The sequence below is a fragment of the Aquarana catesbeiana genome, linkage group LG08, assembly GCF_042186555.1.
Source record: "Aquarana catesbeiana isolate 2022-GZ linkage group LG08, ASM4218655v1, whole genome shotgun sequence".
In the NCBI taxonomy this organism is placed as follows: Eukaryota; Metazoa; Chordata; class Amphibia; order Anura; family Ranidae; genus Aquarana; species Aquarana catesbeiana.
The window spans coordinates 145,731,240-145,803,328 of record NC_133331.1 but is presented as its reverse complement, the minus strand read 5'-3'; the positions used below and the strand labels follow the sequence as shown (position 1 = coordinate 145,803,328).

The 72,089-nt window shown below is 42.6% G+C and overlaps 1 protein-coding gene across 1 annotated transcript; it reads right to left on the bottom strand.

The window, feature by feature from the left end:
• Positions 1-27,719: 27,719 nt before the first annotated feature.
• LOC141106100 (beta-microseminoprotein-like) lies at positions 27,720-50,769 on the bottom strand. Its single transcript, XM_073596535.1, has 4 exons — positions 50,661-50,769; positions 43,493-43,598; positions 41,159-41,258; positions 27,720-28,070 (listed from the first exon to the last, which is right to left on the bottom strand). Exons 1-4 carry the CDS (start codon positions 50,691-50,693, stop codon positions 27,941-27,943), a joined length of 369 nt encoding a protein of 122 aa, XP_073452636.1. The 5' UTR covers positions 50,694-50,769; the 3' UTR covers positions 27,720-27,940.
• Positions 50,770-72,089: the final 21,320 nt, after the last annotated feature.

The following is a 72,089-nucleotide window of genomic DNA, read 5'->3' as shown; positions in this document are numbered from 1 at the left end:
AGCTGCAGCACCGAGCCCTGACCTGCATCCTTTGGAGTTGCAAGCAGCTTTACCCAGTGTGCTGTGAATGAAATATATTGTCCCTGTCCATGCTTGCTGGACCACGTGTCAGCAGTAAGGATGGATTTTACGGCTGACTGCCTTGCCCAACGATGCCAGAACATTCCCTTTCATGTGATGGTAGAGAGATGGAACGGCCTTATGTGAAAAGTAGTAGTGACTGGGAACCTGCCATTGTGGTACAGCACATTGTGCGAATTCACGGAAGGGGGCAGAATCCACCAGGCTGAAAGGCAGAAGTTGGAGAGCCTACAGCTTTGACAAGCTTGCATTTAGATGCTGGGCATGTGGGTGGCAGGGACTGTATTTTTTTCCCCGCTGCAGCAGATGGGGCAGAGAAATTTGCTGGCTACAGTCTATAGCTGGTGGTGTGCTGCTGGCAGATGTTCTGCTAGGACCTGGGACACCCTGTTCTATGCCATCATCCCTGTCATTGGAGGCTGCTGAGAGGTAATGACTAGGTAAAGCAGGGGCAGACTGAAGTGGGTAAGGAGGAGGAGGAGGGAAAGATTTGTGCCCCTTTTGTGTGGCTTTTAGGTGTTCTTGCCAACGGGCTGAGTGGTTGGACGTTAAATGCCTTGTTAAGCATGTGGTACCCAAATGGTTGGTATTTTGCCACATTTGATGTGCCGAGACACAGTTTCTCAGTGTGTCCAGAATTTCTGGGATGATTTTCTTGTTTGAATGAGATTAGTTGAGAGTAGGAAAGCAGTTGAGGACTCCTTCGAGAACTTACTTTGTGACAGCGACAACTTTTCATTCAATCACTTCAGTTTTGATGTTGAATTCCCCCTGAGGAAGATACTACATTTCCCGGTATCGACACATGTTGGGGAGAGGACAGGACGGTTTGGGAGACAGTGGAGTGTTCTCAAAAGGGGAGAGGACACATCACCACAGCTATATTTGTTTGGCTTGATACAGAGTGGTGCGCTCATAGCACCTATTAAATGTGAGTACCCTAATATGGGGACTATTGTCATTTTAAATAAAACTTTTAAAACGGTAATACGCTATCCAGTTTCCTCCGTTTTCCATATGAATATTGCTGCAAGCAACCAACCAAGGATCTAAATGCTGACCATAAACCCAGAGGTGGTTTAAAAGCGTGTTTTGACCAAGCTTAGGTGCAAGGTCACACGCTCTAAGGTGAGCGCATACACCAAAGGGGGAGCACAAGAGTGGACGCAAGCACTTTACTGTTATATCATCTGTTTTATCATCTGCAATGAGCATCAGAAGAATGGAGTAGTTATGAATGGACTTTATGCTGCGATTTTATGGACACAGATAAATGCATGAATTAGTTTGGCACAAGAGCACTGTTCACACGGTTAACTTTATTTCTATATTGATTATTGCATATTGATGCACTTTTATATAGATTGATGTAAATTACAGGTTGTCACTGCAATTATTGCAGTATCGCAATTATCGCACAGAATTTGCAAATTTCTCTATTGCATATAAATGCTACACGTATATATAGAGGTGTGTATGCTATACAGGTTGTCATTGGGAGGATCGCATAGGATTGCAATCTTTAATTGTTCATGATCGCAACTTATAATCGCATAAGATTGCGTTATTAGATTCACTAGATTTTTTTATATAGGATTAGAATATCTCACCACCACTATTTAACTGCAACCAGTCATATTATAATTTAGTGCCGTTACCGTATTATATTTGGATAGCGCAGCATTATATTGGTATAAAACTTTTTGGCACAAGCATATGGGACATGATCAATGCTAGCAGCTGTCCTTTAATCATCTCTAATTATCATTTGGATTTCCACTTGGTAGCTTGCAAGATTCTGTTTGTTTTTTAGTATTTTAAAAGGCATTTGTTTTGTACGATCTGAAAATCGCAAATCAACTCTCACCAAACTTCTACTGACAAGAACTTAGCAGAAGAGGCCCAAAGGGTTGCACTTGAGAAATGAACTTCCTCGTTATACTCTCATAGTATGTCACTACGTTCGTGTTTGTCAAACGACAATTTGTGGATAGTTAGTATGATAGACAAAATACTGCACACGCCCTTTTGACAAAAATCAGACGCATCAGTCCGTGTGTACGAGGCTTTAGTCTAATGCCGCGTACACACAAACGGTCTTTCCAACGGGAAATGTTCGATGTGAGCTTGTTGTTGGAAAGTCCGACCGTGTGTATGCTCCATCGAAACATTTGCTGTCGGAATTTCCGCACACAAATGTTTGAGAGCAGGTTCTCAAATTTTCTGACAACAAAACTTGTTGTCGGAAAGTCCGATTGTGTGTACACAAGCCCGTCGTACAAAAGTTTGCGCATGCTCTGAATCAAGTAGAAGGAGCTGCACTGGCTATTGAACTTCCTTTTTGTTGGCTCGTCGTACGTGTTGTACGTCACCACGTTCGGAATTTTCGGCCAACATTTGTGTGACCGTGTGTATGCAAGACAAGTTTGCGCCAACAAACTTCGGAAAAAAATCCACGGTTTTGTTGTCGGAAAATCTGATTGTGTGTACGGGCATAAGACTCTTAACTCAGTGTACTTAGCACAAGTTAGCAGTTGTATACAGTAATAGCCTTTATTAAAAAAGATTTAACTCATGTAAGAAAGTATAAAGGGACATCATACATTGCCTTGAAAAAGTATTCATACCCCTTGAAATGTTCCACATTTTGTCATGGTACAACCAAAAACGTAAATGTATTTTATTGGGATTTTATGTGAAAGACCAACACAAAGTGGCACATAATTGTGAAGTGGAAGGAAAATGATATATGGTTTTCCAGATTTTTTCCAAATAAATATCTGAAAAGTGTGGCGTACATTTGTATTCAGCCCTCTTTACTCTGATACCCCAAACTAAAATCTAGTGCAACCAATTGCCTTCATAAATCACCTAATTAGTAAATAGAATCCACCTGTGTGTAATTTAATCTCACTATAAATACAGCTGTTCTGTGAAGCCCTCAGAGGTTTTGTTAGAGAACCTTAGTGAAAAAACAGCATCATGAAGGCCAAGGATGATTCCAGTGAGCCATACATCACTTTATTGGACACTTTTACTCATTACCATTCCACTTGCACACCTCCTCTTGACCACTGTAACCCAGCAATGCTCCCCCATTTATTCACAGCTACCTTCTACCCTAATACAATCATCTACTTGCCCACAGTTTTTCCAATGCAGATCAGGAGAACCATTGATATCAACTTATAGCTTCCACTTTTGTGGTTTGACTTAATTCATCCTCCCTTTTTGAATATCAGTTCAACTTTGACTTAACACTTGAGTCACTCTTCATAGGTCGGTTAGACCTGGGGATATCATCCCAGCTGTACTACAGCATTTTTAAGACTCCTGCAACTTGGGTGGAATTGCACCACCTGTCCAGAGATGGTCCTTTTGTTTTTATAGCTTCAATGCTAATGTATGTATGTTGTTTTTTAAATTTATTTTTCTTATTTTTGACACCAATAAATCTTTTTTTGCTAATCATGTTTGTATGGTGATTGAAGTTCCATAGATATGTGCTACCACAGGGTGGGTTGCATATATTTTAGAGAATTAAAAAGACAGATGCCCGTTCTGTCAGGGGAGGATAGACAGATCTGCTGTTCCTAGTGATTAGGAACAGCGATCTGTCTCCTCCTCGTTTCACTACACTCTCCCAACAGTTAGAAACACCTCCCTAGGGAACACTTAACCCCTTGATTGCCCCCTAGTGTCAACCCCCTCCCTGCCAGTGTCATTTATACAGTAATCAGTGGCTGTTTTTAGCACTGATCGCTGTATAAATGTCACTGGTCCTAAAACAGTATCAAAAGTGTCTGATCTGTCCACCGCAATCTCGCAGTCCCGCTAAAAATCGCCGCCATTACTAGTAAAAAAAAAAATAATAATAAAATGCCATAAATCTATTCCCTATTTTGTAGATGCTATAACTTTTGCACAAACCAATCAATATACGCTTACTGCAATTTTTTTACCAAAAATTTGTAGAAGAATACATATGGGCCTAACCTGATGAAGAAATTTTTTTTTATACATTTTTTTTGGGGGGGGGGGGATATTTATTATAGCAAAAAGTAAAAAATATTGTTTTTTTTTTTCCAAATTGTTGGTCTTTTTTTGTTTATGGTGCAAAAAAAAAAACCCACAGAGGTGATCAAATACCACCAAAAGAAAGCGCTATTTGTGGGAAAAAAAGGACATAAATTTTGTTTGGGTACAGTGTTGCACGACCGGGCAATTGTCAGTTAAAGCGACGCAGTGCCGTATCGCAAAAAATGGCCTGGTCATTAAGGGGGCAAATCCTTCCGGTCCTTAAGTGGTTAAACTTCATTGGTAATGACAGCAAGAAGGTAGAGATTTTTATTAACATTATCTATTAACATTAAATTGCTATGTGATGATTTTTTTTTGCATACAGAATACTGAACATATTGGTAATACGCAGATCTATGCAATAAAAACTTTAGTGCATTGAAAAAAAAAGTGATCATTAAAATTAGCATGTAATGTATCGTTGTGAAAATTTTTAACGTAAATCAATGCTTTTTTCAAAATCAATCATGAGACCCACAAATGCGCCAACACCATGAAAGCATGTACTTCCTTATTAACAATATGATAAAATCAATACATCAAAACTCAATAATGGCACAAAATTCTGAAAGTCTGTGTCCCACTTCACAAGACACACCTCAAAACACGGAATGTTTTGTGATGTGTCTGAAAAAAAGGCTCAACAAATTTCCATGCCCCCTTATTTTTGAGTGAGTCATGAAACACTTTATGCAGGTAAGTATAATAGGTAAGACATAAAGGGTCCTCCTCCTTCCACCAACACTCCACAGGTAAGAACAGACAGGCTCTTTCACCCCTTTTCTTCCTCTCTTCCTTTGGTTGTTTTCCCCCAAAACAACCTTTTTGCTCATCCACTCCTCAGCATAAGACTGCATCAAAAACAGAGATGCTTCCATAGAGTAGTATTATTTAAACCAAAAAATGCTTTATAGATAAAATATTTTACTCACATACACCAGTAAGAACAACAGCCCTTCATTTTAGATACAGATCCTGGTACTTTCGGGTGTCTGTTACGTATGACTACACTTCCAATTGAAGCGTTTTGTCATAAAGACTTCCTCAGGAAGTCCTATGTTCTGAGGAGGTCTTGATAACACTATAGTTCAATAGCACCAGGGAGTGTTTTATTTCTACACCTGCTTGGGGGGGTATTGCATATTTTTTCCAGCACAAGGAATGTTATATTTACAACGTATGGTAATGAAGATACCATGCTTTATGCTTTAATAGCACAATTGACAGTTTAACTATGTTGATAATAAAGGTATAATATTTATTTTAAAAAGTATCAAGTATTTGTACTGTGTATGAGTTTACAGAGCTAAATAAAGATTGTTAGACTGAAGTATATTTCTCAGGCTGATTTTGTCCTAGGTACAGTACCTTGAAAAAGTATTCATACCCATTGAAATTTTCCACATTTTGTCAAAAAAAAGTACAAAAAAAAGTAAAGGATTTTATGTGATAGACCAACACAAAGTGGCACATAATTGTGAAGTGGAAGGAAAATGATAATTTTTTTTTTTGTTACAAATAAATATGTGAAAAGTGTGGCGTGCATTTATATTCAACCCGCTTTATTCTGATACCCCTAACTAAAATCTAGTGGAACCAATTGCCTTCAGAAGCCACCTAATAAGTAAATAGAGTCCAACTGTGTGTAATGTAATCTCAGTGTAATCGGCTGTTCTGTGAAGCCTTCAGAGGTTTGTTAGAGAACCTTAGTGAACAAACCGCATCATGAAGGCCAAGGAACACACCAGACAGGTCAGTTATACAGTTTTGGAGAAGTTTAAAGCAGGGTTAGGTTATAAAAAAATATCCCAAGCTTTGAACATCTCATGGAGCACTGTTCAATCCATCATCCAAAAATGGAAAGAGTATGGCACAACTGCAAACTTATCAAAACATTGCTGTCCAACTAAACTGACAGACCAGGCAAGGAGAGCATTATTCAGAGAAGCAGCCAAGAGGCCCATGGTAACTCTGGAGGAGCAGCAGAGATCCACAGCTCAGGTGGGAGAATCTGTCCACAGGATAACTATTAGTCGTTATCTGTTTTTTATGGAAGAGTGGCAAGAGGAAAGCCATTGTTGAAAGAAAGCCATAAGAAGTCCTGTTTGCAGTTTGCGGGAAGTCCTGTGGGGGACACAGCAAACATGTGGAAGAAGGTGCTCTGGTCAGAAGAGATCAAAATTTTACTTTTTGGCCTAAAAGAAAAACGCTATGTGTGGCAGAAAATTAACACTGCACGTCAGCCTGAACACACCATCTCCACTGTGAAACATGGTGGTGTCAGTATCTTGTTGTGGGGATGCTGTTCTTTGGAAGGGACAGGGAAGCTGGACAGAGTTGATGGAAAGATGGGTGGAGCCAAATACTGGGCAATCTTAGAAGAAAACCTGTTATGCCCCGTACACACGGTAGGACATTGATATTGATTGACATTCCGACAACAAAATCCTAGGATTTTTTCCGACGGATGTTGGCTGAAACTTGTTTTGCGTACACACGGTCGCACAAAGTTGTCAGAATTTCCGATCACCAACAACGTGGTGACGTCAACCACGTTCGACGAGACTAGAAAAGGCCAGTTCAGAACCAAGCGCGCACCCTTTGGGCTCCTTTTGCTAATCTTGTGTTAGTAAAAGTTTGGTGAGAGACGATTCGCGCTTTTTCAGACTCGTGGCATTCAGATCGTTTTCTGTGGTTCAGTTTGTGCTTGTGGGTTTGTATCTGCTCTTCAGTGCGTGCAAGCAAGCTCCGCGTGACTTTGTCATTGTGTTCTTGTTCGTTCGTTACTGTTTTTCAGGTCGCTCTTCACAGGCCTTGCTGTTCTTCAGTGCGTTCTGTTACTTCGTTCTGAGCAGCCGACCATTTTCTAGCCATGTTGCGTATACGTACTCCTCGTAGAGTTCGTGCTGTGCGGGGGCTTGGTGTTGGGGTCCTGACCTTGACACGAGTCCAGTCCATGAACAGGGTGGGGAGGAGTTCAAGGACCAAGAATTGGTTGCTTCAGCGTGACCAGTTCTCTCATATGCCTTTGCTCCGTGAGATCCGTGAGAATAATCCTGATGATTTCAGGAACTTTCTCAGGATGACGGACCCCGTATTTCACCATCTGCTGGCTTTGCTGACCCCCTATATCAGCAGGCAGGATACCTGCATGAGGCAAGCCATCACTGCGGAGCAGAGGCTCGTCGCTACCCTGCGGTACTTGGCGACAGGGAGAAGCCTGCAGGACTTGAAGTTCTCGACAGGCATCTCCCCCCAGGCTCTGGGTATCATTATCCCAGAGACCTGTTCTGCCATCATCCAGGTCCTGCAGAAGGAGTATATGAAGGTAAGATTTTTATCCTTTAATATCACATTTTATTGTATTGAATGTTTGCTAATATATTGTATTTCTTTCCTCATTCCCTAATTACCATGATTGTAATATGCTGTGAATGTCCCCTTTGTTCTCATGCATGCTGGATTTTTATGTAATTATTTTTTTGTCCTTCATACATATTTGCCTTCACTTACCTCCCCAGCATGCTCTCCTGCCCCTATATTCACCTCATGTAGTCACTTAACAATGTATTTTGTCAGCTCCATAGTAGTGTTTTACCCCAAACAACCCCTAAAATGTTTAGAAATGTGATTTGTGCTTTAAATTCAGGCAGAGTGCCAGAGACTTTTTTTGTGGTGTCCCCAAATCATTATTATTAACCCTCCCTCCCCCCAACTGCTAAGTCAGCTGATCCCAATTCTCTATCTATCCTCAATCATCTATCTGCTGACTTTACCAAACCCATACACACTATAACCATCTCTTTTGTGCTCAGATGTATGGATGAATTCCCCAAAGCATGTAGTGCAAGGGCCTGCCTGTATACTTTCAAATGGTAATGTTTAAAGTTTTTGTATACTATTATTATCTTGATAGGTAATAGCAGAATGTCCAAATGTGCTCAAATGTGTACTGTGTGTATTTATATCTTTGTATCATGACACTTCTTACCTGTCCAGTGGGCTGCCAATATTGTAACTAAGGAGGGGCTGTTCAAAGTAATACCCATTATTTAGGCATTCATCTCTCAATGAAGTGGAGAGGGTTACCTGTCCAAGATTCCCCCCCCTATAATGTTAAAAAAGGCCCATGGGGGGGGGGGGGATATGATAGGTGTACCTTATACTTTGGTGTTGTAAAATTCCCCTAATAAATGTTATCTGGATGTTGGCCAAGAATGTTTGTGTCTAATCTGCTTTCCATGTTTATGTGCAAAAATACAAATTTTTTTTGTTTTCCTCAACAGTTTCCTTCCACGCCACAGGAATGGCAGACTGTGGCCTCCCACTTTGCCCAGCGGTGGGACTTTCCTAACTGCGGAGGGGCAATTGATGGGAAACACGTCCACATTGTCCCACCACCCAACTCGGGGTCGTACTATTATAATTACAAGGGGTTCAATAGTATTGTGATGTTGGCGGTGGTGCTGGCTAATTACGACTTCCTGTATGTGGACGTGGGGAAGAATGGCCGGATGTCCGATGGTGGAGTCATCGCCCAGACGGAGTTTTACAGGCGTCTCCAGAATGGCAGCTTGGACTTGCCACCTCCAGAAGAGAATGTGGAAGGACTCCCATTCGTCTTCGTTGCGGATGAAGCATTTGCGCTGGGGGACCATCTTATGCGGCCATTCCCGATGAGGACACATTCTTCATAACAATCTTTTTAATACCTGCACAATCACATGTGCATTTAGAAAAGGTTTTTAAAACAAACCAACATGTTTGTTGTATAACAATTTTTGGGGTGGCATTAGCAAAAATAGAAATGTCCATTTAAGATAAAACAGGCATGTGTAAAACCAACAAGAAAGACACAAATCTTGAACTTACAAAGTTCACATATGGTAAAACTTGAAGGCAATATCAGACATGAGTATTTAGGAACTGTGTTTGATATTGCCTTCAGATGGGGTGAAGTCACCCCTGGAAAAGCCAAATTTTGAAGATGCACACCAATTTACGAATGTCAACATGTGCTAGCTGCCATCACAGGGGATCAAGGGACGTGTTTTGGGAGAGCAACCCCTTCCTCTCAGCTACTTTATTATTGAGGAAGGGGTTGCACCCCCAAAACGCGTCCATTGATCTCCCGTGATGGCAGATAGCACATGTTGGCACACTGTGTGCATCCTCAAAATTTGGCTTTTCTAAACATCGCTAAAACATTTTTAAGATTGTAGCACACAAAAAACCAAAGTGATTTGGAGGGGTTTTAAACTCGCCCCAAAACATCAATGATGTTATTATTTTTTTGAATAACATCATTGATTTTTTTCTTGAGGTTTTCCAATTCTAAATTACACCCCATGATCTCCCCGATCAGGATCTGGGCACTTTCTGATGTGAAAGGATCTGGATCCACAACATCAAGATCACCTAAAAAGAGAGAAACCAAACAAAAACAGGTATCAAAAATCTGCCGGCATCCATCTCTTACCTGAGTCTGTGGTCGCAGACACTCACCTGTTGTGGTGTCAATTTCCACCACATCTTCTTCCTCCTCCTGCTCAGCTTGGGTTGGGGGTATTTCCCCTTCTTCCGGAGGTGGGGGGTCTGTGGTCTCCTCGGATGAGGGGTGTCCTCCAAGTCTTTTCTCCCCTATGTAAAACAAAAATGGTATAATTAGCACACAGATATTTGATGGTCGAAATATAAAGATGAAACATTGCTTGGAAGTGGGGTACAATTGTCCATTTTGGCAGAGTTCCAAGATGTAGCATTTTTATTGTCCGTTGTCAAGCTTCAATACTTTACCTGTTTAGTACAAGCTTCACAGATGGAGACCCCCCTATAGTGTACACTGGAGCACCTGTGTGGGCCCACTAATAAAAAGGGTGTTCTGGTGTCCCACACTAGTGCTCCAGCGTCCAGATGTGAAAACAGCTGCTGAGTGTCCTCTCCTTACACAGAATCTAGTTTGCATTTCCTTCTAGTAAAACAAACCCATCTACACAACCAAATATTTTTCATACAAGTAGGCCCTAAAAAATGTTGGCAAATGCATATGGCCTAAACAATGGTGTTTTATAGGCCGAAAGAAAAATGTTTGATACGAACAAATAATGGGCCCATGAACATGAAAGTTGCCATTTTAAACTGTACAACACTTAAGAAAAGCACATGGAGCAGCACGAACGTAATAAAGACAAAAAGAATAGGAACACAGCACAACTACTTACTTTTTTGCAGCACTCTCCGGATCTTTCGGTACTGCTCGGGCTCTCTTAATTTCAGGTCCGACCACCGCTTCCTGAGCTGATCTTTCGTTCGTTATACCCCGAAATTCCGGTGCAGACTTTTGACCACTTTCGCCATGATCTTGGCCTTTCTGATATTGGGGTTGGGGTAAGGTCCATACTTCCCGTCATAGTCGGCCTTCTTCAGGATGTCGACCATCTCCAACGTCTCCCCAAAGGACATATTTGAGGCCTTAAATCGTCTCCTTCTGGATCGGGACATTTCCAGATCCGGGCTTTCCTCCTCCTCGTTGCTATAATTAGCACGCACCTGCTCTGACTCCGCCATGTGCTCTTCACCCACTGCGCCGAACGAAAAGGGGCGGGGAATAGACTAGAAAGAACGTCAGGGGCGGGCGGAGTTACACGTATGCGCAGTGTATATAAAGCGTAACACGCGTGCGTAGTACGTACGATCTGTGAGCGGACGAAGGAGTATCGGAGGTGCCGATCGTGATAACGAAGGTAAGAGCCAAACTTGGGCCTATACTGCTTCTAGATTGAGGCCTATATTGTAACTAGATTAGGAGAGTTTTGCCTGACATTAGGGTTTGTCTTGTGTTGTGTCTTGCAGTGAAAATGGATATCTTGAACGATACTGACTTCATGGCAATCTTCATTGACATGTTCAGGGAGCTGCCTTGTCTGTGGGAGATCAACCACCCACATTACAAGAACCAAACAAAGAGGAAGGCAGCGCTGCATCAATTGCTGGAAATTGTGAAGCAGGTGATCCCCACGGCAGACATGACCTATTTGAAGATCCTAATTGGTGGCCTGAGGAGCACATATCTAAGGGAGCGCAAGAAAGTCCAGGATTCGCAGAGATCTGGAGCAGCAGATGACATCTATGTCCCCAGGATGTGGTACTATGACAGGCTGCATTTTCTGGCAGGTCAAACTGAACCCAGGTCATCACTCTCCAGTCTTCCTTCCACGGTTCCTTCCTCCCCAGCTGAGGCTTCTGACGCCCAACCTGGGCCTTCCAGGCAGCAACATGTGGAGGAGCCCAGCTTGAGCCAAGTATAGCATTCCTCTAAATAGTTCAGGTTGTCCAATCAATGATGTTAACTAGATGTTAGTTTGGAGTACTAATTTATGATTGTGATTGATGATGCAAAAACTAAAACCATGTCCCTTTTTCATACACAGGGAAGTCGCAGCCAGGAGGTGGCCGGGCCGAGCAGGCTGCCTGATATGCAGGTCCCTCCCCTACACCTGCAAAGAGAAAGTGGCAGGAAGAGGAGTACCCTAGAGGAGGCTGCCATAGGTCTCTTTTGGAAGGCTACAGAGGCCCTGGGAGCACCACACACTGTGGAGGAGGACTTTGCTGGCATAATTGCGTGTAAAATACATCGGATGGAGGAGGGCCAACAACTCATGTGTGAGTCATTAATTTTGGAAGCTTTCAATAAGGGGTTGAGGGGCCAAATAACATATGATACCCACATTTGTGACCTCACACATGGTCCTCCTCCTCCTCCTCCAGGTCCTACTCCTCCTCCTGCCACATCTCCAACAGCAGAGCCACAGCCGGGAATGAAGCTGGATCCAGTCTGGTCTGGCAAAAGATGCAGCCTCTTGTGGTACCACAGCCTGGGGACACAGATGTCATCTGCTGCTTTCCGGATCTCTGGGACTTTTGGACCAGACTGCACTCCCTTACATATGGACTCCTCAGGCCACCAATTTTGATGTTCAAGAATTGATGTCTGCCCTGGGGGTCCAAGGCTTCGGTAATTTCTGCTGTTTCTCCAGCGTTGCCTCCCTCTTTGTTTGGTTCTGAGCCCTTAATAAAGGATTTTTGGTTTCAATTATACTTGCCTATGTGTTTTTTCTTTCAAAAAGGACAGTTTATTTGTGAGGATTCAGGTACATTTCAAAAATACTATGTGAAATTAACAAGGGACATCAACACCAAGCAATCTCCTTGAGATTAAATAATACAAGATAATAATGGTGTTGTGGTAACTTGAAACACAAAACACACACAAAAATATTCTGGAGTAAAACTAAAAAAATAATAATACAAAGATCAGCCTTGGAAAAAATACAAACCTAAAATATGAAAAAAAAATGCCTTAAAAAAAAAAAAAAAAACATAATAAAAATATTTTTGTCAGATGTGACAAATCAAAATATATTAAGGGAATCCCGATAAATAATAAAGAAATAAGTTTGTGAGAACTCTGTGTGAATATGAGCAGCAAAACTACTTCATTCTTCTCACATTAAAAAGAAGAAGAGAGTGCGCTGTATTAAACCATTTTTAACATTGCACCGTGACGAAAGTGTTGTATCCATTGCGAACGCTAATTTTACCCGACCGAGCTGTTCCGTTTCGGAATTTCTTCTGAGCATGCGTGGCACTTTGTCGGAACAGGCACACACGGTCGGAATTGACGCGATCGGATTTTGTTGTCGGAAAATTTTATAGCCTGCTCTCAAACTTTGTGTGTCGGAAAATCCGATGGAAAATGTCTGATGGAGCCCACACATGGTCGGAATTTCCGACAACACGCTCCGATCGGACATTTTCCATCGGAAAATCCGACCGTGTGTACGGGGCATTAGAGTCTGCAAAAGACTTGAGACTGGGGCAGAGGTTCACCTTCCAGCAGGGCAACGACCCTAAACATACAGCCAGAGCTACAATGGAATGGTTTAGATCAAAGCATATTCATGTGTTAGAATAGCCCAGTCAAAGTGCAGACCTAAATCCAACTGAGAATCTGTGGCAAGACTTGAAAATTGCTGTTCACAGATGCTCTCCATCCAATCTGACAGAGCTTGAGCTATTTTGCAAAGAAGAATTGGCAAAAATGTCACTCTCTAGATGAGCAAAACTGGTAGAGACATCCCCAAAAAGACTTGCAGCTGTAATTACTACAAAGTATTGGCTCAGGGGGGCTGAATACAAATGCACGCCACATTTTTCACATATTTATTTGTAAAAGATGTTGAAAACTATTTATCATTTTCCTTCCACTTCACAATTATGTGCCACTTTGTGTTGGTCTATCACATAAAATCCCAATAAAATACATTTACGTTTTTGGTTGTAACATGACAAAATGTAGAAAATTTCAAGGGGTATGAACACTTTTTCAAGGCACTATATGTTAACATAAATAATGGAAGATTGGTTATAAACATTTAAATTCATGCCAAGAGAGCTGACCAGTTTGACAGGCTCCCTTTGCATCAAACCAATGGGGTTAATTTACTAAAGAAGTTGTTTTTAAATAGAATTATATAAAACTCCTTTTTTTTTTTCTCTACATGATTCAGTGTTTAAAGTAATAGAAGTTTACATGTCTAAGCAAAAATATATTCCTTTGGTGAATCATCCCTTTTGGTTGCTTTTGTCAGAGTGAAAACATGTAACCAAATGTGTGGTTTTCTTTAGACTGAATCCGCTCAATGAGTCTACAGCCGCTCTCTACAATAGGGAAGACAAATTCAGGGTTGATGAAGCAGAGAATTGCTTTCTTTCTTTGCCCCTTTCTACCAACCTGATTACATTTCCACTCCAGACGCATTCCCCTCCCTCTCCTTTTTTTCTTCATCCTCTTTCTTCTTACCTCTCCTATGCCCCCTTGCCACATTCCATGGTTTTGTAGTTCACCAGATCCCACTAGCAAAGGAATCAAAACCCTTAAGTTTTCCCTAGTTCCCCTCCTCATTCCCCATGTATTAAGAAACAAGGCTTATTGCTTACTAAAAATGTAAGCAATGTGCGGCCCTCAATATTTACTGCGTTTGGGTCCGGAGCCAGAGGAAATTGTCCTAACCCTAGTAATTTCATGCAGCGTCTGCCATTCTCTCCAGGAAATGTGTTATGTAGAGGAGGGTATTCCACAGTCTGAACAGTCTGAACACCCTGTTGAGTTTTCCTTCTTTATTCTTATCTTTTCATTGTCATTTTTCATTGTCATATCCAGGAGTGGACTGACCATTCGGCACTGCCTGAGGGCCCAGGGTGAGTAGGGGGGCCCCAGAGTGAGCATCCACAGTTTTGCAGCTAGGCTAGTGCAGCCTTTCAGCTGCAGGAGCCACACAGCAGTCTGTCTCCTCCACACACTGATATACAGTTTAGAGAGAGAGAGCATACTTGCCAGCTGCCCCACAGCGGCTGTATCCCTGGTTCCGAGGCACGGAAACAGCATTAAAGCATTTGTTACCCTTAAAAAAAATAATAAATTGGATCCTGCTCCCTTAACCACTTCAGCCCCGGAAGGTTTTACCCCCTTCCTGACCAGAGCACTTTTTACAATTCGGCACTGCGTCGCTTTAACTGCTAATTGCGCGGTCATGCAATGCTGTACCCAAACGAAATTTGCGTCCTTTTCTTCCCACAAATAGAGCTTTCTTTTGATGGTATTTGATCACCTCTGTATTCGGCCACATGTCTTTGGTAGAAAAAATGTCAATAAGTGTATATTTATTGGTTTGCGCAAAAGTTATAGCGCCTACAAACTAGGGCACATTTTCTGGAATTTACACAGCCTTTAATTTATGACTGCCTATGTCGTTTCTGAAGGTGCTAAAATGGCAGGGCAGTACAAAACCCCCACAAATGACCCCATTTTGGAAAGTAGACACCCCAAGGAATTTGCTGAGAGGCATGTTGAGCCCATTGAATATTCATTTTTTTTGTCCCAAGTGATTGAATAATGACAAAAAAAAAAAAAAAATTACAAAAAGTTGTCACTAAATGATATATTGCTCACACAGGCCATGGGCATATGTGGAATTGCACTCCAAAATACATTTAGCTGCTTCTCCTGAGTATGGGGATACCACATGTGTGGGACTTTTTGGGAGCCTAGCCGCGTACGGGGCCCCGAAAACCAATCACTGCCTTCAGGATTTCTAAGGGCGTACATTTTTGATTTTACTCCTCACTACCTATCACAGTTTTGAAGGCCATAAAATGCCCAGATGGCATAAAACCCCCCCAAATGACCCCATTTTTTAAAGTAGACACCCCAAGCTATTTGCTTTGAGGCATGTTGAGTCCATGGAATGTTTTATATTTTGACACAAGTTGCAGGAAAGTGACAAATTTATTTATTTATTTATTTTTTTTTTTGCACAAAGTTGTCACTAAATAATATATTGCTCACACAGGCCATGGGCATATGTGGAATTGCACCCCAAAATACATTTAGCTGCTTCTCCTGAGAACGGGGATACCACATGTGTGGGACTTTTTGGGAGCCTAGCCGTGTACGGGGCCCCGAAAACCAATCACTGCCTTCAGGATTTCTAAGGGCGTACATTTTTGATTTTACTCCTCACTACCTATCACAGTTTCGGAGGCCATGGAATGCCCAGGTGGCACAACCCCCCCCAAATGACCCCATTTTGGAAAGTAGACACCCCAAGCTATTTGCTGAGAGGCATGGTGAGTATTTTGCAGCTCTCATTTGTTTTTGAAAATAAAGAAAGACGAGAAAAAAAAATTTTTTTTTTCTTTTTTCAATTTTCAAAACTTTGTGACAAAAAGTGAGGTCTGCAAAATACTCACTATACCTCTCATCAAATAGCTTGGGGTGTCTACTTTCCAAAATGGGGTCATTTGGGGGGGTTTTTTGCCACCTGGGCATTCCATGGTCTCCGAGACTGTGATAGGCAGTGAAGAGTGAAATCAAAAATTTACGGCCTTAGAAAGCCTGAAGGCGGTGCTTGGTTTTCGGGGTCCCGTACGCGGCTAGGCTCCCAAAAAGTCTCACACATGTGGTATCCCCGTACTCAGGAGAAGCAACAGAATGTATTTTGGGGTGTAATTTCACATATTCCCATGGCATGTTTGAGCAATATATCATTTAGTGACAACTTTGCGCAAAAAAAAAATAAAAAAAATAAAAAATTGTCTCTTTCCCGCAACTTGTGTCACAATATAAAATATTCCATGGACTCGACATGCCTCTCAGCAAATAGCTTGGGGTGTCTACTTTCCAAAATGGGGTCATTTGGGGGGGGTTTGAACTGTCCTGGCATTTTATGCACAACATCTAGAAGCTTATGTCACACATCACCCACTCTTCTAACCACTTGAAGACAAAGCCCTTTCTGACACTTTTTGATTACATAAAAAAATAATTTTTTTTTGCAAGAAAATTACTTTGAACCCCCAAACATTATATATTTTTTTTAAAGCAAATGCCCTACAGATTAAAATGGTGGGTGTTTCATTTTTTTTTTCCACACAGTATTTGCGCAGCGATTTTTCAAACGCATTTTTTGGGGAAAAAACACACTTTTTTAAATTTTAATGCACTAAAACACACTATATTGCCCAAATGTTTGATGAAATAAAAAAGATGATCTTAGGCCGAGTACATGGATACCAAACATGACATGCTTTAAAATTGCGCACAAACGTGCAGTGGCGACAAACTAAATACATTTTTAAAAGCCTTTAAAAGCCTTTACAGGTTACCACTTTAGATTTACAGAGGAGGTCTACTGCTAAAATTACTGCCCTCGATCTGACGTTTGCGGTGATAACTCACATGCATGGTGCAATTGCTGTTTACATTTGATGCCAGACCAACGCTTGCGTTCGCCTTAGCGGGAGAGCAGGGGGGACAGGGGTGCTTTTTTTTTTTTTTTTTTTTTTTCTTTATTATTATTATTTTTTATCTTATTTTTAAACTCTTCCTTTCATTTTTTTTTTTTTTTAAATCATTTTTATTGTTATCTCAGGGAATGTAAATATCCCCTATCATAGCAATAGGTAGTGACAGGTACTCTTTTTTGCAAAAATTGGGGTCTATTAGACCCTAGATTTCTCCTCTGCCCTCAAAGCATCTGACCACACCAAGATCGGTGTGATAAAATGCTTTCCCAATTTCCCAATGGCGCTGTTTACATCCGGCGAAATCTAAGTCATAAAATGCTCGTAGCTTCCGGTTTCTTAGACCATAGAGATGTTTGGAGCCACTCTGGTCTCTGATCAGCTCTATGGTCAGCTGGCTGAATCACCGGCTGCATTCTCAGGTTCCCTGTTGAGACAGGAGAGCCAGAGAAAAACACGGAAGACGTTGGGGGGGGGCATTCCCTCCCACTGCTTGTAAAAGCAGTCTAGAGGCTAATTAGCTGCTAGGATTGCTTTTACATGAAAGCCGATCGCTGGCTGAAAAGAATGATACCAAGATGATACCTAAACCTGCAGGCATCATTCTGGTATAACCACTCAAAGTCGTGAATGGCGTACCTGAAGACAAAAAAATGGTTAACAATAAAGCACAGTAAACGGTAAGGTATAAAAAATTGCATATCTGAAAAGCAAGCATGATAAAACATAACAACAATAAAACATTGCAGAATAGAATACAGTAAAAAAGAGCAGAACAATAGAGAGAGAATAGAGAGAGAGAGAACAATAAAACGACAACTATTTTTTTTTATTTTATATTTTTGTTTGTGTTTTTTTTTTTTTTTACACTTTTTTTTTGTAACTAACTTTTATAACTGTAACCGGTTCCAGGTTCGGGTCTCTCAAAATGCGATGGCATCTTGGGAGACCCTGTGAAAGTGTGCCTAGTCTGTGCAATGCTGTACCCTACGCTAATACTCAACTAGTGAATGGTAGCGTTCAAAACATTCACCAATGCAAAGACCAGGATTGTCAGGACAGGAGGGACAATAATAGCGGGTGTCACGCCTATATCCGCGCTTGTTGCAGACACGACATCTTTTTTGGGGGTTCGTTGGGTAGGGGTACTCGGGAGGACATAAAGAAAATGCCTCTCATGCAGCCGACTGCATTTGGTTGGGGATGTGAATGGGGGAAGTACGGGCGCTGCAGAAGCGGTGGGTTCCCAATTAGGATTGGCGAATGCAGCAGGAAGGGCATTATGGGCACGACGGGCCTGTGTTTGTCTTTTTGGTGGCAGCGGGACACTACTTGTGCTTGCCACCTCACCAGCTTGAACTGCACTTATGGGACTCGCCACGTCACCAAGTGTTACTGCAGTGCGGGTTTGACTACGACCGGGGTGTACTAGGCCGCTGGTGCTTGCCAGTTCACCAAAACGCTACCAAAAAAACTGTTAGCGATCGCAGGGATCAGGCCTGACTCTGCGAACGCTGCAGTTATGCGTTTAGTGTTTTGTAAGTGTCAGTGATCGATCGATACTGCACTTGGGTGGGCTGGGCTGGGCCGGGCGGAGGGGCAAAACGCAGGTGCTAGCAGGTATCTGGGCTGATCCCGCTAACACTGCGTTTGTGGGAACCCTAAACTGCTGGGGACGCTAGTATAGATCTGATCAGATCAGATATTGATCCAATCAGATACTATACCACTAAGGGAGGTGTACGGTGCGTGCGTGGGTGTTAGCGGTACTGGCGCTAACCTGACGCTGCCTGGGGCTGGTGCTTGCCAGTTCACCAAAACGCTACCAAAAAAAACTGTTAGCGATCGCAGGGATCAGGCCTGACTCTGCGAACGCTGCAGTTATGCGTTTAGTGTTTTGTAAGTGTCAGTGATCGATCGATACTGCACTTGGGTGGGCTGGGGTGGGCTGGGCTGGGCCGGGCGGAGGGGCAAAACGCAGGTGCTAGCAGGTATCTGGGCTGATCCCGCTAACACTGCGTTTGTGGGAACCCTAAACTGCTGGGGACGCTAGTATAGATCTGATCAGATCAGATATTGATCCGATCAGATACTATACCACTAAGGGAGGTGTACGGTGCGTGCGTGGGTGTTAGCGGTACTGGCGCTAACCTGACGCTGGTGCTTGCCAGTTCACCAAAACGCTACCAAGAAAACTGTTAGCGATCGCAGGGATCAGGCCTGACTCTGTAAACGCTGCAGTTATGCGTTTAGTGTTTTGTAAGTGACAGTGATCGATCGATACTGCACTTGGGCTGGGCCGGGCGGAGGGGAAAAACGCAGGTGCTAGCGGGTATCTGGGCTGATCCCGCTAACACTGCGTTTTTGGGAACCCTAAACTGCTGGGGACACCAGTATAGATCTGATCGGATCAGATATTGATCCGTACAGATACTATACCACTAAGGGAGGCGTATGCTGCGTGCGTGGGTGTTAGCGGTACTGGCGCTAATCTGACGCTGCCTGGGGCGACGCATATCACCGCCGGGCGATCAGGGGGCTAAACCTTTATTAGGTAATAAACAGCGGGTGCCGGTGCCCTGACACTATAAAAAATAAACGAACTAACCAGCGTCACCTGTAACAGTTATACGGTGATCAGTGGTGAAAGGGTTAACTAGGGGGCAATCAAGGGGTTAAAACATTTATTAGATAGTATATGGGGGTCCCTGTCGCTATAAAACGCTGACGGCGAACCTAAATATTTACCTCCCTAACTAGCGTCACCAGCGACACTAATACAGCGATCAGAAAAATGATCGCTTAGTGACACTGGTGACAGGGGGTGATCAAGGGGTTAAAACTTTATTAGGGGGGGTTAGGGGGGTATCCTAGACCTAAAGGGGGGTAATACTCATTGCCCTAACACTGTAACTGTCACAAACTGACACCATGCAGTAATCAGAAAAAAAAAAAAAATACTGCTTGCTGTCAGTTTGTGACGGGGGGGGGGTGATTGGGGGGGGATCGGAGGGCGATCGGGGGGGGATCGGGGGTGTAAAGTATGCCTGGCATGTTCTACTGTGTGTGTGTGTGTGTTGTGCACTTACATGTCTTCTCTCCTCGGCGCTGGGACGGAAACTGCCAAGCCGAGGAGAGATGACATCACATCCTCTGCCTGTGTGAAACTACACACAGGCAGGGGAGGATTCCGATTGGCTGGGAGCGATCGCGAGGGGGGGGCCACGATCGGATGGTCTCCCCCTCGCCTCCCGACGCTCCCAGTCAAATGCCGACCGCCGCTGGCACCGGGGGAGGTCCGATCGGACCCACCGCCCGCGGGAGGCAGATCACGTACAGGTACGTGATTCTGCCTGCCCGTGCCATTCTGCCGCCGTATATGTGCGTTAGGCGGTCGGCAAGTGGTTAAAGTATGTTGTACAGCACAGTGCTTTTGCTGTGTAATTTGGCCCCCTGTATCGCCTGAAATACTGGCTGATCCTGCCTGGTTCTGCCCTCCCCCTGTAAATTGACCACGGTTTATCATGGCTGCTGAGCCCTGACACCGTGGTCAGTTTACGTGGCTCCGTCATCCACTCTCGTCTCTGTCCTTCTTTCCCCATCCTCTCTACTCTCCCCCCTGCTCTCCCCCCTCCCTTCCCTGCCTGTCAGCTCTGTCCACTCCACGATCTTCCCCTCCTGTTCCTTTAATAATACAACAAGCTTGCAACAATCCCCTCTGCTATGTTAAATAATGTCCCCAGTGCATTATTCTTTTTTAAATGCCGCCGTGTTTCTAAAATCATAGCGCCGATCGGCGCTCACGTGACCGATCGCCTCTCTTCTCCTCTCCTCTACTCTTTCTGGCTGACGTTAGCAGGGGTTTCTCAGCCCCGCCTGCTTTTCAGTCAGCTCGAGAGAGAGAGGCAGCCGGTCAGTGCTATAAAATAAGGTACACAGCAGCATTTAAAAAAAATAAATGCACTGGGGACCTTATTAAACATAGCAGAGGGGATTGTTGCAAGGTTGTTTGCATGGCTTAAAACCACTTTAATATCTCCTTATGTCCCTTGTGCCCAGAACATACAGAGTATTCAGCAAGATGCCGGGCACTGGAACATTGTTTGCCTTCCACACCTGGCAATGTAAAGTACACTGTACTGTGGGCGGAATTATCTCTGCCCACAGTACAAGCAAAGTCCTAGTCTGGAGAAAGAGAGTGGCGTGGGAACCTTTGATCGAGTAAGTGATCAACAATTGGGCAGTGGAGGAGGCTGGGATTGAATGGAATTGAAATGTAACCTTCCCATGACCACCAATGTGGAGGGAGGTGGGATAACTTTTGCTGTATGACCATACATGCAGCTTTTACTTGTAGCACAATATTTAAAGCATAATTTTTTGGTACAAGGGCTGTGGCATATACTACCGTGTACACAGGGGGTAGATTTAAGGTTTAAGCCCCTTTCAATTTTGACACAATCACAATTTGTCACAACATAGCAGGCGTGCTGCCTAATTATTGTCCTCTGGGTGCCCAAGGCGGAACCCCCCCCCAGGAAAAAAAATTCTATTGCCCTGCCCATGAGCGCACGGACATCCCTGGGCACAGCCCAGGGACCTCTTATGCATTGAAGGCCCCCACCCCCCCTCAACAGGGCAAATCATGTATGGATAGAGCAGGTGATCAGTGCAGCGGGTGGGGAAATAACTGAAACCAATCTTTTGTGGCTCTCATTGCAGCAGCTGAAAGCTGACATCTCCTGCTCCAGATGCTGCAGTGAAAACCACAAAAGATCAGTTCCAGTTATTTCCCCCACCCTCTCTGCACCAATCTTTTCTAGCTGCTTGGAACCCCCCCCCGTGTACCCCCTCCCCCCGCGGTTTCCCTCCTTTCCTCTCCCACTGAACGCAGCTGCAGGCACACAGGGGGATCTTCAGGACTGAGAGCGGGGAATAGGCCAGTAAATATGTAATTTACTGGCCCCTTCCTTTTCTAAGTGAACACAGTGAGTGATCCGTACCACACTGTATTCATCCATAACTATAGCATAGTAAGCTGTGTTTACTATGCTTCAGTTTATGAATGGACAGAAACTTCTGTTCATTCATCTGCAATGCAGCTGATGCTACAAAAAAAGTGACTGGGGAATGTGTCATCAGTCCCTTTCTCTGCCTCAAAAGTGAGACTACAGGAGTCTGTTTGGACGCCTGATATCTCACCAAAGCCTCCCTAAAAGCGTTGTGAAAAAAAAGTGTAAAAAAGTATTAAATCAAAATGAATTAAAAATGTAAATTAAAAATAATTTAAAAGTTGTAAAAAAAATAATTTGTAAAAAAGCAGAGTAAAATTTCTAATCAGACAAAAAATTCACACCCAATATGTGTCATAATTTAGCCATGCTCATTGTGTGCCATGGCGCACTGTATGCGCCACAGGTCACCATCTCTCTGTTAGGGGCTTCAGTGCATTACTTTGTACAGGGTCCCATGATTCTGTTAAGGTGGCACTGCCCATGAGAGGCTCCTGATACCTTTATTGTGCTGCCAGCTTTAAGTCTCCTACTACTCTGGAGGTCACCGTGCTCAGTGCCCCTCTGTATGGACCTGCAGCATTAAAGTTGCATCATAAAGATGGCTGCCCTGCATCTTTAATCACTTGCCGACTGCCTGCTGTCAAATGTTTGACGGCTGCAGTATGGCACTCCTGCGCGAATCGCCGTAGCTGTACGGTGGGCGCTTTAAGGAGTATCAACATTCTGTCAGGGGAGTAGAGACAAATTGTCTGCTCTTAGTACTTAGGAGCAGTGATCGGTCTCCTCCCCCAGTCAGTCCCATCCCCCCACAGTTAGAAACACACTGAGGGAACACATTTAACCCCTTGATCGCCCCCTAGTGTTAACCCTTTCTCTGCCAGTGACATTTATCCAGTAATCAGTGGCTATTTTTATCTCTGAATGTTAGAGGCCCCAAAATAGTGGCAAAAGTGTCTGATCTGTCCGCCGCAATGTCGCAGTCCCGATAAAAATTGCAAATCGCCGCCATTACTAGTATAAAAAAAATTAATAATAAAAATTACATAAATATATCCCCTATTTTGTAGATGCTATAACTTTTGCGCAAAAGAAATCAATATACTCTTATTGCGATTTTGTTTTTAACCAAAATTATGTAGAAGAATACATATCGGCCTAAACTGAGAAAGAAATTTGTTTTTTTAATATATTTTTTGGGGATATTTATTATAGCAAAAAGTAAAAAATATTGCTTTTTTTTCAAAATTGTCGGTCTTTTTTTGTTTATAACGCAAAGAAAAACCAAAAAACGCAAAGGTAATCAAATGCCCTCAAAAGAAAGCTCTATTTCTGGGAAAAAAGGACGTCAATTTTGTTTGGGTACAACGTCACACGACCGTGTTAAAGTTAAAGCGACGCAGTGCCGTATCGCAAAAAATGGCCTGGTCAGGAAGTGGATAAATCCTTCTGGGGCTGAAGGGGTTAAAGTGATTGTAAAGTCTCGTTTAAAAAAAAATGAAAAAATGAAAATAACAAAAATGTTATACTTGCCTGCTCTGTTGCAGTGGATTTGCACTGAGCAGCCCGGATCCTCCTCTTCTAGAGTCCCTCTTCGGCTCTCCTGGCCCCTCCCTCCTGTTGAGTGCCCCCCACAGCAAGCATCTTGCTATGGGTGCACCGAGCCGAGTCACAGCTCTGTGTGTCCATTCAGACATGGAGCTCCAACCTGGCCCTGCCCCCTCTCTCTTCTGATTGGCTAACTGACATTGGTTGATGTCTCAGCCAATCAGGAGGAGAGTCCCGGATGGCTAAGACACTCGTGGACATCTCTGGAGAGAGATGGGGCTCAGGTAATTAATTAGGAGGTGCTGGGGAAGCTGCTGCACACAGAAGGTTTTTTTTTTTATCTTAATGCATATAATGCATTAAGATAAAAAAAGCCTTCTGCCTTTACAACTCATTTAAACCCCTGCCCCATGAGTTATCAGTCCGCCCCTGATCATATCGTGTGTTTGATGAGTTTACCCTGCTTATGTATTAACATGTTATTGTATATCACACTACTATATACTTGTGATGCATTAAAAAATGTGTGGTTTTCTTTTCTGAAAACTTAGTTGGCAAACATATTTTTTGTTACTTTTGTGTTATGTTTTACACTAATCCGAAAAAGTAACTACTCAAAGTCACTAAACACCAGCTACTGGTATTATCCAGTAGTTGGTGTTTAGTGACTTTAAGTAGTTATATTTTCTGGTGTTTATTATATTAGCCATAGTCTGCAAAATCCTCGCTGCATTTTTACTGTATAGAAATGTTTAAAACAATCAAAATATACACAACCTCTTAAATTCTAAAATAATTATTGCTGGCATATGATAAAAATGAATATGAATCATTGAGGATCCAAAATGAACTCTGTCAGGTTATTATATAATCTCTTCTTGCCCCAGCACAAACATCTCTTTACCTTTCTGTTGCTGCTGTTACAGGGAAGTGAGGTGACAGACAGAAATCAGAACTGGAGAGCAACATTTACATTTCTCAAATCTTTACAAATCTACATTAAAAGCTTTGGCTTCAGTTGAACATCAATGGAGTTATAAATAAGAAAGAAAAGACTGTATTGCTGGGGGTATAAGATTGCAACTGCACCACATCCCAAATTATTATTGAAAAGACAAAATGGAGAATGTTTGGATTTTTAGAGGTGCATTCTAAATCTACAAACAAAAAAATATATACAAACAGTAAATTTTATTATTACAAAATATTGATTAAAAAATGAGTTTGGACCATGTTTTGTCTTACTATTGATGCTTCGAAACCACACTAGTATCTTCTACATGTTTCATCAAAATAACACACTAATAGGATAAGACCCTCAAGATACTGCCCTTGGTAATTCTACAATTTATCCTTAATGGGAAAGTAATGTAAAAGAGATGGGAGCTATCGGCAAAGAGACATGACACAATAACTGGGGATAAAAACCTGATTCAGCTCAACTACTCTTGTATCAAGATCAAAAATTAATTTCAACTCACTAAATCAACTAGAGCAAAGTTTATTGGTATCAAAGTGAATTTGTCTGATGTGGTAAAATTTTATCAACTTCTTTTTTTCATTCCTTCGATACCAATAAACTTTTCTCTAGTTGATTTAGTGTGTTGAAGTTCATTTTTGATCTTAATACAAAAGGTGGTTGAGCTGAATCAGGTTTTTATCTTCAGTTATTATGTTTTGCCAAAAAAATGGCTTTTTCAGGAAGTATTTAAGTGCGGATAATATAACTAAATGAAAATAACCATAATTAATAAATACTACACACATGGTGTTGATTCATAATTCATTTTGCACATAAAGTTCACATCACATACCATGGCTTTCAGGGATTCCACCTAGGTGGGGTTAGAGGCCAAGAAAGAAGAGAGAGGAAAAAATCCTCAAGGGAAGCAGGGGGCAAGGGCAGACACCCCAGGTCCCCAAGTGGATCCCCAAGCCCCCCGCTTCCAGTGCCCACCCTGAGCAGGTCCACACCCAGGACACAACATGTATGGGGACAAGAGCCCGATAGCTGACATCATCCTGCGGCCATTTCCAGCTATTATATTGTTGACATTTTTTTACAAAGTTCTGGGTCCATGGCACCAGGAGTTGGAGGGAGCTGTCTGACAGAGAAAAAGGTCATCACTCTTCCTTTTATACCTGGGGTCACAGGTTCCTAAGGGTTTAATACTGTTGCTATTGAATGTATTGTAATTCTCTTTACCTTGTGTACTTGTTCAAATGTGTTGAGAGTTTAAGCCTACAACAAAACTTGGCTAGGCCATTTTTTGCAGTACCTGTCTTAAAGAGGAAGTAAACCCTGATGAGTTTTACTTCCTCTTTTTTCCCCTGCAAAGTAAAAGCATAATGGGCTAGTATGCATCGCATACTAGCCCATTATGTGCACTTACCTGCAATCGAAGCCCGCGCTGTCCCTGCTGATGGCCGCATCCATCTTCGCCCCTCTTCCTTCCAGGGCTGCGGACTCCGGCTCTGTGACTGGCCGGAGTCGCGTAATGTCACTCCCACGCATGCATGCGGAAGCCATCAGTCACGGCACTTGCTAGTGGAGAAACGGCACAGAGGGCCGTTTCTTTACAGCGCATGCACCAATGACATAATCGGCACTATAAGGTAAATATCTCCTAAACAGCGCACGTTTAGGAGATATTTACAGTACCTATAGGTAAGCTTATAGGCTTACCTATAGGTACAACTTCCGCATTGGGGATATACAACCACTTAAATATCTATAAGTAAAAATAACGCTTGGTTAATCCATAGCAGTCCGGTGTCTGTAGAATTGCACTTGTCATTAGAAATGTCCGAACCCAGGGTGTTCACTTACTGCCATACCCCTACATACTGTTCACTGACTGTCCTATCACTAAATACTGTTCACTGACTGCCCTATCACTATATAATGCTCACTGACTGTCCTGTCACTACATACTGCTCCCTATCTTGCCACTGCATAATGTTTACTTACTGCCAGTACACGCAAATCTCATGGCCTGCGGTGCCCTGCATTTTTTACTACTACAAACTGATCACTGCATGCCGGTCACTGCCCTACACTTTTCTACTGCTAAATACAACACACTCCACAGCTCTGCACTGCCATTCTTACTGCTCACTGCCCTGCACCGCATACTGCTCACTACACTTTCTCTACCCTGTTTCCCCCGAAAATAAGACCTAGCGTGATTGTCGGTGATGGCTGCAATATAAGCCCTACCCCCCAAATAAGCCCTAGTTAAAGTCCTTGTAGGTCTTATTTTCAGGGTAGGGCTTATTTTCGGGGAAACAGGGTAGGGCTTATTTGGGGGGTAGGGCTTATAGTGCAGCCATCACTGACATTCACGCTAGGTCTTATTTGCGGGGAAACAGGGTATGTACTGCCCTGCACTGACACTACATTGCACACACTAGTTAGGCTCCATTCACACTAGCGCGTTTTTTGATGCATTTTGCATTTTGCAGAAATGCATGGGAATTTTTTAACATGGGATCCTATGGAACATGTTCACATCAATGCCTTTTTGTACCTCTGCGTTTTTGGAAAGGGTCAGGGACTTTTTTTCATGCAAAAAGCAGCGTTTTGCATGTAATGGATTTCAATGGACAAGCATCAAAAACGCAAGTGCACCGTTTTTGCAGTGTTTTTGCAGCGTTTTTGGTGCGTTTTTGGTGCGTTTTTGCCGTTTTTTTTTTTTGTAATTTTTTTTTAAGACTGTAAAAAAAAATGAAAAAAAAAAAAAACGCAAAACGCAAATCGCGGCAAAAACGCCGCAAAAACGCAGCAAAAACGCTACAAAAACGCTGCTGAAAAACGTGGCAAGCATGAAAAAAAACCCTCCAAAAACGCTCAAAAGCAACCTGCATAGGTGTGAATCGAGCCTAAAGGCAGTCACGGTGAGCAGGGGAGGGGGCCCCTATCAGGTAGGCTGTATAAGACCCTATGATTACCAATGGTGGTCCTGTAGCCACCTCTCTTGTAATTTCTCAACTCTAGAACATTCTCAACGCCTATGGAAATAGATTTGTTTCATGAAAACGAAGCTTAAAAGGACACAAACAATGTTGTTGCCATTACTTTATATGGATGTATTCACTACAGAAAATACAAGATGAAAAATACAAGTAGCAGCATTAGAGATCATTTTAAAATATGTATTATTACAGTGTTATTTGTTTGAAGAATACCATTGCACCTTTACAGTACTACACATGGTTAAGAAGAACAAGAATGAAAATGTATTATTTATTGTAAGGCAGGTGATTTTTGTCAGGAAATGCTAAATGCTAGTTTTGTAGTTGATATCTAGGTGTGCAATGTGTTCTGATGTATTGAAGCCCCGCAGTCGGATCTTTTACCCTTTCATTGATTTGTACTCGCATGGAATGGATGGGTCATCTTTTCGGGTCACTTCATAGGTACATGATTCCTCATTAAACATCGAGTTACATGCCTCTTGGTCATAGCCAGATGGTACAAGAACACTGTCAAAGAGAAGATAAATTTTACTCAATAATGTGTAAACAATGAGGTTGATTTACTAAAGGAGTATAGAGTTCTCTCTTTGGAAAGAGTGACAAGTGGATGATCACTTTGCTTTATTCAATAAGGTGAAATGGAATGGTATTCACTTTAAATATCCAATCATTTGCAAGGAAAACCAAAAAAGATACAGAAGTTTTGCTTACACTTGATTGCAGAGGCGGCCCGTCCATTAGGGGCGCTTGGGCGTCACCCCCCCCATCTATGCATCCGGCCACCTAATCTACATGCGGGACACCAGACGCATGGATTCAAATGTTTTGTTTTTTTTTTTTAAGCACGTGATTAGAGCCAAAGGCTCTAATAGGTTTCACAAAAGGGAGGGCTCGGGGCACACCCAGTTGTGTGACAATAGCGAATGAGTATCCACTATTGTCACACTGATCATTCTCCCGTGACCTGACTGACCGACAGCGTGGGGGGGGGGGTGCTGCAGGATGCGATCGGGGAGGGGTGGTTGTTTGCCGCCCCCCTCCAGAAAAAAAACACCAGCTGCCACTGCTTGATTGAATAATCAAAGTAAATACTGCTTCACCTTATTCACCAAGCTAAATGAACATTCTCAACTCCCATAGCCACTTCAGCTCTGGAAGATTTTACCCCCTTCATGACCAGGCCATCTTTTGGTATAGGCACTGTGCTTTTAACTGCCGATTGCATGGTCATGCAACACTTTACCCCCAAAAAATTGATATAATTTTTTTTTTACACAAAGTTTTCTTTTGGTGGTATTTAATCACCACTTTTTTGCGATATAAACGAAAAAAAAAAAAATGAAAAATTTTAAAACAAAAAAACAGGATTTTTTTGTTTATTCTATAAAACATATTGAGGAAAAAAAAATTTGAAAAAATCTAATTTCTTCATAAACTTTGGCCAAAATGTATTCTGTTACATGTTATTTATCAAAAAATCCCAATAAGTATACATTGATTGGTTTGCTTGAAAGTTATAGCACCTACAAACTATGGTATATATACTGGAATTCTTTTTTTTTTTTAATACTACTAATGGGGCCATCAATGACATATAAAGGGACTGCGATATTGCGGCAAACAATCTGACACTAACTGACACTGGGGGAACTGACTAACTGCCACTGACATCACCAGTGCCATTATAACAGTGATCAGTGCTAAAAATATGCACTGTCACTGTACTAATGACACTGCCTGGGAAGGGGTTCAACATCTAGGGAGATTAAGGGGTTAAATATGAGCCTAACTATGTGTAATGTGTGTACAGTGTGCTGCTTTTTACTAATGACCTCTCAATTTCTCATCCCTCATCCACGCCCTAAACCTGAAAGTAGGCAGCGATGTACCAGTACATCGCTTTGCTTACAGCGGCCATCTGTCTGCAGAAAAATGTGGATGGTCGTTAAGTGGTTAATAAATCAACCTAAATGTATACTGATACACAGACCTCCAGTAAAATGTAGCTGGAGGTGAAAAAACAGGGAATAAGGTGTATAAATCTGAGTCATCTCTCTGTTCCCAGCCCTTTGCATTGTTCTGATCCCTTTAGATTCACATTTCCTCCACATTCTTACGGGGCTACACACGGTCGGATTTTCCGATGGAAAATGTCCGATCGGAGCGTGTTGTCGGAAATTCCGACCGCGTGTGGGCTCCATCGGACATTTTCCATCGGATTTTCCGACACACAAAGTTGGAGAGCAGGAGATAAAATTTTCCGACAACAAAATCCGTTGTCGGAATTTCCGATCGTGTGTACACAAATCCGACGGACAAAGTGCCACGCATGCTCAGAATAAATAAAGAGATGAAAGCTATTGGCCACTGCCCCGTTTATAGTCCCGACGTACGTGTTTTACGTCACCGCGTTCAGAACGATCGGATTTTCCAACAACTTTGTGTGACCGTGTGTATGCAAGACAAGTTTGAGCCAACATCCGTCTGAAAAAATCCTAGGATTTTGTTGTCGGAATGTCCGAACAAAGTCCGACCGTGTGTACGGGGCATTAGTATGGCAGGAAAAGAACATTTCCTGTCTGATGACAGATATGTAATCAGAGAAGCTGGAACAATACCAGATCAGATCCTTTGGAAACTGAATTGAGGAGGAATAACATTTACACCTGTGACATCCCATAACACATCTGTAATTCACTAGGACTGGACTGATTATTTGTGATCCTAAAGCATTTTTTAAGTCTTTGATAGTATAAGGGAGGTTTGAATTGGAGCTAAACTCTCTCAATCAACATTATCTATTTTAATCCCTATGCTGCTAGCATTAGTAAATAGATATGAAGGTATATTATATTTACTGTTTTTATTTTTATTTTACATTTTTTTCAGTTGCTTCCTGGCTTTTGGCCTAGGCCAAAATGATGTTATACATCCCAGGCGTCTTCATGGACATTTTTTTTTTCTTTCATCGGGAGGAGGGGCTTTCTCAGCTAAGCATAACCTCTTACCTGCATGCCTGGCCTAAGGGTGGATGGATTCCAGAAAGTAAATGCTACTTAAGTCATCTTCCCTTGCTCAAGATGGCCATGGCTAGCAATGCTCAGGGGTGTTTTCCAAAGTGATTTCTCAATAAAATAAAGCATGGAGACATGGATGAATGGGTGACTTTACTTTAAAAATTAAAAATGAATTAAATAGCATTTTCACTTTGTGCTGCTCAGATACAGTTTAGTTCTGTTTTAAGATTCAACATTTTCTTGTTATCTGTGGCCCTAATGGAGAAAATTCTTCTAACTTCCAGACCTCAGCAGAGGAAGTAAGAGGAATCTTCTAAACAAGGTTACTAACCATTTAACTCTCTAATAAAGCGGTTGTTTACCGCTGGCCTTTTTTTTTTTCCCCCTGCAAAGTAAAGTCATTATGTGCTAGTATGCATCCCTGCGATGTCAGCACTGCAGGGAATCCCATCTTCACCTGTCTTTCTTCTGGGTTTGCGGGCTCCGGCTCTGCTTGCACACGGGAGCCGCCCTTAATGGCACAGTGTTCTGAAGGAACCGCACGGGTCGCCGTTCCTTCAGAGCGCGTGCGCCAGTGATTTCACTGGCTGTAGGTAATGTAAATATCTCCTAAAAGATGCACATTTAGGAGATATTTACACTACCTATCGGTAAGCCTTTTTATAGGCTTACCTATATTTATATGTCAGTAAAGGAAGTTTACCTCCTCTTTAACAACAAAGTCATTGCTGTATGTACATCTGTTGCAGAGATTCTCCTCATTTCATATCCTGGGGACCATGAAGAAAGTAAAGAAAGTCTTGCTCAATAGGGACAACAAGCAGTAATAAATACTGGGCAGGAATTCTATCTCTTCCCTGCAATATACAGTGCTGTCAAAAAGTATTTGCCCCTTTCTGATTTTTTTTTTTTTTTTGCATATTTGTCACACTTAAATGACTCAGATGATCAAATTAATTTTATTATTACACAAATATAACCTGAGTAAATACAAAATGCAGTTTTTAAATGATGGTTTTATTTATTAAGGCAAAAAAGCTGTCCAAACCTGCCTGGCTTTATGTGAAAAAGTAATTGCCCCCTAAACCTAATAACTGGTTGTGCCACCATTGGCGGAAACAACTGCAATCAAGCGTTTGCGATAACTGGCAATGAGTCTTTCACATTGCTGTGGAGCAATTTTGGCTGACTCTTCTTTGCAGAATTGTTTTAATTCAGCCACATTGGAGGGTTTTGCATGTTACAGGTCTTGATACAGCATCTCAATTGGATTTAAGCCTGGGCTTTGACTAGGCCACTCCAAAACCTAAATTTTGCTTTGTTTGAACCATTTGGAGGTGGACTTGCTGTTGTGTTTCAGATCATTGTCCTGCTGCATAACCCAAGTGCACTTGATCTTGAGGTCACGAACTGATGGCTGGACATTCTCCTTTAGGATTTTCTGGTAGAGCTCAGAATTCATGGCTCCATCAATTATGGTAAGTCGTCCAGGTCCTGAAGCTACGAAGCAGCCTCAGACAATCATGATACCACCACCATGTCTGACTGTTGGTATGGTGTTCTTGTTATGAAATGCTGTATTCGTTTTATGCCAGATGTAATGGGACGCACACCTTCCAAAAATTTACATTTTTGTCTCATCAGTCCACAGAATATTGCCTAAAAGTCTTGGGGATAATCAAGATGTTGCTTGGTAAATGTGAGATGAGCCTTTGTGTTCTTTTTATCAGCAGTGGCTTTGGCCTTGGAACTCTCCCATAGCCAATGAGGCCTGCAGTTCTTTAGATGTTGTTCTGGGTTCTTTTATGACCTCCTGGATGAGTCGTCGTCATGCTCTTGGAGTAATTTTTGTAGGCGGCCATTCCTGGGAAGGTTCATCACTGTTCCAAATTATCTCCATTTGGGGATAATGGCTCTCCCTTTGGTTCACTGGAGTTCCAGTACCAAAGCCTTAGAAATGGCTTTGAAACCCTTCCTAGACCGATACATGTACATTACTTTGTTTCTAATCTGTTCTTGAATTTTTTAGATTGTGGCATGATGTGTGGCTTTTTGTGATCTGTTAGCGTGCTTCACTTTGTCAGACAGCTTCTATTTATGTGATTTCTTGATTCAACAGGTCTGACAGTAATCAGGCCTGGGTGTGGCAAGTGAAATTTAACTCAGCTTTCCAAAAAATTGTGGTTAATCACAGTTCATTCATGATTCAGCATGGGAGGGGGCAATTACTTTTTCACATAGGCAGGTTTAAACAGATTTTTTCCCTTAATAAATGAAATAATAATTAAAACTGCATCTTGGATTTACTCCAGTTATCTTTGTGAAATATTAAAATTTGTTTAATGATCTGAATCATTTAAGTGTGAGAAATATGTGAAAAATAAAAAATCAGGAAATCAGGAAGGGGCAAAAACCTGTTCACAGCACTGTATATGTGTAGCACCCTCTAGTAGTGTGCTAGAGAGGTTAGGTAAATTTGAGCAGGCCTGGCTGGTTGCTAGGCCTGTTTGTTTTCATTCTGGGTTGGGAGTGGCTCAGAGTGGTGCTGGGTGACTCACAGGTGACATCAATGGGACCTCCTACTTCTTTCCAGAAGGTTGGCAAGAGAGGCTGGAGGGGAGATGAAGCCACATGGAGTGTTCTGGGGAGCCCTGACCAATCCTCAACTTGGATTTGCTGGGGGCAGGCCTCCTCAAATACCCAGGGTCAGCCCAGCTGGAGAGGAGTTGTCAGTTAAAGAGCTGGAGTGAGAGAGTGCTGAGGCTGTCGGGGTCTTAGAGGGAGTTCCCCAGTCTGGGGGGAGGGGGTGACCTAGGGCCTGGGCTCGGGTGCAGTCGGGACCCCTTTCAAGAACACATGAAAAGGTCCTGGACCGGAGGCACAAGAGAGAGCGAGGACAGAGGGAAAGTGCACTGCTGAGAGACTCCAGGGAGAACAACTGGTCGCAGCCAGGAGGGCTGGTGAGTGAGGCACAGTCAGGAGGACTGGGGAGGCACACCTGGGAGGACTGGGAGCTTGCAGTCAAAGATAGGTGCAGAACTAGAGGAGTGGACTGTGGAAGGGGCAGTGGAAAGAGGCAGCTGCAAACAGGAGGGCTGGCATGGCCTGAAGAGAGCTAACTGGGATCAGTAGCTGTAGTTAGGACAACTGGAACAAGGACTTTCTAACATTTTTCTCTGCTATACCATGGTTTTCATAGTGCCAGGGATGTTGTTAGGATTGTAAAAGACCTGAGGCACCTTTGAGCAGATGAAGTAAAAAAGAAATGCGGTACGCTATGCGCGCTGTGGCAAAGAGTGGGTGTGAACAAGGTTTGTTAACAGAGAGAGGGGCTTAAGGGGCATGGTTAAATAAAACAAAAGCCTTCTTATAACCATAGAATATGCATAGATTGCTGTGCCACAAGAAGAGTCTCACAGACACGTATAAACCTCAGCACAATCATTTTATAAAATACAAAACATATGATTTTGTTTACACCAAAAACAGACACAGGGCTAACACTTTGTCTGAGTCTTCCTTAAAGAAGAACTTCATTAAAATAGTCAGGGATTACTTAACTACCAGCAACTGTTGAGACAAATAACACTGGGGTCAGATGTATGTAGTGTACAATATAGTGTATAGAGTACAGAGGTCTGTAATGTATAATACAGTGTATATAGTGCAGAAATGTGTCATGTAAAATATAGTGTATGTAGTGCAGGAATCTGTAATGTGAGAAAAAGAAAACATAAAAGCCTGACTGAGCTCAACCTCAAGTATACACTCTGTATGTTGTATCCATAGATAAGTATAAAAGGACCCAGTGATCTGACACATGTATAGAAATATAGAAATCAAATTTATTAAACACAACTATCTAGACAATACAAAACCCACTATATATCTCATAAAAGAATAATTGGCCAATTATTAAAAATACACACAACCATGGCAGCTGCAGGGAAGTTGTATAAACAACTTCCTCTCCCAGAAGAAAAAGGGGGAGAAAACACAAAAATATATTAGCACATATATAGATATTTGAATGTATGTATCCCGATGGGGGTACAATATGTGTCAGCAAAATCAATAATTATATGCGAGTACCTCCTCCGATTATAAGATGATAATTTATATCTCCTGGCTGAATATTGCAGAAAATTCCATAGACAGGGATTTTATGGTGAATTATATTCCAGAGCTAGTTAGAATCGAGTGTTATACAAAGTCTGTCAAGACCTTCTCCTGGATATGTAAATACGGTAGATCTAAACAACATATGGTCAACCTTTTTACATATCCAGAAGGTCTCTTAACGGACTTGTATAACATTTGATTGAAGTATGGGATTAGCTGTCAATTTGACAGCCAGGTCCCGCTTTGTCTCTCAGCTGTACTGACAGCAACTCCTGCATTAATATAACTTGCAAACACAGTTTTGAATTGTAACAGTGTATTTGTATTTGTTTAACGTGGTTCTAAAGCAGTGGTGGCTAGTGAAGTTTTAGGATGGGCGTGCCAGACACCCATCCCACTTCTTATAAGCCCCACCCCTTATAGAATCCACCCACTCTGTCCCCTGTATTCCACTTGCTTCTACCCATAGTGCCAGGAGTATACAGCTCAGCATTAGGGATGGGCCGAACACCCCCTGGTTCGGTTTGCACCAGAATATACGAACAGGCAAAAAATTTCTGCGAACATGCAAACCCTAATAAAGTCTATGGGAGACGAACATAAAAAACTAAAAGTGCTAATTTTAAAGTTTTATATGCAAGGTATTGTCATAAAAAGTGTATGGGGACCTGGGTACTGTCATAGGGGACATGTATCAATGCAAAAAAAGTTTTTAAAACGACCGTTTCTTCAGGAGCAGTGATTTTAATAATGCTTAAAGTGAAACAATAAAAGTGAAATATGCCTTTAAATATCGTGCCTGGGGGGTCCCCTTAGTCTGCCTGTAAAGTGATGCATCTGTGTGATGTGTACAACAATGCCGCAGCAATATGACACTTCTAAAGTAAAAAAGGTCATTCAAACTTGCTCGTTGCTGTAATATATTGCCTGCTCCCGGCAATATAGAAGAAAAATCAAGACAAAAAAATCGGCGTGGGTTCCCCCCCAGTCCATAGATTTAAATAGGGGAACTCTGCACCAAAATGTAAAAGAAAATTGGCATGGGGCCCCCCAAAATCCATACCAGACCCTTATCCGAGCAAGCAGCCTGGCAGGCCAGGAAAGGGGGGGACGAGTGAGCGCCCTGCCCCTGAACCATACCAGGCTGCTTGCCCTCAACATTGGGAGGGTGCTTTGTGGTCCCCTCCAAAGTACCTTGTCCCCATGTTGATGGGGACAAGGGCCTCATCCCCACAACCCTGGCCCGGTAGTTGTGGGGGTCTGCGGGTGGGGGCTTATCAGAATCTGGAAGCCCCCTTTAACAAGTTAGCCCACAGATCCCTCTCCCCCCATGTGAATGGGTATGGGATACATTTTACCCCTACCCATTCACCAAAAAAAGTGTCAAAAAGTAAAAACCACATTAGATAGATTTTGACAATTCCTATTAAAAGAAAAAAAAAAAGTGTTCCGCGATGTCCGTCCATCTTCAATCACGCCGCTCGACGGATCTGGGGGCTTATCGGAATCTGGAAGCCCCCTTTAACAAGTTGGCCCACAGATCCCTCTCACCCCATGTGAATGGGTATGGGATACATTTTACCCCTACCCATTCACCAAAAAAAGTGTCAAAAAGTAAAAACCACATTAGATAGATTTTGACAATTCCTATTAAAAGAAAAAAAAAAAGTGTTCCGCGATGTCCATCCATCTTCAATCATGCTGCTCGACGGACCTGAAAAATTAAAAAAAACAAAACAAAAAAAACTGGAAGGCCTCCATGGGAGGCCTTCCAGCGACTGCTGTCTTTTAGCTGTGACAGCTGTTATATAGGCAAGGGCGGGGCCACCCACTGACGTAACCAGATGACCCCGCCCCCTCTGATGTCACATGACTCCATAGGAATCAGCGGCGCTCTGACAGGCCCCTCTCCGCTTAATGAGCAGAGACGGACCTGTCATCCGTCGGCTTAGCGGAGATCAACGGAGAGATCTCCTGCTGAGCTGGCGGACTCTGCTGAGCGGATCCGCCTCATGTGAATGAGGCCTTAATGTGATCTATAAACTGTACAACTCAGTTGAATAACAAACTGAAATCTTTGAGGGAGGGGGAGTAAAAATAAAAAACTAAAATAATGTGGTTGCATAAGTGTGCACACCCTCTTATAACTGGGGATTTATCTGTGTTCAGAATTAGGCATTAGATATACCATGGAACGCAGTGAAGACAGTCATCATCAAGTGGAGAAAATATGGCACAGCAGTGATACTACGAAGAACAGGATGTCCCTCCAAAATGTATGAAAATACGAGAAGAAAACTGGTCAAGGAGGCTGCCAAGAGGCCTACAGCAACATTAAATGAGCTGCAGGAATATCTGGAAAGTACTGGCCGTGTGGTACATGTGACAACAATCTTCCGTATTCTTCATATGTCTGGGCTATGGGGTAGAGTGGCAAGATGGAAGCCTTTTATTACCAAGAAAAACATCCAAGCCTGGATAAATTTTGCAAAATCACATCCATTTTCAGGGACTCTTTTTTTACCAGTGGTATATTTAGAGTAGCTGACATCCCCTATGTTCCTCTCTACATCACAATAGTAATCACAAAACTAAATGAGTAGTAATAATGGGCAGAACAAATATGTTGACTGAGAAGATTTCCTTTAGTTGAACTAACAAAAGTGTGCCCATTCTAGAGCTGGTAACATTGAGGATATTCAATATAATTTTAAAGAACTGATTTTGTGGGTAAGAGGCATAGGGGAGGAGTATGGTTGGTATAAAAATGGGAAGTATGTACAGGTGAGGAAGAGGAATGTGGAGGGTATAACAGTGGGCACTATGTACAGGAGAGGAGTGTGGAGGGTATGACAGTGGGCGGTATGTACAGGAGATGAGTGTGCAGGGTATGACAGTGAGCAGTATGCACAGCAGAGGCATGTGGAGGGTTGACAGTGGGCACTATGTACAGGAGAGGAGTGTGGAGGGGATGACAGTGGGCAGTATGTACAGGAGAGGAGTGTGGAGGATATGATGGGGGCAGTGTGTGCAGGAGAGGAGTGAGGAGAGAAAGACAGTTGGCAGTATGTACAGAAGGGAAGTGTGCAGGGTATGATGGGGCCAGTATGTACAGGAGAGGAGTGTGAAGGGTATGAGAGTGGGCAGTGTGCACAGGAGAGGAGTGTAAAGGGTATGACAGCCAGCACTACATGCAGTAGAGGAGTTTATGAAAGTGAGCGGTATGTACAGTAGAGCAGTGTGGAGGGTATGATACTGAGCAGTATGTACAGGAGACGAGTGTGGGGGGTATGACAGTAGACAATCTGTACAGGAGAGGAGTGTGGAGGGTATGACAGTGGGCACTATGTACAGAAGAGAAGTGTATAACAGTGGGCAGTATGTACAGGAGAGGAGTGTGGAGGGTATGACAGCAGGCAATATGTACAAGAGAGGAGTGTGGAGGGTATGACAGTGGGTAGTATGCACAGGAGAGGATTGTGGAGGGTATGACAGTAGGCACTATGTACAGGAGAGAAATGTATAAAAGCGGGCACTATGTGCAGGAGAGAAATGTATGACAGTGGGCAGTATGTACAGGAGAGGAATGTGGGGGGTATGACAGCAGGCACTATGTGTGGGAGAGAAATGTATGACAGAGAGCAGTATGTACAGGAGAGGAGTGTGGAGGGTATGACAGTGAACAGTATGTATAGGAGAGAAGTGCAACGACCATCATTTTATTCCCTAGGGTGTCGGCTAAAACAATATATATATATGTTTGGGGGTTCTGAGTCATTTTGTGCAAAAAAAATATGATTTTTACATATAGGAGAAAAGTGTCAGAATTGGCCTGGGTGGCAAGGGGTTAATTACCATAAGCAATATACAAATAATTATTATATATTGTTTTTAAGGAAATGTACTATATTTTAAAAAACTGTACGCAAGCAGGTGGCTTAACGGACAAATTACTGAAGTTGGAAGTTATAACTTCCAACTAGTAATTTCACAGTAAATAGATAAATAATAAATTATTATGTTATAACATATAGCATAATAATATATGATTTAGCTTGATTAAAAAACAGTACCTTTTCAGCAGCAAAAGATTCTCATTCTCCCTCTTAACTGTGTGAGAAAAACATGGGATTGTGGGTAAATCTTATACCCATAAACACATGTATTTCCTTGTAATTAAGAGGGCTGGGCTGGAAGGGGGCATGTGCCTTTTATTGGACAGCTGGGGCTAATAGTGCTTTACCATTGGTCCAAGACTCCAAGCTGTCCATTTTTTTACTCTAATTGACCACTGATGATGCTTTTTTTTTCTCCTACTTACCACTGATGTTGAGGCATTTTTTTCCTTCTACTGACCACTGATGTGACGTTTTTTCCTCCTACTGACAACTAACACCAGGGCATTTTGTTCCTTCCTTTGATCACTGGTACTAGGACATAGTTTCCTCCTACTGATCACTACCAGTAGGATATAATGTCCTCCTACTGAACATGAACACCAGGACATAATTTTCTCCTACTGACCACTGACACCAGGACATAATTTTCTCCTACTCACTACCCAAATCCTTTTGATACAGAAAGACATATATCAACAGAAGTCCACACAGACAGGTCCATAAATATTGGGACATCGACACAATTCTAATCTTTTTGGCTCTATACACCACCACAATGGTTTTGAAATGAAACAAACAAGATGTGCTTTAACTGCAGACTTTCAGCTTTAATTTGAGAGTATTTGCATCCAAATCAGGTGAGCGGTGTAGGAATTACAACAGTTTGTATATGTGCCTCCCACTTTTTAAGGGACTAAAAGTAATGGGACAGATTAACAATCATCCATCAAACTTTCACTTTTTAATACTTGGTTGCAAATCCTTTGCAGTCAATTACAGCCTGAAGTCTGGAATGCATAGACATCACCAGATGCTGGGTTTCATCCCTGGTGATGCCCTGCCAGGCCTCTACTGCAACTGTCTTCAGTTCCTGCTTGTTCTTGGGGCATTTTCCCTTCAGTTTTGCCTTCAGCAAGTGAAATGCATGCTCAATCGTATTCAGGTCAGGTGATTGACTTGGCCATTGCATAACATTCCACTTCTTTCCCTTAAAAAACTCTTTGGTTGCTTTTGCAGTATGCTTCGGGTCATTGCCCATCTGTACTGTAAAGTGCCGTCCAATGAGTTCTGAAGCATTTTTCTGAATATGAGCAGATAATATTGCCTGAAACACTTCAGAATTCATCCTGCTGCTTTTGTCAGCAGTCACATCATCAACAAATACAAGAGAACCAGTTCCATTGGCAGCCATACATGCCCACGCCATGACACTACCACCACCATGCTTCACTGATGAGGTGGTATGCTTTGGATCATGAGCAGTTCCTTTCCTTCTCCATACTCTTCTCTTCCCATCACTCTGGTACAAGTTGATCTTGGTCTCATCTGTCCCATTACTTGACCAGTTGTCCCATTACTTTTGGTCCCTCAAAAAGTGGGAGGCACATATACAAACTGTTGTAATTCCTACACCGTTCACCTGATTTGGATGTAAATACCCTCAAATTAAAGCTGAAAGTCTGCAGTTAAAGCACATCTTGTTTATTTCATTTCAAATCCATTGTAGTGGTGTATAGAGCCAAAAAGATTAAAATTGTGTCAATGTCCCAATATTTATGGACCTGACTGTATATAATCAAGTGTCCATCAAATAAACTTGTATAGGTTAAAATAAATAAAAACTAGAACAACTTGCAAAATGTAATTAACAAGTTATTCCCCTCTTCAAACTTTAAATCATCAAATGTGCTCCCTCAGATGGTCCTACACTCATGGAGTGTTGTTGACCCCAACAAATAAAGCTTTGAAGTCAGTTGCGCTTTAGATTGCAGACATCCTGGGCTAGTTGTTTCTTCAGCTTACTCCTCCAGGTATATAATATTAAATAAAACACTGTCTTGTGTAAATTTTCTCCTACTGACCACTGACACCAGGACATCATTTTCTTCTAGTGACCACTGACACCAAAACATAATTTTCTCTTACTATCCACTGACACCAGGACATACTTTTTTCCTATTGACCACTGTCAGCAGGGCATTTTTCCCCCTGACCACTAATGTGGCGTTAGGCTTTTTTCTCCCCCACTGACCAATCACATGGGGCATTTTTCCAACTGCTTACCATTGCCTTTTTAGGGTCCCGTCATTTCTAATTACACCTCTGTTCTGTAGCATTGTACTTCAATTGGACAACCCTAAATGTATGAATTATTCATTTTTCCCATTTGTTACAAATGTAATTTTTTTTAAATGAATTACTGTATTTTTTGTTTGGCAGGTTTGGCAGGATGTTTAGGAATAAGGAAGCCGAGTATACTCCTTTTCAGTTGTGAGTTTGTGCAACAATAAGAAAACCTATTTTCATTTCTCATTCAGGAATACATTTGACATCATACCTGTTGCAACAGTACAGCCCACTCTGTGAACACTCGCACTCTTCACATTTGACAGTCCACTTGGTATTTATTTCATGAAATGTACCTTTGTGCATACACCCTAGAGGAAGAAATATAATGGATTAAGGCTAATTTTCCAGCAGGGATGAATTGGGGGATGGGGTCAAAGGTTAGAGGATGGTGAGAATGTTCCCAGAAAGGAGCATTATATAATAGAATTGAAGCAGAAATAATAGAAATAAGGCAACCAACACATCTTGATGGCTGGATAAGCACCTGTTCACACACAGAGGTTGATGTACTAAAACTGGAGAGTGCAAAATGTGGCGCAGCTCTGCATAGAAACCAATCAGCTTCCAGTTTTTTTTTTTTTTTTGTCAAAATTAAATTGAACAGGCTGAAGTTAGAAGCTGATTAGCTGCCATGCACAGCTGCACAAGATTTTGCAAATCAACCCCATAGTGTGGTGACATACGTTTTACCGCAGTGGATGAACACAGGTCACTGCTAGAAAACAGTTGTTTTTTTCATGTGTCCTATTCACACTGTAACACTCCCCAGAGGTGTAATGAGATGCAATAAATTGTAGACATGCAGAATCGCATGTCAGTGTACAACAGTGCAACGCAGCATGCTGCTGTACAGTGTACAGTGACATGAATGAAGTGTCACTTTTGTGCACTTCAAATAAAGTTGGTACAAAAAAAGGGAGCTGTTTGACGTGCTCGCATCGCACAGCCCACTACCAACGGCTCACTGCAGCAAGAACAGACAGGTGCCGCATACTAAACCGCTGCAGTTTAGTGTGCGGCAGCTGTCCAGGGCAGTGTGAACCAGCCCTACAAATGCATTGGGAAATGTAAGAGCTGCTTATCTAAGGCAGCTAGGATCAGGTGCTTTGTCCTTACTAATGAAAGCAGCCATTGGCCTTACACTTTGAATTACTAAAGGGCTGTCAGTCATCAGAAAGGTGAACATTTCAGGGAAAGAATACTACTTGTGTATCACTCAAAGGGCCTGATTTATCAAAGAGTCAGCTTGGGTGAAATATGGGGATGTGGAATGTGCTCAGGCTTCCTTTACTATCGAGGGAAATGGTGCTGAAGCTGAACTTCAGGCAGATATAAAACACAATTTAAAGCAGGTGGCCAGTAATACAACTAAAAGATAAACCAGCAGAGCATATTGGAAATTGTACCAGTACAGAATAAAAGGAGATCTGTAAGGGCCCATGCATACTGCAGCTAAAAAAAAAACAAAGCTGCTTTTACAGGCATTTGAGATTTTATTTCTCTGTCTCCCATGATGTATGCTGGGACTTGTGCACAAGCATGGCAATACTGTGATTTTTAGACCCCTTTCACACACACAGCGTGGCCACGGCCGCGGTAGCGGTAAAGTGCCGCTAGTTTTAGCGGCACTTTATGGATGTTTTAGTTGCACTTTTCAGCCCCGCTAGCGGCTGAGGAATAGGTTAAATGCGCCTGAAAAGCGCCGCTGCTGAAGCGCTTTGTAAGCACGCTTCGGCAGCGGTGCCCATTGAATTCAATGGGCAGGGGCGGTGGAGGAGCGGTGTATACACCACTCCTAAACTGTTCCAAAGATGCTGCTTGCAGGACTTTTTCTAACAAGCGCACCGCTCCATTGTGAAAGAACTTGGGCTTCACACTGGGGCTGCAGGGGAGGCATTTTTCAGGTGCTTTACATGCGCTATTTTTAGCCCTTTAGCACCTGAAAAGTGTCTCCAGTGTGAATGAAAGGGGTCTTATGCCGCGTACACACGAGCGGACTTTCTGGCGGACTAGGTCCGACGGGATTAGTCCGGCGGACAATTCGATCGTGTGTGGGCTCCAGCAGACTTTTTTTCCCAAAAGTCAGACGGACCTAGAAATAAAACATGTTTCAAATCTGTCTGATGGACTCGAGTCCGGTCGAAAAGTCCGCTCGTCTGTATGCTAGTTCGACGGACTAAAACCGATGCTAGGGCAGCTATTGGCTACTGGCTATGAACTTCCTTATTTTAGTCCAGTTGTACGTCATCACGTACGAATCCGTCGGACTTTGGTGTGATCGTGTGTAGGCAAGTCCGTTCATTTGAAAGTCCGACGGACCTACGCTGCAAAGTCCGTCGGAAAGACTGTTGGACCTAGTCTGTCGAAAAGTCCGCCGGGGTGTACATGGCATTAGTGTACAAATAAAAGAGATGTGGGAAATTATGGAATTTACTTCTACAGAGAAGTAGAGAAAGTGAGCAAAACTTTTCCTTGTGAATGGTTGTGCCAGTAAAACCCAATAGAGTTACAGGGTTCAAAATGTAAATTTTCTGGTACTTACCTTTAGTTCTTGTTTTAAAGTCCATGTTTAATTTATCCTGTGTACAGACAGCACTGGACAGTGCCACTGAAACTACGAGCACAATACACACTGTCAAAAGGATCCTCTGCAAAAGATGAATGAAAAGATCATAAACATCAATGTTTTTTCCTTTCAGTACAGGGAGGAAGACATGCATACTATCACATACACACAGGATAAAAATTGCTGAGTATATTTCATATAGTAAACAGCAATGTGCTAGGTAGACTGAGGTTGATATTTATAAAAGTTCTTATTTGGAGCTCTTTGTCTTCAATTCCTTTGATTATTTATAAGGCTTATTATAAAACAGCGCAAAGGTCTGTGGAGTTTTGTGACAGGGGAGTTCTTCTCCATATTGATTATTTAATAATCAATATTAAGCTACAAGTTAGGCAACAACTAGAAAGATAGGGGTATATGTGTAAAGATATTGCATAGCCATTCACCCAGTTAAATGGCATGTATGTTTGTTCTGTGTGAATGGGGCCAAAAACGAATGTTATTAGGCTACATCCTGCACTTTTGGTTTGTACATTATTGATTTTAAATAGAAAATACCACATTTGGCCACTAGACAGAGCTAAGTTTTATAGGACATTTCTATGGTAATTCTCTTCATCTAGTGACCAAATGCAGTATTTTACATTAAAAAACAACAATTTTCAATTGAAAACCAAAGAATATAGCCTAATAATAAAAGCTTTTTTTCTCCCATTCACATAGAATGAATGTACATGCACTTTCAGTGGACGAATGGCTATGCAAGTTCTTTAGAAATGAACTCCTCACTGTTGTGTCTCTTGGGGGAATTCTCCTTAATAGGAATGGAAGCAAAAAAAAAATGTACAAGGTTCTAACCCATCCCGCATCTATATAAAAAAGCAAATAGATATACTTTAAGTATGAATAGACAAATATAATACAATAATATATAGATAAATCAATGTTTCTATACCTATATCCTTCCTTATCTATAGAGTAGTTTACTTTAATTATTTTTTATAGATTTATATTTATTAGCATGCACTATTATAATAAGCATGTCCTGATTATAATAAGAAGGAAAATGCAAAGAATACCCAATCACATGCAAGGAAAATGAAAATACTTTTTTGCTTGCACATGATTGAATGATTGAAATCGGCAGAGCTTCCCCTCAGATCTAGAACACATGCACATGCAGTGCACAGGATATTTGCCTTTAGTAAATCAACTCCATTGTCTTTTAATAATAAGCAAGATATATTACATGTGTTGGCAGGTGTAGTGCCCTTTTAGAGATTCTTTCACCCCACCCCAGTGATGTTAGTGGGTGGAGTCTCTGTCTTTTATTATCTGTTGTGGGTGGGTCCCAGAGCTGATGGTAGCATGTCAATAGGTCACCCCTGACCAATATCATGTAGGTCTTTGATCTATGCAAGAGAGAGAGTCTCCTATGGGACAGATTGACAAGATGCTTGAGATGAGGACCCATGTTGGGGGACTTGCAATGGAGAAGGCAGAAAAAAATCAGCTACCCCTGACCTAAATCTTGTAGGTCTGTAGTCTGGAGAGTAGAGGCTTTCTGGGCTGGGACTGGCAGTACATCCCAAGAGATGACCCATAGTTGAGGAACTTATAATATACTGTTTGGGAAGGTGGCTGCTGTTCAACAAGTCATATTAATGGGATTGTTGTGCTATACAGTGGAACCTCGGTTAACGAGTAAAATGTGGTGTGCAGTACCGCATTTGGCCAGAGGTGCGAGCAGGGGCGGATCCAGGGGGGGGGCAACGGGGCAATTGCCCCCTCCGAGAAATGCGGGTGAGTGAGCCGGCGGGCGGCTCCGTAACTGAGAGAGCCGCCGGGCGGCTCGGCGGCTCCATAGGTGAAAGAGCCGCCGGGCGGCTCCGTAGAGACAGACAGCGGCAATGGCGTTGTTAGGTGGGTGCGGGGGTGTGCGGTCCGCACCCGGGTGACACCCGCCAGAGGGGTGACACCCGTAGGTAGCGGCACGCACCGCTAACACCGCCCGCTGACCTGATCTGCTTCTCAGGTCTTGCGCTGTGTGTGTGCCTCAGCGCAGTGGACTGAAGCCGCCTCCCCCTCCTCTCTGTTTACATTCACACAGGAGGAGGAGGAGCTCGAGGGACACACACGGCTGTGTGTATCTTCCGGTCCGCGCTGTTCTGAGGTCTGTATTAATGGGGGCTCTGCACTGAGGGGGATTCAGTACCAATTAGGGGCTCTGCACTGAGGGGGATTCTGTACCAATGGGGGGCTCTGCACTGAGGGGGATTCAGTACCAATTAGGGGCTCTGCACTGAGGGGGATTCTGTACCAATGGGGGGCTCTGCACTGAGGGGGATTCTATACTAAGGGGGGGCTCTGCACTGAGGGGGATTCAGTACCAATTAGGGGCTCTGCACTGAGGGGGATTCTGTACCAATGGGGGGCTCTGCACTGAGGGGGATTCTGTACCAATGGGGGGCTCTGCACTGAGGGGGATTCTGTACCAATGGGGGGCTCTGCACTGAGGGGGATTCTGTACCAATGGGGGCTCTGCACTGAGGGGGATTCTGTACCAATGGGGGGCTCTGCACTGAGGGGGATTCTGTACCAATGGGGGGCTCTGCACTGAGGGGGATTCTATACTAATGGGGGGCTCTGCACTGAGGGGGATTCTGTACCAATTAGGGGCTCTGCACTGAGGGGGATTCTGTACCAATGGGGGGCTCTGCACTGAGGGGGATTCTGTACCAATGGGGGCTCTGCACTGAGGGGGATTCTGTACCAATGGGGGGCTCTGCACTGAGGGGGATTCTGTACCAATTAGGGGCTCTGCACTGAGGGGGATTCTGTACCAATGGGGGGCTCTGCACTGAGGGGGATTCAGTACCAATTAGGGGCTCTGCACTGAGGGGGATTCTGTACCAATGGGGGGCTCTGCACTGAGGGGGATTCAGTACCAATTAGGGGCTCTGCACTGAGGGGGATTCTATACCAATGGGGGGCTCTGCACTGAGGGGGATTCTGTACCAATGGGGGGCTCTGCACTGAGGGGGATTCTGTACTAATGGGGGGCTCTGCACTGAGGGGGATTCTGTACCAATGGGGGGCTCTGCACTGAGGGGGATTCTGTACCAATGGGGGGCTCTGCACTGAGGGGGATTCTGTACCAATGGGGGCTCTGCACTGAGGGGGATTCTGTACCAATGGGGGGCTCTGCACTGAGGGGGATTCTATACTAATGGGGGCTCTGCACTGAGGGGGATTCTATACCAATGGGGGGCTCTGCACTGAGGGGGATTCTGTACCAATGGGGGGCTCTGCACTGAGGGGGATTCTGTACCAATGGGGGGCTCTGCACTGAGGGGGATTCTGTACCAATGGGGGCTCTGCACTGAGGGGGATTCTGTACCAATGGGGGGCTCTGCACTGAGGGGGATTCTGTACCAATGGGGGGCTCTGCACTGAGGGGGATTCTATATTAATGGGGGTTCTGCACTGAGGGGGATTCTATACTAATGGGGGCTCTGCACTGAGGGGGATCTATACTAATGGGGGCTCTGCACTGAGGGGGGATTCTATACTAATGGGGGCTCTGCACTGAGGGGGGATTCTATACTAATGGGGATTACAACATCTCTCTGCTGCCTGTCTCTGGGACACACGAGACCACCTTAGCAGGTGGCAAGTGACAATCTTCATCTGGTGACAGGCGACGTGGCAAGAGACAATCCGCAACATGTGGCAGGCGACGTGGCAAGTGACACACTCGGGGCTCCCACTGATTCTGCATTATGGTGAGTTAAACTATTTAATTTTTTATAACAATGTAATAATAGTAATAATGCGTTTCAGTCATCCTGACACCATAACAACCATGGTGCCGTGATGATTGAAGCGCCAACACCAGCCATTTCCCCGATAGATGTACCCCAAAAAAATATATTTTCTGGCAGTGCCCCTCCCGAGACTAGACTCTGGATCCGCCCCTGGGTGCGAGGGCACCGGTGATACTCAGAACAGTTTGGAGCTGTTCAGAACCGTTCAGAAATACTCAGAAGCATTCGGAAACACTCGGAAATACTCAGTTTCCGAGCCTTTCTGAGGGTTTCCGAGTTCAGCCGAGCTGTATTTGCAAGTATTTGCGAGGCTCTCCGGCGCCCCCCACCTCTGGCCACATGCGGTATTGCATGCAATAAAAGTCAATGTGGAACATATTATCTTCATTTCCATTGACTGCTATGGGGAAACTTGCTTTGATATGCGAGTGCTTTGAATTGCAAGCATTCTCCTGGAACGGATTATGCTCGTAATCCAAGGTTCCACTGTACACTGTGAAGAGGAATATCATTATGTCAATGTGATATGCAAGTTGTTCTTCAGTAAATCTTTGAAAAGACATTTTGTGTGGACATTAATTATTCAGGAGAACAGGCCTCTGGTCAGGAATTTGTGAGTACTGTGAAGAGGGTGGGCCTCAGGCCTGGAGTATCTGTGACACAATATGGTGGAGTCTAATAGACAGGTATGTGTGTATTCCATCTAGAGAAGAAGAAGGGAGCCAGCTTGGTGGGAACCGCTGTCCAATCAAGTTCCCTTACTCACAGAAAGTACTTAGGTAAGTCCATGACTTTGAGAGTTCTGTTTCATCATTCTAAAGAGTAAATTCTATAAAATACATCAGCAGTTTTACAAAAAGGTTATGAAAGTCATGTCATCTCTATGCTTTTTTTTTTTCTAATATGCTTTTACGCTACATATTTTGTATCAGTTCCCGGTCACCTGACCGATGTGTTTTCTTTCTCTTCTGAATAGAAAAAAAGCAAAATGTGTACTATTGTTTCTGGGCCCTACTATGGGTATGAACAACAAATCAGACAAACTAATGCAAACACACCACCACAGGATGGTACTGTGGTTGTATAAATAATAATAAGAAGTGCTACATCCTATTATTTAAGATTTGGTTAAATTAGGAGAAATATGGACTTTACAGGCACCATGTAAGAAACTGTTTTTATTATAACAAACTTACAAAATTTCTCAAACGCCTATACAAATAATATAGGCTTATATAAATGATAATCAGCACGTCCAACTCTAATCGCTGGGCCAGGGTCGATAATTGTAACAACTACTGGGAAGATCCCTTAGCAGAGTGGGAGCAGGATAACGTTTTGAGAATGCAAGCTCGACATGTTTCACAATATATTGCTTCTTCAGGAGCTTATCAATATTTTTCACAATTGTAAGTATATATATACACATAGTGGCCCGAGGATCGATTCCTCGATATGAGCAGTCCAGCAGACACATGGGGAAGAAGTACTAGAATGGCTTGTAACAAGCTCACAAAATTAGGATGTCATCTCAAACAGTGAGCACGTACCATATAATCACACATAATGATGGTAGATAAAGAGATATGGCTCTGGATAGTCAGTTATAATGTTTATGGGCTATATGGTCAGAAATTGGTTATGATTAAAGTATTGAGTATGATTAAATGCAGGTCTTGCACAGCAAGAAATCCCATTTGTGTAGCTGGAAACAAGCTACCTGCCGGATGGTATGAATCCAATGGCGGAGTTGTCTTTCGGTTAGAGTTGGATGTGCTGATATCTTTTATGTAAGTCTGTATTCTTTTTTATATGCTTTTAAGAAATTTTGTACGTTTGTTATAATAAAAATAGTTTTTTTTTACATTGTTGCCTGTAAAGTCCATGATTCTCCTAATTTAACCAAATACAAACAACAAATAACATACACATGTGAGGTATTGCTGAAATCGTCAGGAGCAGGAAAATGTATTTTGGGCTATCCTTTGGTGGCAAGTTACTGTAACAGCAAGAAATATACAGCTAAATTTAAAAAAATATTATTTTTTTACTATTTTGGGCCAGTTTTCCTTGATAATATAAAACAAATCAGGAGATGTTCATTACCATTTACCTACAAAAGAAAACCCAATATGTCCTGTATAAAAAAAAGTATAATTCACCTGGATACACAAACTAGTTATGATATGTACGATTTTACTACCACATGTGAAGTTGCAAAATTGTGTTCAGGCATTATCATTTGGTTTGCCTTCCATCACTAAGGGGTTAATTAAATGTTTTAATACGTAGAAATGTGTTTATTTAATAAAGTTTCAATTTTAAAATGTCTGTTTACCTTTACTATTAGGAGTGTGTGTGTATATATATATATATATATATATATATATATATATATATAAACACACACACACGTGTGTTTGAGCTTTGGGGGTGCACACCCTAATGCAATAGGCTGCACACACCCATGACTGGCATGAATCATTCACTTATACCATTGTATGTAAATTTGTCGCTGGAGCCTGCAATAGGTGTGGAAAGGAGCCAAGAGCTGCTCCTTCTGGTAAATAGAATGCAAAATATTAAAATGAAATATTTCATATTTTTTATGACTAACATAAAAAATAATTTAAACTGATATTTTTTAGTCCTGACCATTCTGGAATATGTATGTACAGAGCTGCCACACATTCCATTTAAAGTCTAAACCAAATTACCAAATGTAATGTCTAAAGTTGACTTTAGCCTTTTTAGATTAAAATAATACCTGGTGACCTTGCCATAAAGTCATTGTTCAGACACTTCCTGTTTTAGTGGGGTTGATTTACTAACACTGGAGAGCACACAATTTGGTGCACCTCTGCATAGAAACCAATCAGCTTCCATTTTTTTTTGTCAAAGCTTAATTGAACAAGCTGAAGTTAGAAGCTGACTGGCTACCATGCACAGCTGCAACAGATTTTTCACTCTAAAATTATAATAAATCATCCCCAGTGTGTTCCTGCATTTTCACTCTGTCACCTCTGCACCTTGTGAAGACCCCTGGTGGAGACTACCAGCAGTGTACCAACATACATTGTACAAGTATGGTCCACTGTTGTCACAACTGGTAAGCTGGCATTAAGCAATGATGTGCAGCTGCCACTGGAGCAAGTGCACTTAGACAGGAAATGCCTGAACAAAAAAGACTGCAGGAGATCAGCAGTACTGAGATGCAGAAAAGTGAAAATCATTATTTATGAAAGAAATTAATAAATTATTGATTTAAAACGAAATATCATCCCGTTTAGATCTACTTCAAAAACCATTAGACTCACCATTTTTGCACAACTGTTTTTGCAAGGGCCCATCTCTGATCATTCACAAGTCACCATTTATATAGTATGAATGATGGTGAGAAATTGTCTGCCACACCAGTGAGGATTAAGAAATATAAGTGACGCTGTGATTGTCAGATGGAGAAGGACAAGGACATGTATTGACAGAGCGGTGTTTGGATGCCAGTGTCAATTTGTAATATTCTTGGGAACTCTTGGAACCTGTGGTTTTCAATGAAATAATATAGTTGTGCAATCAGAGAAATGTCAAGGCTTAAATCCTCGAACAGGTGTGTCCATTGTGCTACCACCAGTACTAATGTTTGAAAATGTGGTCTGCAGTAGAGCTCAAGTTTAATCTGATTTTAAGTCTTTGTTTTTCGACTAACCAAAACCAGAACAAATGTTTTTTCTTCACACACACAGACCTATAGCAACAGCCAAGATCATCACCACTTGGTGCTCCAAACTAGGACTTGAAGCGAAAACTAGACCCCAAAAAAATCTATAAAGCGTGTGTGTGTGGCACTCATCATAATTGATTAATATAAATTGACACAAAGCAGGCTGCAAATATCTATATTTAGCAGTAATACAATAACAATGCAATGTAACTGAAGATAAAAAAAGTCATAGCAAGGTGTACAAAGAGTCTTTTGACCACATAGACAAAGTAGCCCATGGAGGAGCACTGACTGTAGAGACAGCAAATCACACAAGCACGAAGGATGGCAATCAGGGTATACAGAGAGTTTTATTTACTAAAGGCAAACGGCTGTTTACTTTGCAAGGAAAATTTGCACTTTGCAAGGGAATTTGCCCCAGAGCTTTGTGAATGTGGTGAAGCTCTGCTGACTTCCATCATCCAATAATGTGCAAACAAAATTTTTTTTTTTTCCTAGCATGTGATTGGGAATTCTTTGCAAAGAGAAGCTTCATCACATTCACTAAGGCTGCTTTCACACTTGGGCATTCACTGCCAGTGCATCGCCTCAGTGTGAAAGCACTCGGGCTTTCACACTGAGTCTGCAGGGGAGCCATTTTTCAGGCGCTTTACAGGCGCTATTTTAAGACGAAAAGCTCCTGAAAAATGCCTCAGTGTGAAAGGGGTCTAAGCGCTAGGGCAAACTCCCTTGCAAAGTGCAACTTCCCTTGCAAAGTGAACAGCATATTTGCCTTTATATCAACCCCAAAGTGTACTAAAGCAGTGCCACCTTAACAGCATCATGGACCCCTAGGAAAAGTAATGCATTGGGGCCCCTACCAGGGAGATGGTGACCTGCGGAGCGCGTGTCGTGGTAAACAATGGGTGTGGCTAAATTATACTACATACTGGATGTGACTTTTTTGTCTGATTAGGAATTTTAGTCAGATTTTTTGCAATTTTGTAATTATTTTTTACAATTTATTTTGTTTTTTTCTTTTTAATTAATTTAAATGTAATATTTGTTTTTTACATTTTTTTTCACAACTCTGTTTGGGGGGGTCTTTAGTGAAATATCAAAAGTCTAGAGACTCTGAAGTATCACTTTTGAGACAGAGAAAGGGACTGAGGAAACACATTCCCCAGCTTCAGCTGCACTGCAAATGAATGAAAAGGAGATAGAGGCTCCTGTTCTTTCATAAACTGAAGCATAACAAATAATTTACTATGCTTCAGTTATGAATGAACACAGTAAGTGATCAGTACCAAAAAGGAAGGGACTGGTAAATGTCACCGGCCCCTTCCCTGCTCTCTCTATCCTGAAGAACCCCCTGCTACCAGCGGGAGAGGATAGGACTGTTAGCGCTGCAAAGGGGGAGGGAGCAAACAGGGGGGGCCAGGCAGCAGAGCAGGGGGGAATCTGATAGCCATCAGTACGACGGGTAAGGGGAATAGCTGGAATTGATCTTTTGTGGCACATCCTTTAGCTGCTATAGTGAACGCCTAAAAGGATCAATTCCAGTTATTTCCCCTACCTGCCCCACTGATCACTCACTCAAAACACATGCAATTCCCCCTGTTGAGATGGGGGGCGGGGACTTCAGTAGCCCCCCATGCACCTGGGGCCCTTGGGCAGTGCCAGGGGTGCCCGTGCTATTAGAATATTATAGAATATGTTACCCCAGCATTTCATATTCCTGATGTGTCTGCTGTACCATGTACTTGTGTTTAAAAAGTATCCTGTTCTCTTTCTATTGCTTCCTTTTTAAAATAGCTGGTAATCCTGCCAGTCCCCCTGCTTTCCTATTAAAGCCCCGGTTTACACTATAACCCTATAACACTATAACCCGCATGTGAATCTCACAGGAACTGCACCAGATTTCTGTGCAATTCACATGTGATTCAGTGTGGTGCGATTAATTTGAGCCTATTCAGGCACCTTTTTTGGAGCCGCACTGAGATTGTTTTGTACTTTGCGATCTGGTGCAGCCAAATCACACTGCATTTGTGATGCGTTTGGGGTGTCAGTAACTTTGGGTAAGTTTAAAGAGAGACAACGCACACAATGGGGAACTCCCAGTCCAATTTGCAAGATCCTCTTTCAGGTGCTCATACTCAGTGTGTTCTTACACACTACAGCAGAAACAAGTAAAAGGTTTGAGCCGGCAACTCTGTAGTCCATATAGCGATTTTAATAGTTGGTTGCAAAAAGTGACAAGCAAAACAACAGATGCGTTTTGGCAAAAGCCTTAGTTGTTAACTTTGCATTGGCATCTGCAGCAAATCACAAACACAGTGTGATTGCAATGTGGTGCAGGAAATGCGCAGGGATCACTGCGTTTCCTGCAGCGCATATGTGTGTACCTTTCTTCAAATTGACCACGCATGAGAGCACATTCACCTTAGTATGATCAGATTTGTGCTGACCCCCACTCCCTGCATTTGCTTGGAAGATCGATGTACTACTGCTTCTCCACTACCACCCCTTCACAACCCTTTTGCATTATATGATCACTTATAAAAAAATTTAAAAGAAATTTAAAAAATGTATGTCATTTTTTTATATATGTACTGTATACACAAATGTTTGCCTTAAATTTCTATTTTAATCTGAATGGAATGATTTACAAGGTAAGGGGTCACACATACTTTAATTTGAACCATAGCAAGTTCACACACCACGGGAAAAAAAGAAAAAGATTTATTTAGTGTGGCTAAGTAATGGACCAAGGGTGAAAAGTATGGGAGCACAAAAAGTTCCAGATAGGTAATATAAAGTGAAATAGTCTGTTTTGGATGAACAATAATCTTTATACACTTGTGGCAGCACCTCAGAACAGACTGAAGAATTCTCCGTAATGATAAGAAAAGAACACCAGAGGGCATCCACCTTAAGGTAGCATTAAAAAGACTTTAACAATGAAAAGGCAATAAACAACTCACAAACGTGGCAGAATATAGTGCCTGTCATGGAGTCTTTTCGGCATACTACCTATGTGGATGAAAAGTAAAGCACTCAGTTCACCGCCATGGCCAGATCATGGAAGAAACCAGGAAGCAGGCTAAAATCCAGGGATCAGAAAGCCCAGGATTGTGGAGAGCATGGATGGACCATAAGCAACATCATATGTCGCTATAAATCAAAATAGGATTGGCTACACGTTTCTGAGCCACCTAGGCTCCTTTCTCAAATGGTAGAACCTTTGTGAAAGGAGCTATTTGTATTCAATCAGGAATACATTTCTCAGCATTCACAGGGTGACAAAGGAACGTCCAGTAATGGTAGCCCACTATAAGTTGGTGATCACCGCCATTACCAGTATATCGTCATAGCTGCGTAAATTCCAGTATATACTGTATACCATAGTTTGCAGACGCTAAAACTTTTGCACAAACCAATTAATATACACTTATTGGGATTTTTTTTTACCAGTATGTCAGGTCACCAACGGCAGGAGAAGGACGCTAGGACCCAGCATCTCCACCAGCACTTCACATGGGCCTTTATAAGGAAGCCTGTCAGTGGTTGAAGTTGTTGATTGATCTTCAGCTTGTTACCTGTGTTTTCTTGCTCCTGTGATCCCTAGCTTCTTACCTGGCTTGATCCTTACCTGTCTCCTGCCTGTCTCCAGTGTCTGACAACCAGCTTGTTTACCGAATACCCTCTGCCTGCTTCTCATGTTGACCTCGGCTTCCACCTGACTTCGTCGGCTCTGCTTCCCACCTGGTTCCTGATCCTGGCTTGTGTTGACTATCCTACTGTCTCAGTGATTCTACAGACCTATCACATTCCACAGATGCGACCTGCCTGCAGACTCATGTTCATCACATCAGCAGTATTCCTGAGTCCTTCTACAAGCAATTCCATAGGTGTCCTGTGCTACTTTATGCCTGACTCCTCCTGTCTCACCTTCAGGGGAGACAGGGAACTTAGCTACAAAAGAAGCCCTCTCTCCTTTGACCTCAAGCACCTGGTACTTGATATATTAGCAGAATACATTTTGGCCTAAAATTTATGAAGACATTCGATTTTTTTTTTTGATATGTTCTTTAACAAAAAGTAGTAAAAACTTTTTTTTTTAATTTTCGGTCTTTTTCATTTATATAATAAAAAACTCAGTGATGATCAAATACAACCAAAAGAAAGCTCTATTCATGTGAAAAAAATTATATAAATTTAAAATGCATACAGATTTGCATGACCTCACAATTGGCAGTTAAATTAGCACAGTGCTGAATAGCAAAAAATGGCCTGGTCATGAAGGGGGTAAAACTTTCCAGAGGTCAACTGGTTAGTTGCGAATGTGATTTAGACATTTTATTTCATAAATCTTACACTCTCAAATTCCTACATTTTTCAGCACACTTGAAAGTTTTCCTATGCCTGCCCTATATAGCCTCACAACAATGAGAAGGAGAAAGAGCTGCCCAGTCATAGGCTGCCTGGCCAGTTTCAACCTTCAGCACACCACAGTGGACTGCGTATTTTGTATACATAGCTCCCAACTGTCCCTGATTTGGAGGGACTGGTCTGATTTATATAGTATAGTGTATAAAATGCACTTTTTATCTTTCAAAAAGTGTTTCCCAGTGCTAAACCTTTCATCCAGTTTCTAAATTGCTACATTTGTAAATCTCAAAAGCCAGTTTAAAGCAATAGTAGTGATAAAAATAAGTACTTGTGGGTTTAACTATAATTTTTTTTGTATAATTCTTCTTTAAGGGGGCATGGCAGGGGGTGTATCCTATGCCTGCATAATTATGCTAATAGGTGTCCCTCGTTCCCATCTCAAAAAGTTGGGAGGTATGTGTACATGTATTATTTCATAAAAGTTTAATTCAAAGTTAGATTTAAACCCAAAATAAAGGCCATGGCTAATTATATGTCTGGCAATTTGTTATTTTTAATTGTTGTTTATATTGGGCATTTTGGGGTGGGATAGTGAACTTGTACAAATAGGTGACTGGATGACTTAGTGATCACATAAGACTGTTTCGCAGAATCTTTATGAAGTGCATATCATAACAAATGGTGTGAACCACCATTTTTAATATGTGTCAGATACTGTAAAGACAAAATAAAGATTGAACAGCAGCATTGGTTTTTACCTTTGTCTTTTGAGCTTTCCAAACAATCATCTATCACGATAAGCTGACAACACAATCCAGTGTAATGATTGTGTGTTTGTCTTCACTGTAGCAGCATTATTATGTGTGACATGTAGGCGATATATTACAAATATAAGCTTTACGTAAGCCATGCTCTATTTGTATTGGTGTTTAGAATTAGACTTCTCATAGTTTTGGGAATGGTCTGACTATACCTGCCATATGGCCTCCAGTCAGAGGTACACCAGATACATGTATGAGAGTTTTCCACACTGAGGTTTACAGCCATTGCACCAGCGTCCCTGGAATGGATTTGTTGGAATGCTCAAGTGGGCTCAATTTATTTGGGCACACTTACATGGGCCTGCAGCTGCCTCCCACCTTCTATCCCATTTAATTAGTAGTTATTTATCAATTGTGGTTGGTTTATTTCAATAATGTTAGAACATGAATAACTGGTGTATTGTCTCATTAAGAATTTAGCTCACCTGGCTGGACAGGTGTGATTAGCCAATCAAAAGTAAGAGAACCTGCCAGAAGGTGTAGGGCTCATTATAAAAGGGTCCCATCGCAGGTGTGTCTTCCTTTTGGGATCATCACAGCAAGAGAGCTACAACACTCTGCCAGAATTGAGAGCCTGCTACGTAGCATGATAGAGAAGACACAAGCCAGCGGCGGTGAAGAAAAGCTGCGCAAGTGTCTGCAGGTAGAGGCAGCTGGAGATTCCAGACATAAGAGGGAAGAAGAGGCTGGAGGATCAACGCCATTACAAGCAGCAGTTCGGAGCCGTGGCAGAAGAGGAAAGCCTATTCCCCTTCTCCTATGAGTAACAGCAGGTGCCAGGCAGACTGTCCTTCGGTGAGTCCTGGAGCTCTACCCTCTAGTCAGGAGAGGGTTTTCAAGCAACCGCTCTGTATAGCTGGGAGAGAGCCCGGCATGGAAGAACAGGACTGACAGCTGATGCATTTGCTGCCTGTTTCCCCAGGCATTTCTGGTTAGCACAGTGCTATCCAGGTGGTGCAAATTAATTTAAAATATATCATGGCAGCTATAAGGAATTCGCATGATGCCCAGACCTGGTCTCAATATTTGAAAGCTTGGCATAGCTGGGTTTCTTTTAGTAGGTCAATGGGTTTTCAGTATGAATGTCCTTCTAAGGAGGCTATAATAACATTTCTAAGTTATTTGATGGAGAAAAAAGTTTCATACAATCATCTGGCAAAGATATTAGCCGGGGTTTCTTTTTCTTCAAGCTTATGGATCTCCCAGCTTGCAACAGTTTTTCAACGTTCGTCAGGCTCTTAAAGGGTATAGGAGAAGTAATTTCACTCCTGACAATAGAAAGCCCATTTCTATTTCTCTTTTGGACAAGCTGTGTGAAGCGACATGCGCATTTTGTTTTTCCACGTATGAGGCTTTCCTTTTTAAAGCAGCGTTTGTGTTGGCATTTTTTGAAGCCCTGCTGATATCAGAGCTGATTCCTAGGAATAAACAAGTGTCTACAGGACTGAAGCATGATCATGTGGTCGTTTCGGATGGTTCGGTTAGTATTTTCATATCCAGATCCAAAATGGACCAGCTAGGTAGGGGTGAGTGAATTGACCTCCCTTCTTTCGGTACAAATGTTATTTGTCCTGTTAAGGTAATTTGCAAGTTTATGGAGTACAGATCTTGATTACTGCAGAATTTTCTTATCCATGAGAATGGTTCACTTCTGACACAATTCCAATTCAATGCGGTTCTTAAGAAATGCTTTGCATACATTGGTTTAGCTGGTTTTGTTTCATGTCCCATTTATTCCACATTGGGGCAGCAATGGAAGCCGCTAAGCTGGGGTTGGAAGAGACTTTTAGCAAAAAATTGGGTAGGTGGGATTCAAGAATGTATGGTGCATATGTTCGTCCTAACCTTTTGTCTTTAATTTCCAGGTCCCAAGTGTTATATATGGATTGTCGGCCATTCCTTTGTGTTTTGGGCTTCAAAACATGCATCGCAGCGTTGTTATTCATCAAATCTGTCCCTGCAAACGTCTCAATTTTTGGTGCTATGGAAAGGTAAGAGGTTTGAAATGGGCTAATCTGAATTTTCATCTCACTAGATTCCTACATTGAGTTGATGCATATTATTAGAACTGATTTACACTGTTTTAAAATGGCCTTCCCATCGACAACCATCATATTTTTGGAAATTATTCCTCGCCTAGCATGGCTGGCTTCGCCAGTTATATAAGCTAGATAAGATAAGAAAGAAGATCAATAAATGTGTTCAGAAATTCTTGCCACTGATTGATGGGTTCTCATTTAGACACATAAATCTGGAAGGCGGTATTTTGGACTTGTATAGGAGGAATTTGGTTCACCTATCTGATATTGGCAATGACATTTTTAATATGGACCTTCAGTCCTGCATTGACAGGGCCGCGGGCTTGGGGTAGTCAGGACTTATAGCAATAAGTCCAGCGTGTGGGGATTGGTTTATGTTTGAATATGTTTTGCTTGAGTTTTTATGACTAAGCAATGAGATATTAATACTTTAAATGATTTCCTAATTGATGAAATTTGTTATATGATATTTATTTAAGTCTCCAACCAAAATAAAGTGCCGCAGCTATTTATTGCCAAATATAAGGTCTGGTGCATTTATTATTTCATAGGGTTGTCTTTGGGAAATTTAAGGTTTAATATGGGGGGGGGGGGGGGGTAATGTGCAGCCTGCATTTCCCATGGATTCTGATGAAAAAGGAAAAAAAAAGATGACATTCCAACCTTTCAAATTGTGAGATGCAACAGTGGAAAACATTTACACGTGCATCATACACGTTTCATCATAGTTAATAAAGAAGGTGGCCTTAACCACTTAACTCCAGGCCAATTCTGACATTTCTGTAATACATGTAAAAATCTGTTGTTTTTTTTTCTTGCTAGAAAACTACTTAGAACCCCCAAATAGTATATATTTTTTCAGCAGAGACCCTAGGGAATAAAAGGGTTTGTGTTGCATATATGCGTATGTGGTACTGAAATTATTTCCCTCACTCTGACGTTGGCGGCCATAATTCAAATGTGTGGTGCAATCACCAGTTATATATGCATGTGCGCTCACATTTGCGTGTGAGCACGGGGGAGCTTTAAAAATGTTTAAAAATGTAGCTAATTATTTTATTTAAACAAAATGTAATCTGTATCTTTAATTTTTTTCATATCTTTTTATTGTTATGAGAAGAGATGAACAACATTGTTTGTGTGTTAGTAGGTAAACCTGTTTATTATAATAGTTTAATTGCAGCTCCTGTTATTTTTTTTTTTTTTTACTCAAAATACCAGTTTATTGAAATATGAACCAGATATATACATACATTCACATCCGATGCAAGTTAAGTCATTTGGGTATAATACAGCATGAAACTTACAATTCACATTAGTCTTAGTAAATTTTAGCAATATTTACATATACGCATGTTTCTTCAATAGTTGAGCAGAGTAAAATCCTACCTTGGGGTATATTTTCCCCTAGATTACATCATGTAGTGCAGGTTTCACCATCCTCCAGCCATCTATCCCATATATTGGAGAATTTCTGTGGGCGGCCTCTGTGAGCATATATCATTTTTCTATATGGAAGGACATCATTTATTTCCTTTTTCCAATTCCGAAAAGTAGGAGACATCGCCTGTATCCACACCTTAGCAATTGTTTTCCTAGCAAGGAATAGTGACTCTTGAATGAATATGGCCAAGTATTTGTCTATGTCAGTGTCAGGTAATAAACCCAGGAGACACAACTTTGGGTCAAGACCCACCAGTGAGCCAATATTATCATGTAAAAATTTAGTTACTTGTAGCCAGTAGGTTTGTATATTCGGACAGCTCCATATTAAGCGGTAAAAGGAGCCTGGAACCAATAAGCACATGGGGCACATGGGGTTTCTATCTTGTTGGAATTTAGCCAGTTGTATAGGTGTGATATATGTACAATGTATAATATTCAGTTGCGTAAGTCTATCTGAAAGCTTAGGGGAGACCATCTTAACCCCCTCCAAAATGTCATCCCAGTCTGTGTTATCAATTGGGCCCACGTCCTGTTCCCATTTTTGCTTTGCCACTAGGGAGACTTTGTGTGATCTATGCCGTCTAAGAACATAGTAGAGATTAGATATAAGTTTTGTGGGGTCTGCTCAGAGCAGGACATCCAGAGCCGGGGGGGTGTCGAGCGTAATACTTGCTGTGGCCACCTGTGCTCTGAGTGCGTGACGGAGCTGTAAATACCTAAACAGTAGGTGATTTGGAAGTGAGAATCTGTCTTTAAGTGTTTGAAAATTTATAGGCCCCTCTACTGTTAGCACGTGTGATATGTATATGATACCATATGCTGCCCATATTTGTGGATCTGGTACTGTTTTCAGCGCATGTAATTGGTCATTGAACCACAGCGGGGTATGTGAGTGTATGGTGGACTGGTTTTGCTTCTTAGTTGCTATGTCCCAGATTTTCTGATGATGTTTTAACATTCCTGTGTTGAAACGTGTAGCGTCATGTTTATACTGTCCTTTTCTAAGGATTGCCTGAATAGGAGTGAGTAGCGGATTTCCCACTCCATCACATACTAAAGACCTATATCTTTGTGATTCAGAGGTGTTGAAGTAGTATATATGCGATAGTTGTAATGCCACATAATAGTCCTGTATATCTGGAAGGGAACACCCTCCTTCATGGGTGGAGTTCTTAAGGATGTGCCATGCTATCTTGTGCCTACCCTGTCCCCACACAAAGGAATTCAAGATAGCCTCCATTTGTTTAAACACTTTGAATGGAATGTACAAGGGGGCATGCCATATCATGTATAGAATTTTGGGCAGGAGAATCATTTTTATTAAGTTGATTCTGCCCATAACTCCTAGTGGTAATCTTGCCCAGTTCTGTGTCTTAGATTTAATAATCGCAAATAGGGGTTCTACATTTAGGGCCACATATTCCTTGAGATTTCTGGTAACCTTAATCCCTAGATATTTAATCTCCGCTACTCTCTGTAGGGGAAGTTCTGGGTTTACCTCTGCAGGGGGGAATTGATCTATGGGGAGGATTTGTGACTTTTCCCAATTAATGCGTAATCCGGAGTATTTCCCCATGGTCTCTATGATTTTCAATGCCGCTTGTAAGGAGGGACCCTGATCAGCTAGGTAGAGAAGGGTATCGTCTGCGTATAATCCTATTTTCTCCCACGAATCACCCCGTCTGAGACCCATTATTTCCGGGCTTGCCCTTATAGCTATGGCCAAAGGTTCAGCTGCAGGAGCATACAACAGGGGTGACAGAGGGCACCCCTGCCTCGTTCCTCTTTCCAAGGAAATTTGATCTGATAGCCACCCATTCACATATACTCGTGCCTTTGGGGTCTGGTATAGAAGTTGGACCCACCTTATGAAGATGAGGCCAAACCCATAGCAGCGTAGGCATTCCCACAAGTAGGCCCATTCGACAGAGTCGAATGCCTTGGCAGTGTCAAGGGCCACTACTACTCTAGTTCCTGTGTTGTCATGACGGTCTTGAAGGTTCATAAACAGTCTCCGGATGTTCATTGCTGTGTTCTTTCCTGGCATAAAACCGGTTTGATCCGGATGTATCAAAGAAAGGATAACTGTGTTCAATCTAGAAGATAGAATTTTGGCTAATATCTTAATGTCAACTGGTAGTAATGAGATAGGGCGGTATGATTCCGGGTAGTGAGGATCTTTACCTGGTTTGGGGAGAACTATAATTTGGGCCTCTTGCATTGAGAGGGGAAGACTACCCAATTCGTATATTGAGTGAAATAGGATCTTCAATTTTGGGATAAGTATTTCGGAGTACTCCAGGGGCAGACCATCTAGCCCAGGGGCTTTGGATTTGGCCAATTGGGAAATAGCTGTGGCGATATCCTGAGTGGTTATGGGGCTCTCTAGCGCCTGAAATTGTTCCGAATTTATGCGTGGAAATTGTATCGTATGTAGGTATGCTCTAATTTCTTGGGGCGTGTATACACTTTGTGAATGATAAAGCTCTCCGTAGATGCATAGGAACCGATTGGCCACTAGTGTAGGGTCTGTAATAAGTGTTCCATCATCTGGCCCCATCAGAGACACCACTATCGGTGGTTTGTCCTCCAAATGTGCCAGATAGGCTAGTAGTTTCCCTGCCCTTTCTCCATGTTCATATATTCTAGTTTTACAAAAAAATAAACGTTGCTTAGCTTTTTCGATATGTAGTTGTGATACTACTCTTTCTTGTATTTTTACTTTGTTGAGGTTTTCAGGGGAAGGATGAGTGTTATAGGTCTCCTCCAATTCTTGTAAGGTAGTTTCTGTTAGATGTATTATCATTTTAGAGGAAGCTTTAAGCCTTTTAATCCTGCAATCTAGTATTCGTTTTGCATGTAGTTTAAACTTATCCCATTGGTCGTTGAATGAGGAGAGGTTTTGTTCAGTCTGGAAAAAGAATTTCAGCTCTCTTTCTATAGAGTTATGGTCTGTTAATACAGATAACCAATATGGGTGAAGTCTCCATACAGATGTAGGTGCCTTGGAGAGCATGGACATCTGTATCCAGCATGGGGAGTGATCCGACAGAGCTCTCGGTGCAAAGCCTGCCCCTACAACCTTGGGAAGTAGTACTTTAGAAACTAGAATGTGATCTATCCTGGGCATGGTGGCATAACTAGTGGAGTGGCATGTATATGCTCTTTCTTTCGGGTTTCTATATCGCCATACGTCTATTAGCGCAAATTCCTCCATCATCCTACTTAACCTAGTCTGCTGAGTTTCATTCGCCCCAGCCCCAGCCTGCATCGGGCGGTCCAGATATGGGTTCATTGTCATATTAAAATCCCCCATCCACACAGCTGGGACCGTTGGATACTGGACCATAAAGGATAGGCCCTCTTTGACCACCTCCGAGCTGTAAGGTGGAGGGATATAGCATGCAAGCAATAACACAGGCATTCCCCCCATAGTGGCATGTAAAAATAGATATCTGCCCCGGTGGTCTGACTCCACCGAAATAAGCTCAAATGGGGTATTTTTGGTTACCATTATTGTAACTCCTCTGGAAAAGTTGGTGTGTGTGCTATGGTACGCCCAACCAATCCAAGGACGTTTTATAGCGGATCGAAGATGGCCCGTAATATGAGTTTCAGTTAGGACTATTACATTTGCTTTCTGCGATTTTAAATATGTAAGGGCTGCTGTGCATTTGATTTTATCTCTCATTCCCCTGACATTCCAAGTCAGAAATTTAATTGTAGTCATTTAATCACATATCTGAGCATTTGAAAGCAAACCACCAGGGCCATCTTGTCTATAGACTTTGCATATTTTCTTTTGTGAATTACATCACTGTCTGCATACATATTATTTATACTTGTATGAATGTATATCTGGCATTTAAACAAACCTTTAAATATATCATGTGGTTCAAAACTTAGGCCCTGTAAGCGGGGCAACAACCCTCCCTCCCAGCTCCACACCTCCCCAACATGGTGAGAGCATGCGACTCCTAACGAAAAACAGGCATCCAGCATAAAAAACTGACTGGAGGTACAAAGCTTAATATTTGTGCTTGGTAATTTGCATCCAATAACATTGTCTCTATGGGAGCGATTCCTCTCTGATCATAGTGTGGTATAGTTATACAGAGCGTGCATGGCATCCTCTCGTTCTTAGAAGGATGTTCGTCTGCCAATTAGTGATATAGTCCCAGTATTTGGATCTCATGTCAGGAGATCTATACCCGGGAACAGTTAGATGCAATGGGACCAGGATCACCAACCCCTTGAAGTATATAACAGCCCCACATATCTATAGAGGATTTGGGCAGTCTAAGTCCTAACACTTATCCAACAGCCTAGAAGGGAAAAAAAAACAGTTCAAGACTGCCAACCGTTGTCAGGGATAAAAGTTATTGTGGGGTCCAGGGCTTCAATAGGGTTGGGTTGGTGTACTCACAGTTCCATATTTGTAGTGTGATCCTCATGTCAGTCTTTCACGGCGATCCAGCCATGTCATTGCTGCGGCGGGGGTCTCAAAAAAGTGCACCCGGTCATCTTCTTCCACCCTGAGCCTGGCTGGGAAAAGCATGGCATACTTGAGGTGTAGTATCCTCAGGCGCCGCTTGACATCCTGGAATTGGGATCTTTTCCGCTGCACTTCATTGGAGAAATTTTAATATACAGCCACATGACCATTCTCCAGTCGTATATTGCCTTTCTCCCTTGTAAGTCGCATAATCTTGTCACAGTCTTTAAAGTTCAGAAATTTGGCAAGAAAAGTGCGGGGAGGTGCACCTGACGGTGGAGGTTTAGCAGGTATTCGGTGAGCCCCCTCCACCGCAAACATCACCGAAAAGGCCTCCCGTCCATATGTGGCAATAAGAAGCTTCTCCAGGTACTCTGCAGGGTCTTTGCCTTCGGTTCTTTCTGGCAATCCAATAAATCTAAGGTTACATCTGCGGCTTCTGTTCTCCAGATCGTCTTGGTGAGCGTGAAGCTGCTGGATCTGGCACTGCATGTCTTCTGCTGTGTGCTGTAGTGGATGCAGGATATCCTCCACAGTGCTGATGCGTGCTTCAGTTTCTGTAACTCTGTCTCTCACCTTAGATAGATCTTGTCTGAGAAGCGATATGTCAGTTTTAACTTCATCTATCTTGGTAGTGAGATTAGTTTGAAGATCCGCTATTGCCTCCAATACTTTTGTTGTTTCTGCGGCTTGGCGATCTTCTCCCGAACATGTGGCGGCGCCATCTTTGGCCTGCCCTTCTGTACCTTCATGGCGGTATTTGGCTAGTTTATCCACCATTGTAGGTACCTTTTTCGTTGGCGACATAGTGGATCCCGATCCCGGGTCAATGTAGCGTCCGTTTGGATTGTTGTAAGGGCCAATTAGCAGTCAGGCTGGTAAACAGGAGAATTTGACAAGAGGAGCTCCTGCTAGCTGCTAGCTGCGTCCTACACCATCGCTTGCTAGGCCACGCCCCCCTTTTGGGATTCTATTGCTAGTTTTACTCAAGGCTCAAACACCAGCATAGGTTAGAGCCAGGTTAAGCATCCAACAGCCCACAGGTAGTTAGAGGTCTGGTTGCATGGCAGATTAGAAGTTCTTAAGAGATAAGACACGGCGTATAGACTGACTTTGAGTTCCAATATCACACCATGGTTTCTGCTGCTGAGAAGCTACATTCCAGGCTGGTTGGACGATCTCCCCATCAGCACTGATTCTGTCTTCAGGTCTTTGACACCAAGATGGATGCCGCATCATGATCATTCTTGTTGGGCACTTTGCTGATAATACCTGTTTGGATATTCGATGTATGTATCATTATTAATCTTTTCCTATATAGAGCTTGTACTATTTCCATATTGGTGTGCATCTCTATACTTATGGTTAGTGTTATTTTCTCCCAATTACTTAAATTAGATTACCATACTTGTTATTTTCTCAGGAAGGGAATCCCCTCTGCTCACAGAAGCCCTGTCCTGACTGGAGGCACAACCAACATTTATTATCAAACCCACTTTTTCACTTAGGGAAGGTTCTGGATCTCTTATTTACCTACAGGTTTAGTGCAATATCCTATTTGGGGAGGGTCATTTCTCATACCACCCTCAAAAGAGGGCTACACTACCAAAAGTGTTATGCTACAACAAACCTTTTATCCAGTTTCTATAGTATTGGATTTTTTGTTTTAAAAAGCCAATATGAAGGACAAATACAGTACACTTATTACACAAGTGTATTACACAATATTGAGTTGGCCCACCCTTTGCAACTATAACAGCTTCAACTCTTCTGGGAAGGCTGTCCACAAGGTTTAGGGAATGTTTGACCATTTTTCCAGAAGCGCATTTGTGAGGTCAGGCACTGATGTTTGACTAGAACACCTGGCTCGCAGTCTTCGCTCTAATTCATCCCAAAGGTGTTCTATCAGGTTGAGGTCATAACTCTGTGCAGGCCAGTCAAGTTCCTCCACCCCAAATTTCACTCATGTATATATTTATGGACCTTGCTTCGTGCACTGGCTCACAGTCTTGTTGGAACAGGAAGAGGCCATCCCCAAACTGTTCCTACAAAGTTGGGAACATGATATTGTCCAAATTTTCTTGGTATGCTGAAGCCTTAAGAGTTCCCTTCACTGGAACTAAGGGGCCAAGCCCAACCCCTAAAAAACAACTCCACACCATAATCCCCCCTCCACCAAATGATTTGGACCAGTGCACAAAGCAAGGTCCATAAAAGACACGGATGAGCGAATTTGCGGTGGAGGAAGTGGCCTGGCCTGCACTGGTTCCTGACCTCAACCCGATAGAACACCTTTGGGATGAATTAGAGCGGAGACTGCGAGCCATGCCTTCTTGTCCAACATCAATGCCTGACCTCACAAATGCGCTTCTTGAAGAATGGTCAAACATTCCCATAGACACACTCCTAAATCTTATGGACAGCTTTCCCGGAAAAGATGAAGCTGTTATAGCTATTATTGAACCCTAAGACTGGGATGCCATTAAAGGTCATGTGCGTGTAAAGGCAGGCATCCCAATACAGTGCAATATAGTGTATGTGTCAATGTAGTCAGAGGTGCTTCAACTTCCTTCTCCTGAACGTGGAAGAATCGCGTTCAGTATAGGAGCGCTTTGACTGCCTGCCGCGGTAAAACTGCGTTGCTGTGTTTTGCGTTTTCCCACAGACCGCGGTAAATGTAGGCAGGGTGTAGATGAAGCCTTAAAAATGGAACCAATGCAGCAAACACATCTGTTTGTTCTTGGGGTTAGATATGCTTTAAAGTCCATCTAAAAGTGCAGATTGAGGGGCGTGGCCTGACACAGCATGGAGTAGGACGTGTATTCCCTGAGCTCCGTCGATTACTCCTGCTGTAATTACTCCTTGACTTTGTATACTGCCCTAAATGCTGGATCAACCCCCCTGGGACAGCTACCATACCTAGAACTAACTTCTGAGCGATCGGATAAACGGCGGCCCGAGCGGAGCGGCGATCCTCCACACGGCGGCCGGATCCAGGCAAGTCCGCGGCTTCGGCTTAATCCTGGAAGTCCGCGGCCATCTTGGTCCTCCTCTGCCTCAGGCCTACTGAAAGCTGTGCCCTGCTGTTGCTCAGACATTGGGAAACCCCCTGGGAGATTTGGAACACTCTCATCCCCATCCACATAGTCTTTCTTGACCCCCAGTGCCCCGGAGGGAGCGGCGGCCGCATTTAGGCTGGGCCGTGGCTTAGGCCTGCATGTGGAGGCCGGCGGCCATCTTGGCACACCAGCAAATCCAGCCTGTGCTACATTTTCAGCTTGCTGCATTTTTTTGACCTCCTGTGCACAACTTCTGTTGGGGTCCTTTCACACTCCCCACTGCAGCCCCAGATCACCAGCATCCCAAACGGAGCAACAAATTATCAAGCATTTGCTACATAAGAACAGTCCTCACCCCCGGCCATATTGGTGACCTTGAGGCCCTAGCCAGCACTCTCTCCTGTCCCACAGTCTGCTAATTCCGCAAACACAAGATTTGGGACTTGCTGGGTGATACCCCAAGTCCTCACAGCATGTCACCAACCAAGTCACAGAAGGCAGTGGCGGCAAGACTTGATCAGTACCGCCGACAAGACAAAGAGGACATGGAGGAAGATGGAGCCTCTGGGAAAGCTGGGGGGGGAGAACGAACAGCGAGTGATACTGATAAACTTCTTGAAGCAATCATCTTTTGCAGAACTTCCCTCACAGCACAAATTGAGGAAGTCAAGATGGACATTTCCCTTATTAGGCAAGACTTTCAAAAGCTCAGGGACAGAGTGAAGGAAGCTGAGACCAGGCTGAGCACGGTGGAGGATGCCATTCCGCCCCTACAAACATTCTCAGACCGCGTACAACGGCAAATACATCAATTCCTTACTAAACAGGATGATATGGAGAATAGGCTGAGAAGATGTAATATACGCCTGATCGGCCTACCAGAGGGGACTGAGGGCAAGGACACTACCACCTTCTTGGAACATTTTTGATCAACACCTATGGGAGAGAAGCCTTCTCCCCTATGTTTGCGGTGGAGCGGGCACATCGCATGCCAGCAAGACCCCCCCCGCAGGGAGCCCCTCCTCGCACATTCATAGCTAAACTCCTCAATTATAAAGATCGAGATACAGCTCTGAGGATGGCGAGGGAGAAAGGCAACATCCCAGGAGGGAATGTTAAAGTAGCTATTCTCCCAGACTTCTCGGCAGAGGTACAGCGCCACCGACAGAGCTTTACAGAGGCCAAGCGTAGGCTAAGGAACTTACAATATAAATATTCCATGCTCTTTCCTGCCCGCCTCAGAATAGAACACGACGGTCATGCAGTCTTCTTTGAAGATCCTGAGGAAGTGATCACCTGGTTGGAACGTCGTGCTGTTCCTGAAAGAGCAGACTGATCAAGCTCCAGATAAATACATATAAAGGTCTAATTAGAATGTCCACAATCATCTACAGCGCAATTTTTCTTCAGAGTCGCACAACTATACCGTTCCCCGAAGTTACATAGCACCCCCCCTTCTTTTTTTTTTTCTTTTTCTCCTTTTTTCTCCCCATTCTCTTTTATTTTTCCTTTTATCTTTCTGGAAACCGTGCACTCTTTGACGTGAACTGTTTATTACTATACACAGCAACTGTGCGACTGTGACATGGAACCGTCCACAAAAGCGTAAATACAAAGCATTCTTGTCAATCACAGTATAAAAGTCCACTTACTCTCCGGGGCTCCGGAGGGGCAGAAGTCCTACCGACATCATGCATCATGCAGCGAGACTTTACCCCACACAATACTGGGAAGCAGTACCATGAGCACTGGAATCTTCTATGGCACTTGTTCGTTGCAGTTAATTGGAAGCAAGGGGATCGGAAGACCATGCCATACCTTGTACAACTGATATGGCTGATACATCTAGTTCTACTCAATCCCCGGGATCTTATCCAGATGTTTTGCATTTTGCCTACAACCAGGAGGATGGAATGTTTCCCAGTTAGACACTAGTTAAGGGAATATGCCCGCACCAGTTTGGGACAGTGCAGGGCAGGGAGGGGGATGTGAACGTTGACTTAGGGGACAAAAGGTATTATTGTAATATATCCATCAAGGAAGTGTTGGAGTGTTTCCACCTGAGTATCACTGTAATGACGTAGGTCCAGTGAAACAGTGGCTATTACTATATACAGTGCCTTGAAAAAGTATTCATACCCCTTGAAATTTTTCACATTTTGTCATGTTACAACCAAAGACATAAAAGTAGTTTGTTGGGATTTTATGTGAATAGATCAACAAAAAGTGGCACATAATTGTGAAGTGGAAAGAAAATGATAAATGGTTTTCCAATTTGTTTACAAATAAATATCTGAAAAGTGTGTTGTGCATTTCTATTCAGCCCCCCTGAGTTAATACTTTGTAGAACCCATCTTTTGCTGAAATTACAGCCTTTGTGGGTCTCTACCAGCTTTGCACATCTAGAGAGTGAAATTTGTGTCCATTCTTCCTTGTAAAATAGCTCAAGCTCTGTCAGATTGGATGGAGAACATCTGTGAACAGCAATTTTCAAGACTTGCCACAGATTCTCAATTGGATTTAAAGTGGAGTTCTGCTTAAAAAAAAAAAAAAGAAAAGTCAGCAGCTACAAATACTGCAGATGCTGACTTTTAATAATCTGACACTTACCTGTCCCAGGGTCCAGCGATGCGGGGGAATGAAGCACCACTCGTCTCCCCTTCCTCTCTGCGGCGCCGGCATTGTAACTGTGGGCACCCGGCTGTGGCTTCACAGCCAGGCACCCACTGTGCATGCGCGAGCCGCGCCGTGCACCGTGACTGGTCGGGCAATCATCTGGGACCTGTGACGTGTCCCAGATGATTGCCGAGAGGGAGGGGGAGAGGTGATCTCACTTCAGTGCCGCGGTGCGCCGGGAGGAAGTGGGAGCTGGGACCCTCTAAAAAGAGGGTATCCGTCCCCCCCCAAAAAAATTACACACCAAATGTGGCATGTGAGGGGGTCACCTCCCTTAAAGCGGAAGTTCCATTTTTGGGTGGAACTCTGCTTTAAGTCTGAATTTTGACTGGGTCATTCTAACACATGAATATGCTTTGATCTAAACCATTTCTTTGTAGCTCTGGATATATGTTTAGGGTCGTTGTCCTGCTGGAAGGTGGACATCCGCCCCGTCTCAAGTCTTTTGCAGACTCTAACGGGTTTTCTTCTAAGAATTGCCCTGTATTTGGCTCCTTCCATCGCAACATGATGCTGCCACTACCATGTTTCACAGTGAGAATGGTGTTTTCAGGATGATGTGCAGTGTTAGATTTTAACCACATATAAAATTTTGCTTTTAGGCCAAAAAGTTCAATTTTGATCTTATCTGACCAGGGCACCTTCTTCCACATGCTTGCTGTTTCCCCCACATGGCTTTTGCAAACTGCAAACCAGGATTCTTATGGCTTTCTTCTTGCCACTCTTCCATAAAGGTCAGATTTGTGGAGTGCATGACTAATAGTTGTCCTGTGGACAGATTCTCCCACCTGAGCTGTGGCTCTGCAGCTCTTCCAGAGTTACAATTTCAGTTGGCTGCTTCTCTGAATAATGCTCTCCTTTCCCGGATGGCAATGTCTTGGTAGGTTTGCAGTTGTTCCATACTCTTTCCATTTTCAGATTATTGATTGTACAGCGCTCTGTGAGATGCTCAAATCTTGGGATATTTTTTTTTATAACTTTTTATAACTAGCCCTGCTTTAAACTTCTGCACAACTTCATGATGCTGTTTGTTCACTAAGGTTCTCTAACAAACCTCTGAAGGCTTCACATAACAGCTGCATTTATACTGAGTTTAATTTACACACAGGTTGACTCTATTTACTAATTAGGTGACTTTTGAAGGAAATTGGTTCCACTAGATTTTAGTTAGGGGCATCAGAGTAAAGGAGGGCTGAATACAAATACATGTCACACTTTTCAGATATTTATTTGTAAAAAAATTGAAAACCATTTATAATTTTCCTTCCACTTCACAATTATGTACCACTTTGTGTTGGTCTATCTCATAAAATCCCAATAAAATACATTTACGTTTTTGGTTGTAACATGACAAAATGTGGAAGATTTCAAGGGGTATGAATACTTTTTCAAGGCACTGTATGTTACCATACTATGTATAAATATAATAGATATGTTACATAGTAAGTACAAAAAGAATTAAAAGGTCAACGATGATAAATGGACATGGATGTTGTAGAGTGGTTTTCATTTGAAAGATTAAAAAAATAAAAAATTGTTTCAGTTCAACAGGATTACAATGCACGGGTAACACATTGTAATATTTGTATCAGTTTGTTTTGGTGTTAACCACCAAAATAGTGACTTGTACTTTGTTTACCAAAGGGTGGTGGTGTATTAGTGATGGTAAATTTACTTTTGTAAATGTTTACTTGCCAAATGATTCTCAGGTTTGATTCCTGACGTTTGTTGGTGTGGAAGAAAGAGGGGCTGTTTTTGAAAATGTATCCACAAACATGAAAGCAACATCTGACGGGGCTGTTTTTGACTGGACAGGATGATACATGGATCTAAATTTGCCTGGTTCAGCAGGGACTGGACAAAATTCAATCCATGTATGGACAGGCTAAATGTACCCAAGTCAATCGATCTACTTGGGTACAACCAGCATGTCCGATTTGTTCACATACAGTTACTGCCAGTGGCTATAGCTGCTAGCAATAACCATTGTATTCTGCTGGACGGGAATGCTTCTCGAACCCCCATTGGCAAAATTCAATAGCACAATGGAAGGCATTCAGTCATTCAGTGTTGATGGGGGAATTGAGCGATTTTTCTTCTCTTTTCTTTCATCCGCGG

Excerpts from the sequence above, each read along its gene's own strand:
- LOC141106100 (XM_073596535.1), bottom strand. The coding sequence starts at position 50,693 with ATGGGCCCTTGCAAAAACAGTTGTGCAAAAATG. Across the intron at positions 43,599-50,660 it reads AAAACAGTTGTGCAAAAATG|AGGATCCTTTTGACAGTGTG; the intron begins GTGAGTCTAATG and ends CATCTTTTGCAG. Across the intron at positions 28,071-41,158 it reads GGGCTGTACTGTTGCAACAG|TGTTCTTGTACCATCTGGCT; the intron begins GTATGATGTCAA and ends TCTCTTTGACAG.